The 70,072-nt window shown below is 35.2% G+C and overlaps 10 protein-coding genes across 18 annotated transcripts; 3 read left to right on the top strand and 7 right to left on the bottom strand.

The window, feature by feature from the left end:
• Positions 1–14,744: 14,744 nt before the first annotated feature.
• On the top strand, positions 14,745–18,431 carry LOC130951036 (putative leucine-rich repeat receptor-like serine/threonine-protein kinase At2g14440). Its single transcript, XM_057879649.1, has 8 exons — positions 14,745–15,510; positions 16,238–16,689; positions 17,012–17,147; positions 17,252–17,323; positions 17,403–17,471; positions 17,584–17,655; positions 17,945–18,016; positions 18,104–18,431. Exons 1-8 carry the CDS (start codon positions 14,894–14,896, stop codon positions 18,156–18,158), a joined length of 1,545 nt encoding a protein of 514 aa, XP_057735632.1. The 5' UTR covers positions 14,745–14,893; the 3' UTR covers positions 18,159–18,431.
• Positions 18,432–19,386: 955 nt separating this feature from the next.
• Positions 19,387–20,463, bottom strand: LOC130951566 (uncharacterized). Its single transcript, XM_057880250.1, has one exon. The coding sequence runs from the start codon at positions 20,349–20,351 to the stop codon at positions 19,524–19,526; it is 828 nt and encodes a 275-aa protein (XP_057736233.1). The 5' UTR covers positions 20,352–20,463; the 3' UTR covers positions 19,387–19,523.
• An 8,672-nt stretch (positions 20,464–29,135) lies between these two features.
• On the bottom strand, positions 29,136–30,570 carry LOC130950169 (probable membrane-associated kinase regulator 1). The gene is made up of 2 exons (XM_057878705.1): positions 29,529–30,570; positions 29,136–29,420 (listed from the first exon to the last, which is right to left on the bottom strand). The coding sequence occupies exons 1-2, from the start codon at positions 30,568–30,570 to the stop codon at positions 29,398–29,400; spliced, it is 1,065 nt and encodes a 354-aa protein (XP_057734688.1). The 3' UTR covers positions 29,136–29,397.
• Positions 30,571–35,719: 5,149 nt separating this feature from the next.
• On the bottom strand, positions 35,720–38,011 carry LOC130950168 (uncharacterized). The gene has a single exon (XM_057878704.1). It carries the CDS (start codon positions 38,009–38,011, stop codon positions 35,720–35,722), a length of 2,292 nt encoding a protein of 763 aa, XP_057734687.1.
• Positions 38,012–39,082: 1,071 nt separating this feature from the next.
• Positions 39,083–40,414, bottom strand: LOC130950167 (uncharacterized). The gene has a single exon (XM_057878703.1). The coding sequence runs from the start codon at positions 40,412–40,414 to the stop codon at positions 39,083–39,085; it is 1,332 nt and encodes a 443-aa protein (XP_057734686.1).
• Positions 40,415–45,441: 5,027 nt separating this feature from the next.
• Positions 45,442–46,308, bottom strand: LOC130950165 (uncharacterized). Its single transcript, XM_057878702.1, has one exon. It carries the CDS (start codon positions 46,306–46,308, stop codon positions 45,442–45,444), a length of 867 nt encoding a protein of 288 aa, XP_057734685.1.
• A 1,896-nt stretch (positions 46,309–48,204) lies between these two features.
• On the top strand, positions 48,205–54,540 carry LOC130948750 (cyclin-T1-4-like). Of its 8 annotated transcripts, none has more exons than XR_009073191.1 (9): positions 48,205–48,431; positions 48,852–49,410; positions 49,579–49,660; positions 49,825–49,959; positions 50,203–50,378; positions 50,804–53,486; positions 53,581–53,652; positions 53,747–53,892; positions 54,075–54,540. XR_009073191.1 is itself a non-coding variant. In XM_057877608.1 (7 exons), exons 2-7 carry the CDS (start codon positions 48,857–48,859, stop codon positions 54,104–54,106), a joined length of 1,125 nt encoding a protein of 374 aa, XP_057733591.1. In that variant the 5' UTR covers positions 48,205–48,431; positions 48,852–48,856; the 3' UTR covers positions 54,107–54,540. The 8 variants fall into 8 exon arrangements, 1 of the variants encoding a protein (XP_057733591.1); XR_009073195.1 differs by lacking the exon at positions 53,581–53,652 and adding an exon at positions 50,560–50,644; XR_009073194.1 differs by lacking the exon at positions 53,581–53,652 and adding an exon at positions 50,560–50,700.
• Positions 54,541–55,862: 1,322 nt separating this feature from the next.
• Positions 55,863–64,202, top strand: LOC130950706 (long chain acyl-CoA synthetase 6, peroxisomal-like). 2 transcript variants are annotated; one of them, XM_057879267.1, is made up of 23 exons: positions 55,863–56,362; positions 57,099–57,159; positions 57,256–57,333; positions 57,496–57,567; positions 57,671–57,752; positions 57,842–57,947; positions 58,040–58,116; positions 58,330–58,374; positions 58,455–58,541; positions 58,779–58,868; positions 58,994–59,079; positions 59,186–59,279; positions 60,108–60,196; positions 60,295–60,383; positions 60,690–60,819; positions 60,910–61,028; positions 61,614–61,737; positions 61,855–61,941; positions 62,580–62,683; positions 62,775–62,860; positions 63,491–63,577; positions 63,671–63,757; positions 63,852–64,202. In XM_057879267.1, the coding sequence occupies exons 1-23, from the start codon at positions 56,224–56,226 to the stop codon at positions 63,945–63,947; spliced, it is 2,115 nt and encodes a 704-aa protein (XP_057735250.1). In that variant the 5' UTR covers positions 55,863–56,223; the 3' UTR covers positions 63,948–64,202. The 2 variants fall into 2 exon arrangements, with proteins under 2 accessions (XP_057735250.1, XP_057735251.1); XM_057879268.1 differs by having other exon boundaries at positions 55,866–56,362; positions 56,984–57,159.
• A 260-nt stretch (positions 64,203–64,462) lies between these two features.
• On the bottom strand, positions 64,463–66,006 carry LOC130950707 (mavicyanin-like). Its single transcript, XM_057879269.1, has 2 exons — positions 65,744–66,006; positions 64,463–65,051 (listed from the first exon to the last, which is right to left on the bottom strand). The coding sequence occupies exons 1-2, from the start codon at positions 65,919–65,921 to the stop codon at positions 64,681–64,683; spliced, it is 549 nt and encodes a 182-aa protein (XP_057735252.1). The 5' UTR covers positions 65,922–66,006; the 3' UTR covers positions 64,463–64,680.
• Positions 66,007–67,018: 1,012 nt separating this feature from the next.
• Positions 67,019–68,793, bottom strand: LOC130951961 (sugar transport protein 13-like). The gene is made up of 3 exons (XM_057880722.1): positions 68,661–68,793; positions 68,123–68,573; positions 67,019–67,984 (listed from the first exon to the last, which is right to left on the bottom strand). The coding sequence occupies exons 1-3, from the start codon at positions 68,791–68,793 to the stop codon at positions 67,042–67,044; spliced, it is 1,527 nt and encodes a 508-aa protein (XP_057736705.1). The 3' UTR covers positions 67,019–67,041.
• Positions 68,794–70,072: the final 1,279 nt, after the last annotated feature.

Below are 70,072 nucleotides of genomic sequence, written 5' to 3'. Positions count from 1 at the left end.
GGGAGCAAAAAATGCCGCAATTTGGATTTCAAAATTGCGTCGGTTCTGATAAAACCCCCGTAAAATATTGCAGCACACCTAACTGCGGGAGTTTATTAAACCGCTGTAACGCAATTTGCGGGGGTTAAAAACCCCCGCAAATTGGAAAAAAAACCCCCGCAAATTAGCGTGTTTTTTGTAGTGCAAGGAAGGCACAGTTTGGGACTTGATTCCAGCAGATACTAAGCAAAACCTGTATGCTCATCAGCTTGAAGGTTTTGAATTCCTTTGGAAAAATTTGGCAGGAACCATGGAGCTTTCTAAATTGAAGAGTTGTGACTCGAACAGCACGGGTGGATGCATCATTTATCATGCTCCAGAAACTGGAAAAACTCGGCTGACCATCATGTTTCTTCAGACGTACTTGGAAGTGTTTCCAAATTGTCATCCCATCATTATTGCTCCTGCTAGCGTACTGCTAACTTGGGAAGATGACTTCAGAAAGTGGGACAATATGGTTCCATTCCATAATTTGAGCAATCAAGACATATTAGAAAAAGAGCACCTAGCTGCATAGAGCAAAGTTGCGGGGTCTACTCCAAGTCAGGAGGATATCTGGATGGTGAAGCTGTATTCTTGGTTCAAAAAACCAAGTATTCTTGGAATCAGTTACAGTTTATTTCAGAGGCTTACTGACGTGAAGCGTGATAGAAGCTTGAAGGAGAAAGCTACCAGAGGTGTCATGGTCATCAACAGATTCTAGTTGTGCAAAAAATTAGCAAGAATGGGAAGGGAGAAAGAGTAAGAGAAAGAGGTACAAAATTATATTAGAGGAGATTGTAGAGAATATAGACACTAGTGAAGTCACATAGGGCATGCTATCACTATAAATACAGAACCTTCAATGCAAACAAAGTTTCTCAGCAATAATTTTTTAGATTAATATTACTCATCTCAGAAACTATTTTCTGCTCTCTCTTTCTTCCAATTGTTTTCAACTCTTTCATAATTTTCACATGGTATCATATCATTGGTTTGATCCATGGCTTTACTTTTGAATTCAGCAAATCAAAAAAACTTTCTTGCTCCTATCTTGGATAAGCTTGAAGAAACAAATTTTGTTACATAATAGCAACAAGCACTCTTCACAATCAAAGGACAAAATCTAATAGATCACATAGTTGAAGGAAAGGTGCCTGCTAAATTTGAATATGAAGAAACAAAGACTATTGGCAAGATTTCTTCAATATACTCAGAATGCATGCAACAAGACTATAATCTGTGTTCTTTGTTCTTAGCATCTATAGATTCTTCCTTCAAGAATCTAATCGAATTGTTCATTGTAAATCAGCTTTGGAGATTTGGCAGAAACTTCAAGATTATTCTACAGAATTAACTAAAACAAAGATCAAGCAATTGAGGAATCAATTAAAGATGACCAAGAAAAAGAACCTTACCATATCCAAGTAGTTGTCAAAAATAAAGAAAATTGCAGATTCGTTAATAGCAATTGGTTTGATTCTAGTATCCTGATTCTGGTGCCTCTCACCACCTCACTAATGATGCATCCAGTTTGATTTCACCCTCATATTACACAGGACCCAATCAATTGTACATAGCCAATGGTTCACGTTTGCCTATCTCTAAATTTGGTTATTCATATGTTAAGAATTCATCTAACAATCATGTTTTCATTTTAAAGAATCTTTTACATATTCCTTAAATAGCTAAAAACTTAATTAGTGTCTTAAGATTCTGTTTAGACAATAATATCTTTTTTGAATTTCATCCATTTCATTGTGTAGTTAAATCACAGGATACCAAGCAGACGATGCTCCTTCAGGGACAACTTAAACATGGGTTGTATGTGTTTGATCAATTTTGTATTCCAAAACCACGTTATGATCATTCAAACTTTGCCTTTTTAGCCACTTGTAGGACGAATTTGGAGTTGTGGCATAAACGCCTAGGCTACCATCTCCAATTATTGTTGAATCTGTTCTTAAAAAGTGTAATATTCTATTTTCTAATACAGTTGATTCAGAATCTTTTGTTTTTGAAGCATGCTGTAAAGGAAAAATGTAGAATTTACATTTTTCTTATTCTGAAACCACTTATACTGCACCGTTACAATTGGTTTTCTTAGATATTTGGGGCCCTGCTCCTTCTATATATCGTTTTGGTTTTTGTTATTACTTGAGTATTGTGGATGCCTTCACTAGATACATATGTATTTACTTATTAACTACCAAGTTTCAATTGTTTACAATCTTACAACAATACAAATCTATGATGAAAACTCAGACAGGTCAAGTTCTTAAATCTATTCAAACGGATAATGCTAAAGTTCTTATCAAATGAATTCAAAACCTTTCTCAATATTAATGGCACCATTCATAGATTGTCATGTCCTGATATTCACCAGCAACAAGGTGTTATAGAGAGAAAGTATAGACATATTTATGAAATGGGACTTACCCTTTTTGCTGTTGCATATTTGTCAATGGAACATTGAGAGGATGTCTTCTTAACTGCTACTTTTCTTATCAATCGACTGCCCACCAGGATCCTTAATATGAAATCACCTTTTGAGTTCTTCATTTCAAGCCCCCTTGATTATTCTATTTTAAAGGTTTTTGGGTGCACTTGTTATCCAAACTTAAGACCCTTTAATAAACATAAATTAGACTATAAGTCTGAACAATTTTTTTTTTTTTGTTATGCTCCTTTCTCAAAAGGATTTAAATGTTTAAAACAAGATGGTACAGTTGTTATTGCACGTAATGTTATTTTTTATTAAAATATTTTTCTTTTTCCTCATTTTTTCATAAGAATATTGTCTCTGACTCATCACTAACCTCTTTTTATGAGCATAAAATGTTACGTCAGATTTCTATTTCAAATTCTGCTACATCACGGTTACCTTGTACCCGAAGTTCAGCTCCACCTACTTTAACTATGCTTTCTGACTCTAATACAAATTTCCCTCCTCCAACTAACAATGCTTCATCATCTATTAATTAATCACCTTCTGAGGCAGTTACTACAGATTCTGCACCAGTATTAATTTCTGATTTTGAAATTCAGCCTCCAAAGTTACCTATCATAGAATCTTTATCTTCTTACTATACTCAAGCAATGGTAACTCGTTCTAAAGCTGGTATCTCTAAGCCTAAGGCTTTTATTGCACATTCCAATCATATTGACTTGGTTAATAATGTTCCTAGGACAGCTTCTCAAGCTATGCACTCCTCTCATTGGCTTCAAGTCATGAAAGAGGAATATACTGCTCTCATGAAAAACAAAATTTGGCATTTAGTCCAGCCACCAACCAATTCCACAATTATTGGGTCTAAATGGGTGTTTGCCATTAAGCGTAGACCTGATAACTCTATAAAAAAATATAAGGCTCGCCTTGTGGCTAAGGGATGCCATCAAATTGAGGGTATTGATTATTCTCAAATCTTTAGCCCGATCATTAGGCCAACAACTATTAGAGTCATCTTATCTTTGGCTTTATCTAAAGACTGGTCTCTTAGACAATTTGATTTTAACAATGCATTTCTCAATGGAGATTTAACTGAGAATGTGTACATGGCACCACCTCCTGGCCTTTTTAATTCTGATTTAGTATGTAAACTTGACATGGCCATTTATGATCTCAAGCAGGCTCCCAGGGCCTGGTTTTCTAAACTGTGTAGTACTCTATCCATGTTTGGTTTTCGAAATACTTCATCTGATCCTTCCTTATTTGTTTATTTTACAACCTCTTCTACTCTTTTTCTTCTTGCATATGTTGATGATATAGTCATCACAGGTAGTGCTAAATCTAAAATAAAGTCTATTATCTCTCAATTGAATCAAATATTCTCTTTAAAAGATTTAGGGACACTGCATTATTTTTTAGGCATGCAATTTAATTTTTTGCTTTCGGGAGACTTACGTATTTTACAAACTAACTATATTTGTGATCTTCTTAAAAAGGCATCCATGGATAAGTCACATTCAATACGCACACCTATGCTTTTTTCTCAAAAACTAACACTGCAGGGTTCAAATTCCTTTGATGATCCTAGTCTCTATCGATCAATAGTAGGAGGTCTTCAATATGCAACTCTCACTCATCCTGAAATTACATATTCAGTCAACAAAATTAGCCAATTCATGCATACACCCATAATTCATGATTGGAAGGCAGTCAAATGCATTTTGCGTTATCTCTTAGGTAAGATTAATTATGGTATTCAAATTTCTAAATCCTCTGATCTTCGTCTTCTTTCTTTTTCATATGCCAATTGGACCACGGACCTTGATGATGATCGATGTTCAACAAGTGGTTACTGCATTTACTTTGAGTGCAATCCAATCTTTTGGAGAGTCAAAAGCAACAAGCTGTAAAATGTTCATCTACTGAGGCAAAGTACCGTTGCTTGGCATACATAGTAGCTCAGTTAGTCTGGGTTCAAAAGTTTCTTCAAGAAATTCGTGTTACTTCTCCGGTTAGTCCCACTTTATTTTGTGACAATTTAGGTGCTGTTCTTCTTGCCGAAAATCCAGTTATGCATAGCAGAAGCAAGTACTTCGAGGTTGATCTCCATTTTGTTCGTGTTCATGTTCAAAGAGGATTGCTAAACATTGTTCATATACCTTTGTATGCTCAAGTCGCTGATATTTTGACAAAACCATTACCAACTCCCTCATTTACTGCGTTCATGGACAAATTAAGGGTGCAATCAAATCCCACCCTTAGTTTGAGGGGGTGTAGATAATATAGACACTAGTAAAGTCACATAAGGCATGCTATCACTATAAATACAGAACCTTCAATGTAAATAAAGTTGCTCAGCAATAATTTTTATATTAATATTACTCATCTCATAAACTATTCTCTGCTCTCTCTTTCTTCCAATTATTTTCAACTCTTTCACTCTTTCATAATTTTCACAGAGATAAAAAAATGTGTAAAGTGAATGTTGATTTATATAGTAAATATTATTAATATTTTGATAATTAAAAATAATATTTAAATTTCTAATTTTATTTTTCATGAATCGTGACAACATGTATTTTCAACAATATTATTATAACTAACTAACTGATATTAAAAAATATAAATTGTTGAATGGAAAAAAGTAGTGATATATAGGAAACAAATATACTATGGCCCAGTTTGGGTAAATAACCTAAATAAGTTCTTTTAGAAAAAGAGTTTAAAGCATAAGGACTTTTATTAATAGCAGCTTATAAATAAGTTATTTTATGTTTGAATTTTTAGTTATAAAAGTACTTATTTTAAAGTTGTAGCGTTTGGATAAATAATTCAAAAAATACAATTTTTTTACACAAGAGAATTAATATTAAAATAACGATGATAACAAATACTTACCAATATTGAATGTTGATTTTACATAACCTAATCATTAATATTGTGTATGATGTGATAGGTGAAAATAAAAAATAAATATAAAATGTGTGTTAATGTATATTTTGTTGTTGTTTTTTATTTTTTTTACTCATATTAGAACTCCATTCTCCTTTATTGAGGTCAAGAACTTGCTATAATTAACTATGAAAATAATAGCAAGATATATAAAAATAAAATCACATGTGAAAAAAATAAAATTAAAACTAAAATTTCATACCACAGTTAAATATAAATTTAATAATAAAAATAGAGTGATAAAATAATAAAAAAAATACCTAGAAGAAATATATGCAGTAGGTTGTTCAGATGGAACATTGTCTGAAAATGGTGGTGGAGGATCAATACTTTCAGACTCCAACAGATGAATCATTACGTGAAAATGGTGATGGAGGGCTCGTACTTCTAGCAGATGGAACATTGTGTGAGAATGATGGTGGAAGACAAGTGCTTCTAGCAGACCTTGCGTGAAAATGGTGGAAGGTCAGTGGAATCATTTTTTACAGAGTCAAGAAGGAAAGTAGATCCTTTTTGTTTTGAAGTTAATTTTTTCTTAAGGAAGTGGTAGAATGACTTATCGAAAAGCAGAGAAGTCATATATTTCTACTTCTTCAAAGAGCTGCAAATTAACTTTTTGAGAAGTTAAAAGCTTTTTTAAAATAGTGCCAAATACGCGTATTATGACTTTTCATAATCCAAAATTAAAAAAAATAGCTTCTGTTATATAACTCATGAATACAATTACATAAAGAAATAGAAAAATTAATAAATACAATTACCTAATACATTCCTTTAGCAAATTAAAAAAATAAAAATAAAAACTATAGTTATCAACCAATTTCAGTTGTGCAAAGAATTAGTAGGAATAGAGAGGGAGAAAGAAAAAAAAAGAGGTATGCGAATGCGATTATGTGAGAGAAGATAAAAAAAATGTGTGAAATGAATATTAATTTATATAGTAATATAAAAATGAGCAGTGACGGATCTAGAAAATTTTAGAAGTGGGGGTAAAATAATATAGTAAAATAATAAAAATATTAATATTAATATATTTAAATATTTAAATTTTGAAATATATTAGCTAATCAAATTTTTAATAAATAAATATAATTAATACATCTAAAAGTATAGTAATTTAATTTAATTTTTTTCATTTCACTATTTCGGTAAAATTGCATGAGCTACATTTATTATTAATATTTGTGCTTAGTCAAATATTTAATATCTGTCAAATTATATTTATATTGATTATTTTTTATATGATACAAAAAAAATTATAACACAATAGCTAAAAAATTTATAAGAAATATAACTCGAATGAACTAAATTAAAATTTTGATTACTTTTTATTTTTGTGTCTGAATTTTTTCTAAAATTATGCGAGATAGACAAGAAATTTGTGAAAAAAATAAAAATTCAAATTAAACAACCACAATTATCTTTATATGTAAGTAGAGCTAAAATAATATATTTTTCTCTATTAAATAAATATTAAATAATTTTTTGATATTTAATTGAAAAGTTAACATTTTATAATATTATAGTAAACGTTTTTTTTAAAGAAAACAATATTATATGTATGTATAAACAAAATTAAATTAAACAAAATAATAAAAAATAAATAAATGATATATATTATAAAAAATATTAAATACTAATAATCTCATTTATATTTAAAAAGTTAAACTTAACTTTAGGTAATTAAATAATTAAATTTTTATTAATTATTATTAATATTTGTTTTGAATTTGTATAATATAATAATTTTTATTATTGTATTAATATCTAATAATATAAATATTTTTTACATATAAGTTTTTTTAAAGTGTGGGGCAAATAAATTATTATAATAGAAACAATTCTTACATATATATAATTGTTATTAGCTTTGTAAAAGTTTAATGGGGTCAATTACCCCTACAGTGCCACACATAGATCCGTCCCTGAAAATGAGTGATGAATATGAAAAAAGAAAAGAAAGAATTGGATTTTAATTAAATTTATACCTATTAAAAAGAATTAACATTAATATAAAAAATAATACTTAATAGTGTAATCTACATAACAATAAAAAATAAAAGAATATAAAAAGTTAGGTTAAAAAAAATTATATAATATTATATAAAGGTAAATTATTACGATGAAATAAAAATATAATGAGAATCATATAATATAATAAAAAATAAAAAATTATGTTTAAATTATATAAATTAATCACTTAAACTGACATGGTATAATAATAGAAACCTAAAAAATTAATAATAAATTTAGAGACTACCTCTAATTTTATTTTAATATATTATTAATAGGTGTTATCTTCTACTATTTTTGAGTAACCACACAAATACTAGTATTCACCGGGTAGTTTAGATTATATGGTACTTTTGTCCTCATCAGGTAGTTTAGCGCAAAATAAACACTAGTGCATGCAAATAAACACATAAAATGTTAGTTTTCAAACTTTGAACAAAATACTTATACAACAAATTATTCATATTAGAGAAAATTAAAATTTTAAAAAATATATAGTAAGTTTGATATATTAAAAGTTATTGTTTACAAATTACAATAAAAACAATTAGTTGTGATTGTAGGTCCACAAAAAACTTTTTTTTTAAAGTATTATAACCGGGTTAAAGTGTTAAAAAAAAAAAAAAAACCTAACCATAAATTAAACAGAACAAGAAATCTTTTTGTTTATTATCAACTAGAAGTCTAGTGATATTATTAGAAGATACATCTCAAAAATAAAATTTTGAATTAAGATTTAAACTTTTTCGTGCTAACGGCACATCTATTATCTTTTTTATATATTTACAAAATAAATGTCCAGTCTTTCTTTTTTCAAAAAGAGATTTTTTTAACCAAAACATTTGGATGTTTACTAAGGATTTATTTGAGTGAATTTTTAAAAAAAGATTTTTTTTAAATTATATTTTTTAAAAAGATCTTATGAAAAAATAGAAGTAATTTTATGTTTGGATATCTCATGTAAAAATATTTTTTTATTTATCAATTATATTTGGGTATAACAATATAAAAATACTTTTTTGTTTATTTATTACATAAAAAATATTTTTTTAAGAAAAAAAAATATCTTTTAAAAAAAGATGTAAATTGCAGCTTCTCAAAAAAGAAATTTTTTAATTTTTCTAGTGTTTTTACTTTTACCATTAGAAATTTGTCAAACACACTAAAAAATAAAAAAAAGATCTTTTTTCATTGAATTTTTTTTTTATCAAGATAATAGCGCCCAAACAAGCGCTAAAATCTGTTTTGCTGTTGATTAAAGAAATGATGATTTGGGAGTCACATTTTACTACAAACTTTTTGAAACTCATAGTCCAAACAAAGTTGAGCTCACTAACCATACCCCAAAGTTCTGCTCTATACATTGAGACATATCCAATTGAATGAGAAAAACCTCCAATCCACTTGCCACTGCAGTTTTTCAAGAGACTGTTGCATCCCGTCATTCTTGTCGCACAATTTCTTCAAACATCGGTGATATGTTTCAGCCATTCAAGTGGGATGAGCTCTATCTAATGTGCACCTCTTGTCTTCTTCTAGCGTTGGAACTTGGAAGGTAATAAGATTCTCCTCCTTGAGAATGCATTATTCACTTCATCAACTTTTTTCCAGATTTCATTATGAGCTTGGGATGGTCTCTAATAATTGTCGTTATAAATTTTTATATTGCACCACCTCCATAATTTTCAGCAAGTGATGATAAAAAGATCTTGTCAATTTTTGTCCCGTCTTATCCCAAACTGATGGATCAGGTTGTCTTCTACTCGTTGTTGAAAATTAATATCGAATAAGACTTGAGGTGCATTTTGCCGTAGCAAATTCGTTTAAATTAAAGAGATTTTTGGACAAATTTTTAAGGCATGAATGATATCTTCAACATGTTGCTCACAGAGTTGGCAAGTATCTTCACTGCCAAAAGTTCGAGCTTTTCTTTGGTTGGTGAAAACTTTTTTATGGAGAGCTTGTCACATGAAGAATTTAGCTTCTGCAGTCTTTTTCATATCTAAATTTATGTCCAAAGATTTTTTATAATTTTTAGCCACGCTGTCAAGGTCTTGTAAAATTTTTTTACTGAAAGGTTTTCATCTGCTGTGTGCTTCTATCTTAATTTGTTTTCTTTCAAGTCTTTTGCAGGAGCTGGTTGGGTCAGGATCTTTCGAACACTTGTCTTAGATAAATAACTATTGAGTTTATCTTTATTTCAATCTCCTATATTGTCTGTCTATTTTTATATTGTGTTCTCTGTATCAATATTGTTAATAGTAACTTCCACAACAAAATTTTTTAATACACAAATATAGAATCTATGTGATCCGATCTATTGATGAACCCAACAAAAATATGTTAGGAATAGAATTAGGCCTCGGTGAGGGACAGACCTAGAGGGGGGCGAGTAGTGGCCTCGACCCTCTCCCCCCAAAATTTTAAGAAACTATATTTATATATGAGATATGTGCTTAAAAAACTAAAAAAATATTATATAATTTAGTAGTTTTATATGTATTATCTTTTATTATGTGATGGATTTATGTTTTAATTGTTTAATTCACTAATATTTTTTACTTAACTAATTTAATATCATACTCTCAAATCTTTGTACCTTTTAAATTAGTTTTTATATAATAATCTCTATATTTATTTTAAATGAATTATTTGTTTTTTGTATATTAATATATTTAACATTTATATTATTATATTAATAATGATTTATATAGTTATATTTTGTAATTACATTATGTATTTTAGATATTTTTTTTTTGTAAAAAATACTCATTTTTTTCTATATTTACTTTGTTAAAAAAAATTTTATAAAAATATCTTATATCTTATATTCTATAAGAGTACTGTATTTTTCAAATAATTAATAATTTATAATTTATTTTTAAATTTTTTAAAATCTTTGAAATAATTAATTTTAATTAATAAGATATGTGATAATTTTTAACTAAACACACTATAAATTATTAGTATTTTATAATTTTAAAATCTATTGTTATATTTTTTATGTAACTATCATATTAAAAACAAAATTGTGAAAAAAAAATTATAATTATATTATATATATTCATAAAATTTTTTGAAAAACTAAATCTAATAACTATATATTAATTATTTTTATAGAATAAAATTTTTTTATCAAAAATTTGGTCCTTCATACAAAATTTTTTGGATTCGTTTCTGGCCTTAGCTGTCCATATCATAGAGAAGTTGCATTACATAGATGCAACCAAATGAATTACCCAAAAAAATCCAATAAACTCCCATTTATTCATAAGAGTAACGGTAATCATTGTGTCACTCTTTGCTTCCAGCAATTTTTTTAATATATTTTATAATTAAAATTAACGGCTAAGATTATTAACATTGGTATTTTAAAAACATTTAAAATTCTTTTAATTTTTTCGAAAGAATAGAATAATTAATTGGATGATAAATAGATAAATAAATAAATATATAAAATTTACCCATAAAATTTGTTGTTTTATTTTGCAATAGTTACAAAATAAGTATAAAAAGACTATACCATTTAAATTATAACTTGTTGGCATCGAACCAATTAAATTATTAGGTCATTAAATTACTGATTCAACAGATGAATTACTGATTAAATCAATTGAATTATTATTATTTTTAAATTTTAATAATCCATCAATTAGTTTATATTTATTATATTCTTTAAATATTTATAAAAATAATAAAATAATAATTATAAAAAAAATACATTATAATCAATAAAATATATTTTTTTAAATTGTAGTATAATTTAATCGTATTTGTGTAATACATTTAATAAAAAATATATGTATAAAAAATATTTTTTTTAGTTTAATCAGATTTTATCAAATTTGATGGGGACGATTTTAGTCGATTCCAATTGGATTTGATCAGTGAGTAATTTACATAAATAAACCAACACTTATTCAATACTACGCATATCATCCAAAATGAAAAAAAAAAAACAAGTATAAATCACCCTAATCACATCTCTATACAAATTAAAATGGGTAAAGTAGATTTAGCTTTTTACATAAATCGAAATAGGATTGTTCGATTAATATGTGTTTCTAGTAAATTTAATGAAACTGTTTCGATTTATATATGCATGCAACATATCCTAATAAATCTAACCATACTACTTCGATTTATACAATACAAGATACTCTAATAAATCTATGCCTACCTTTTCAAAATGGTATAATTAAATTTACGAAGATATGTTGCATGCATATATAAATCGAAAATAATTTTATTAGATTTAGGAACACATATAAATTGAACAATTCTGTTTTAATTTATGTAAAAAGTTAAATCTATTATATTCATTTCGATTTATATAGAGATATAATTGGAGTGATTCACGTTATATTTTTTATTTTGGATGATATATAATATTAAATGAGTGTTAATTTATTTATGTGAATTACTCCGTTTTTATCTAATTTATTGTTTGACCAATTTAAATTATGACTCAACCCAAATTAATGATTAATCGAATCTCTAGTTGGACCTACCGGTTGAGCCGAAATTGGTAAGTGGTAACTATGGATTTTGTCTCTCAACACAGACATACCCATAGCCTTATAAGGTTCTACTCTATTTGCATGTTGTTTTAAGTGGAATAATATTATAAGAAGAATATTTTGCCGGTGTTTTAGTTGTTTTAATCGTTGATTTGAATTATAAAAGATATATATAATATATATTAATTAAAATCAACAGTTAAAACAACTGAAATACCGATATTTCCGATATACTTAAAATTTTTTCAATAGTATAATACTAGTTTTATTTTTTTTCCCGTCTGGAATATGTATCTAAAATCTAACTCACTTTTTTTTTTTTTTTTACTCACTTATCCTTCAAGACACCAGTTGGGCTGATAATGAATTTTAGACTAATGGGCTTTTACCATCTAAGCCTTCAAAGTTATGCTCTAAGATTATTGGCCCCATGATCGCTGGTCTTCCACCCAGTAATAAGACAAACTAAAATTTTCCAGGCCCTCTTAGAGGCTAGTGTGTGACTGGCTGGTCCAAAAATGAACATATAATCTACATTTTGGGTTGGGGTTTGGTTTTCCTTTTTTGGGTCTGGGCCAATTTTGGCCTGGATACCTGACCAAAAAAAAAAAAAAGAATACGACTATGTATGTACAAAATCAAAATAAAATACAATTATATTATGTGTATACTAAAATCAGTCATCAAAATTAATTATCAATATAAAATACATATTAAGATATAAATATACATTAAAAATAAATTAAATTACATATTTTTTTAGTGTCTAAACAACAACAAAAATATAAAGCAAAACACATATTTTAAATCAGACATAATAATTTGTTAGAGAGTTTCACAAAACTTAAACCAAATAATATAATTGGAATTGCTTCTTCTAACTCTATATTTAGCTATCCAATCTACAAATTTATTTGAGTCATGCAAAAGATGAAGAATGTCCAAATAATCCATTTCACACACTATGTCTCTCAATCCGTGATCTTAAACTAAAATAAGATTCCTCCAAACTGCAAAAAACTCACATCGAATGATGAATCAGGGAGAAAAACTACCAGAACAATCTATAATCCAACTCTTATTGGAATTTCTAACAAGACAATCGAATCCAACCAAGCTCAAATCAGTAAACAAACTAACATCACAATTAACTTTAAAGCTATTATCTATTGGAAATTTCTAAGACAAACAGTTCTTGAAGGTACTAAAAGAAGTACACCTGTTTATGTATAACCCTAGATTTATAATCGTGCTTCTGATGAGAATAACCACCTTGTGATCTGTCCAATAAACTTTCAATATTAAAAATGTCATTGCACCTATACCTCCACAATTACCATACTCCGACCCCCTAAAAAAGTCTCCTTACAAGACATGACCTTCCGAAACCAGGCTTCCATAGAGAAGTCTTCAACCGAATCAATAATTCGAAAATCTAGCATCTGCCAAATAACTCTGGAATATAGACAATCTCTAAGACAATGTTCTATGGTCTCCGAAGTCGCATTGCATCTCTAGCACATAACTGAACTAGCTAGATGCAGCCTGAAGTGGAAGACCTCCGCTGGGAGAGCGTTATGAAACCCAAACCATAGAGTCGATTTTAATCTTTTTTCCAAAAGATTCAGGTGGCAAAGCTAGTTCTAGTTGCTATTTTTATTCCAATTCAATTTATTCTTTAACAACCAACGATAACCCCTCTTTTACACGATACTCTTTTATTTCTATAGGCCACCAACTCTACTTCAGTTCCATGTCAACTAAAGTCGGATAGTGCATGCAGTAAATGAAATGCTTGACCTCAAAAAAAATTATCGATACAAGTCTCTCCACCTCCCAAAATATAGCATGCAACAAATTTGTCTCTAGTACTACAAAATTAGACTCAACTATGTTAATATATATAAGAAATAAGATTATAAATACACACTTATTTATACATAAATATATTAGTAATTAATTTTAATGTATAAGTAGCATTTAAAAAAAAACTTTACAAGTGACTAATGACTAGCTTAAATTTTTAATAGAAAGTAACAAAACAAATTAAACTATGTATCATGAACAAAAAAAAATTTTAACTATATATATTAGTTGGGTTATTCTAATATACCTATATTAGGATAGCTACAGTGATATAGTATTATTTCAAAAAGTGTTTTTAAAATAAAAATAATAGATTTTTATTATTTAATAATATTTTTTAAAATATAATTAAAATATTTAAAAATACTACTTTAAAATCTAAGAATCAAATTACCAAAAGCTGCAGGAAAAAAATTACTTGGCTTAATTTAGTAATTAGTTCATAAATTTACTTAAATAAGTATAGTCGAATTTCGTAAATTCGAATTTCTTCTTATATATAGTAATTTATTAGTCAATAATAATTTTTTAGATAAAAATTTAATTTGTAATGGATTAGTTCTTTTTGTACTGAACTAAAGGTACCACTAACAATAAAAATATTTAAAAATGAAATTACTTTGAACGCTTTTAATTGTATTTCATCATTGAGCCATGCATTTGTTAAATTAAGCCCTTTTTTGGTATAAGAAAGTAAAAACAGGAGAATCTACAATCTTATACATGGATTATAGAAAAGCAACGGATAGGTCTAATCCAACTCAAAGATAAAAGTCAAATCCCACTAATTGATATTTGATAATGCTCTCTACCCCAACCGGCTGTATTTTTTATTATTATTTATTATTTTTATATTTCCAACGAAAGCACCACACACAATACAAGTGCCGTCTCTCAAACTCTGACCAGTAAGCTTCATTTCCCGCGTCCCCGTTCCAGCTATATTCTTTTCTTCTTCCTCTTCTTCCTTTCACAAAGACTCCTTCAAACACTAACGCAACAACTATTAACTAACAAAACCCACCTCAGCACTCAACCACTCATTCTTTCTTTCATTCACTTATTCTCCACCGCCATGCGCCTCCTCTACCTCCTCCTCCTCTTACCTCTCCTCTTCACCCTTTCCTTCTCTCAAACATTCCCCAAAGGTTACTCCCTTAACTGCGGCGCGCTCTCGGGGACCAAAATCGATGGCCGTGAATGGATTTCCGATTCGGCTTATATCTCAACGGGGACACCAAAGAACGTAACGCCCTCTGTTTTGCATCCCACTCTTGCAACCGTCAGGTCCTTCAATTATCAGGTGAAGAAGCACTGCTACAGTGTTCCCGTGTATCGCGGTGCAAAGTACTTGCTACGGTCTACGTACTTCTACGGCGGTGTGAACGGTCCCGATCACCCTTCCCCTCCGGTCTTTGACCAGATCGTTGACGGAACGCTTTGGACCGTGGTCAACACCACCGTTGACTATACCAATGGAAACTCTACGCTCTACGAAGGGGTGTTCTTGGCTCAGGGCAAGAACATGAGCTTCTGTATTGGGTCCAATAATTACACGGATTCTGATCCCTTCATATCTGCTTTGGAGTTTCTGATTGTTGGAGGTTCTCTTTATAACACCACGGATTTCACCAAATTTGGACTTAGCTTGGTTGCAAGGAGCAGTTTTGGATATTCAGGATCACCAATTCGGTGAGCGTTTCTTTTATCTTTTAACATTGTGATAAAAAATTTATATGCCTTGGATTGAAATCATTCGTTATGATGATTTAGTTGTATTGTGAAGTTGTTGGAAATATTGGATGCTTTGTTGTGGAATTCTCCATATTTGAACTAAGGATTAGATTGAGAAATTCGTGAAAGAATTGTATAATCGCAGAGGAACTGAGAGGGTAACCAAAGAGAAAAAAAATAATTGGAGGAGAAAATAGTAGTACTAACATCCTATTTATAACTAAGTCCTGCTATAGCATTGGATTATTTGGCTCCATATATGTTACATACAGTAATGTTTAGAAGAGAAACTAGTGAGTGAATGAGCTGGGAAAGGTTACAACTTAAGAAGTTTGTTTATGAAGCATATGAATTGAATAGAAACTATAATAGAAACTATATATGTATGATCATTAATTTATTGGATTTAGAGCTTGTTTGGATGTTATTAAGTTGTCAGCAAAAAATATTTTCCTTGTTTTAAGTATTTGATAAATTTTTAATAGTAAAAATACTAGAAAAATAAGAAAATATATTTTTTTTTATCATTTTCTAAAAGATCATTTTTACTTTAAAAAAAAATATATTTTTCATATAATAAATAAACATGTCCTTACAAAGTTTGCTTTCTCTCTACCTGTAGTTCTATTTTTCTTTCCATTCCTCATTATTGCTGATGATGTTTTTCTCTATAATTGAGTATCAGATATCCTGATGATCAGTTCGACCGGATATGGGAGCCTTATGGGCAGGGTAACTCTACCAAAGCAAACACTGACAATGTTTCTGTTTCTGGATTTTGGAACCTTCCACCTCTTAAAATATTTGAGACACACATAGGATCTGATCAGTTGGAATCATTGGAACTGAGATGGCCTCCGGCATCACTTCCGAGCTCCAAATACTATGTCGCCCTATACTTTGCTGATGACGCTGCAGGATCAAGAATCTTTAACATAAGTGTGAATGATATAACATATTTCCGTGACTTGAATGCCATTTCATCAGGTGTTGTTGTCTTTGCCAACCAGTGGCCTCTTTCTGGTCCTACAACTGTAACTTTGACCCCTACTGCTAATTCATCCTTGGGCCCCTTAATCAACGCTGGCGAAGTTTTTGAGGTGCTGTCTCTTGGGGAAAGAACTTTAACTCGAGACGGTATATCTTCTGATTTCATGTTTTCTTTAATTAACCTTGGTTCTCCTAGAATATCTAATAGCAAAGAATTAAGAAAGTAGGTAATAAGAGGAAAAGGTGAAATATTTCTCCAATGACAATGCTGTTTAACAATATTGCAGATCTTTACTTTCACTCATCCAAACAGTGTTTATGAATTAAATGTTGCAATTCCAAATTGGTCTTGTGGTAGTAATGGAATGTAATCATTACAAGGTGTAGCATGGTACACATAATTGTAGTGCATTAAAATGTTAGTTCTGAACATGCAAGGGTTTATGAATGGGAACTTTCTTTTGGACAGTTATTGCTTTGGAAAGGATAAAAAAGAGCCTCCGAAATCCTCCACTTGATTGGAATGGTGATCCTTGTATGCCTCAGCAGTACGCGTGGACTGGCATCACATGTTCCACGGGTCCCCGCATTCGAGTAGTGACTTTGTAAGCACAGAGTTGAGCTGTCATGGCACAATACTTTGTCCTTCCAGTTCCAATGTTACTGTACTCCGTAAATGATGTTACTTATGATTTCCTGTTGTTTTCAGAAATTTGACAAGTATGGAGCTTTCAGGATCTTTGTCTCCTTTTGTTGCCATTATGACAGCTCTGACTAATATGTAGGTGCTTAACTCTAAATCTCAGTTCATTGAATCTGGTATTTACAAGTTTTAATTGGAAAACCATTGCTTTTTGTAGCTGGCTTGGAAATAACAGTTTGTCAGGGCACATTCCTGACCTAGGTTCACTAACACTGTTAGAAACATTGTAAGTAACTCATTTTGTATGCAATTCCGTGATCTAAATGTTTGAAATCAGAGAATTTTGATGTATTCATGCCATGAAGCTCACTATCTGGATATTATTATTGTATTTAAAGGCACTTGGAAGACAATCAATTCGACGGAGAGATTCCTTCATCCCTAGGGAACATCAGCACTTTGCATGAAATGTAAGCTCTGTCCTCTTTATACAAGAGAATACAATTAAACTGGTTTTTTGTGTTGTTTCTTGAATCCTGAGTAGATATTTAAGTCAGCCCTGTACAACTACGTTGTTTACATGAGTGTGGCCCAAAAATAGTACAATTTATCACCATTCAGAGAGTCTTTGCTGTCATCCTCTCTACAGAGGAAAATCTGCCAGTTTCTGCTCAGTTCCATTATTTAGTGTCCCTATAGTTTTTTTTATCTTTTCTATTCTTTGTTGTTTCTTGATTAGACCCTCTTTGGCTGTTGCAGATTTCTGCAAAACAATAATTTGACAGGTCAAGTTCCATCAAACCTTATTGGAAAACCAGGGCTGAACCTCAGGTAACTAAAAAAACCTATTTATCTTTTCTTGTCACGGGATTCAAAATTGTTGTCTCACCGACTTCTCACTTCTGCATGTTATAATAGAACGTCTGGAAATAATTTCTTATCACCTGCATCAGCACCAGCACCAGCAACTTGAGGAATTTGCTCAGTGCCTTCTGTGGTCAAGATCAATACTCTTGTGAAGAACTTTTGATTCATTTTGTCCTTAGGTTTCTAATTTTGTGGAAATGATTTGATTTCGACTCCTCAAACTGAAGATCAAACTTCATTTCAGCCTTATCTTGTATTCTTCGAGCTAGATTCTCAATCCCGTTGAAAATTCGAATCTTATCTGAAAATTGTATCTTAAACATCCTTGTATAGGAATTATTCATTATTTTATTCAATATTTTTTTAAGGTTGTCCATGAGATGCCAGTTTCCCATACTTTTGTATGTCATTCTGGTTTGTATTCTGCTAATTGTAGGGTACAACTTAGGGAACGGATACTTAAGACACCCTAAACAACAGTGTATTTGCTATTGTGAACGTAAAAAATAAAGCCTGAGATATAGTTGTCTGGCATATTTTTCTTTTCTTGTAATCAAACAAAACTGAAATAGTTCATATTTTAACTCTTCTTCCACATTCAAACAAGATACATCAATTCATCTTATGTAACCAGAGAAATGTCGATATAACGTCATTAGTCCTTTCAGTTTTTACTAGTCGACATATTAATTTTTGCAAAACCAAGTTTATCCATAGTTCTCTTGTACACCTTTCTATTTACAATCTTCATTTGTTCACTTTTGATTATATTCTGTTTTTGACTTATTGAACTACTTTCAAAGTTAGAGGGTCTTGGTCTACTTTGTCAATGTAAAAGATTAAAAGATTCCTATGCTTTGTCACTCTATGAAATTGTTTCTGATTCTGTTATGAAATGCTTGACATAAATTAAGAAGGGCTTCTTTGCCATTAATAGAAGGGGTGTGTTGACTTAGTGCACAACATTTTCTAATTGTAAATTGTGAGGCAAGTATAAAGCTAAATTGCTTTGAAGAAAAGTGGAGAGTGAGGTACTATGAAGTTGAATACCATATGAAAACTGAATTGTTGTACCACTCACTCATTAATATTGTGTCGATTGATCAGATCTTTGAGGCTGATAGATCAAGCAGCCATGTGGGACTCACTTATTGAGGAACTCTGCATCCATCATGTGAGATGACCCCCACTTCTTTCCTAATTAGCTACCCACACATGCAGAACATCAAATATTTCTGGCCTCTAGTGACATCACAAGGGAATGCACATTCCATATGATTATACAAAAGTCAGAATTTACATTCTAAATCTCTCAGATCCACCCAAATTAACAACTAGCCTAATAAGCATGAAAGCATAATTTGATCATAAAAACAAATAAGGAAATTTATTTGAGAAGAACTCTGAGGACTAATAAGGAGGATCAAACTAAACAAACTTATGAATACTCCAAAATCTTTCTTTTATTTTTTTACCTCTCTAATCTTCCTTTCTTGAGTGGAAAAAGAGGTGGCAAGGCACTGCTTTTGACCTGGGTGCAAATTGGAACATTAATCATTGGTCTAATTCTAATAGTAGCTGACCTTGTTCTCTCTAACCCTTTCTTGATCCTCTTCACATGCTGCTCCTTATGATTATTATTATTATTGTTCCTTGATGATCCTTGTTCTTTTCCTTCTTTTGCTGCTACATCACCAAGTGAACTTGCAGAAGATGATGAAGATGAGGAAGAAGATGAAGGTGACAAGGAAGAAGAAGCACGTTGCTTCTTCAACCTCAGCAACTCTTTCCAAAGAACAGTGCACTTTGGTGGCCTTGGAGATGGATCATCATCCACAAACCAGTTCACTCTACTACTCTCTTCCTTGTTATTGCTACTGTTGTTGTTGTTGTTCACTACTACAACTTCCTCTTCTAACTCTTCATCTTCATCATCATCTTCTTCTTCTTCTCCCTCTTTGGCTTTGAGGTTGATCTTGCTTAGCTTCTCAAGATGCTGCATCTGCCAAAAGGGAAGAAGCTTCCCTTCAAAGAAAAGCTCATCAGCAGTTAACACTGTGTTGTTGTTGTTACTCACATTGTTTGAGAGGAACTCAAAATCTGCAGCATTATTATTATTACTATTCTTTGCTCCTCCTCTCTCTGCAGCACCTTCCTTCTTCTCTTCATTATCTCTTTCATACTCAGGGTTTGGACTTATGGAGATGAAGTTGTTCTCATCTAAGAACTCAGCAGAGAAAGATATTCTGGGGCTTGAAGGTGCATCAATGGATCTGGGAACAGACTCAAGAGATACCATTATTTGTCTGTGTTTTGGGGTAGGAAGAGAGAAAAGAATAAAACAAAAGAAAGAGTAGATGCTGCAGTTTTTTTAGGAGTTTGGTGTGGTAGTGGCTAGCCTTGAGGGTTGTGATGAATTGTGATTGTGCTTTATCATATGCATGAGAATTGTGATTTTATAAAGGAGAAGAGACTGTTATTAATGTCACATCTAACTTTTTAAGAGTAATAGAAGTATTTTTGTGACTATTTTTTGGTCATTATCTTATCACTAAAAATGAAGAATTATATATATGGGTACTAAATTTTTTTTAACTACTGTCAGAACGGTGAGATTATAAAAATGAAATGGTCTAGCAAACCAGAAACAGGTGACCTATGAAACTGTTTAGAATATAGGGACAGCACATGGAAGCCTTGGGAAGTAAAAGACAAAAGCATTTTATCATTATCAATTCTTTGCATGCAATGCAAGTCTAAACACTTGTATCTACACTCTTGCTCTGCATGCTTTAATTTAGTGTTTTATTTCTATGAATTTAACATTTTATATATTTCTTTCAATGATAAGGAGGAGGGAAAAAGAGTGAAAATTTTCAAATTTATGGAGAGCATTAATTAGCAAGAATCTTAATCAATTCTATACTAGTTTTTTACTCACTCCCAAAAAGATTTTAGTATTGTCAGTGTCACTCGGAAATTGCAATAGATCAAACTATATATGATGAGATGGGTGGAAGGAGTTAATAAATTGGTTGAAAATATATTACAAATATTAGATTCTCTTATTGATAACTGTTCAAAAAAGAAAAGTGAAGAAAATAGTATATCATAATTTTCATCAAAATATTATCTCACTGAATGAGATGACAAAATCATGTGCTGCTATCAATTACAAACATTTTGCAGATCAAGTGAATGTATTCAGATTTCAGGCATTTTCTCTTTCACATTGCTTGTAATGGCCTCCACATACATTGCAGAAGAGCACAGAAGAAAAGACAGAAGGGGATCATATTATTTAAACTAAAACCATTAATTAAGAATGCCTTTACAAATGAGCTTAAGGATCCTAATTATATACATTAAAAAAATTACACTCCTTACTCCTTATTAGTCAAAGAAACATAGGCTTTAATTTGACCCAACCCTGCATGAAGGAACTATAACATGGGAGAAGCCTCAAGCATGTGGCCACATGAAAGTAGCTTCTTGGGCATGTGACAACAAGGTTAAAAGATTGAACATATGTTGATGAAAATGACCAAGTTACCCTCAGAATAAGTTGGTCACAGCTGGTCCAGTTGGTTATATTTCCAACATGGGGTTGAGTTTATTGTCCTAAGAAAAGGGAAACAAGTTGTGTGTGATCATGTCCAGCTCTTGAAAAAGCTTCTGTTAAGATTTGGGCAGGCTCTAATTAATTCTTGACAGCTAATGAACATTGGAGGGTAAATCTTTCAATTATTACACATTGCTTGCCTTTTAGTACTTAAATAATTAAATTAGTGTTTACTTATACATTTTTTAAACTCAAGAATGGAGATAATAGATATATATAAAAATAAAACCAGTGTATGAATAATGGCTACTCTTTTTAGTATTTAAATAGCACAAGCCTTTGTATAACTCCATTAACATTATCCTTGTGTATTCTGTGGTCCTGCTTTGGACTATAATTGAACTACACAATAATGTAAAATGACAGCATAATGTTTGTGAAAAAGAACAAAAACTTAAACATGTGATTTGTCCTTAATTTATAAGGATAACTATATTTGCTGATCTTGATCAAAAGCAAGAAGTTCTACCACATTAGTATAAAACTCTAGCACAATCAACACAGCTTAATTTAGTTTAAGGCATCTCATGATTGATCAATACACCAATTAGTCAATGCTTTTACATTAGCAACTATGTACACATCAAATCAATTACTTAATCAATTATTCATATAAAATAAAACCACTATTATGGCAAGAATTTTAGCCTTTGAGGTCCCCAAGTTATTGTTCTCACTTATCAACATGTGCTTTACAGTAAAAGTTGTTTTTTCACAGTTGTAAAAAATAATTCATTCTCTGACTGTTGAGGTTGTTCAGAGTGTAGCACCATATGATGGTGTAAATATGAATTCAATGCAATGCAATACATTGCATTTTGACCAACGGTTTCACTCAAAGTAGGGCCCCATAGAGAATGGATCATGATGATACATGAAACAGACAAGAGTAAAGAGTTATGTAACAAGAACTCAATAGTACCTTCCAATTCATCTTATATGGGATAGTGAGGCATGTGTGTTTGCTTTGGGTGAGAGAGGGACCACACTTTTCTTTGTCCTTTTGGTGCTTTGGAATTAACATGAACTACAACAATCTGAAACTAGTTGCACTATGCACGTTTTAAGTTTTTATGAGGGAAAGAAACAGCTACAGTTTTATGCACAGACTCTGCTAAATGCCCTCTCATCATTTTTTTTACAATCAACAAAATAATAGTGACATCTTTCTAGATACCCAATTCAATCAAAGGTAAAAATCAAGAATATAATTTAGGTGTTAGGAAACAAACGTGTTAAAATTCCATCATAATATTACTAATTAATTTGGTTGAAACATGTTTTACATCACATTAGTAAAACTTGATCAAGATCTCATTTGCTCGAAATTTTATTTTGTGTGTATAATAATTTATTGACTAGAAATAAATTTCCAATAAAATTCAGATTCATAATGAATTAATTCTTCACACCACTTTTTTTTTTGGCTTTTAATGTTTAATTAGTATGCTTTTTTTCCCCTATTCCTCTATCCAAAAATAACACCTAAGCTAAAGCATTTATTCAAGGAAGGGACCTTAGATCAATAAGAGCATACTCAATATTTAATAGAATTCATGTTATGAATAACAGCTGTTATTAATAAAAGAGAATAGATATATAGAACAGACCTCTGATTTGACTACTTGTTGGCTAAGGGCTATTATATTAGATTATTTGGCTGGTCTAATAATCTTGCTATTAATCATAATTTAATGCCTAAGAAAATATTTGCCTTACTTTATTAGGACAGGCTTTCCTCAAGTATCCTTAAAAATAAACTTTTTGTTTTATGAAAGTAGTGATTATCTGTAGTTCTGTACTACTTCCATTGCTCAAACAAGGAAAATGATAAATAAAAAAAGTATTCATTAAAAACAGAGAATGAATTATAAAAATAATATATAAAACCACTTTTTTTTTACAAAGATAATTATTTATACGAAAATATTTTTTTATAAAAATAATAGTTAAACTCTAACATCTATTATATTTAATTATTTTATTAAATATATCAAATTATTTAATTATTTTTAGTTGTTATTTTTATATAAATATATTTTTTATGCGAATAGATTGTACTATTGTAGATATATATTACTATTGGTGTTTAAGAAGATGACGTGGACTTGGTCAAGGTTAATGATTGGTACTTTGGCAGGGAATGCCCAAATGGACACTACAAGATAACATTGATTGGGTCCACTATGGTACATAATTTGGAAAAAATTAAGCTCCATTATCTTCAAATTGTTTGATTATGTAATTAGGCAGGCTTGTTAGGAGCACGTCACCTAGTTAAAAATGGACCGGGCTACAATTAGAGTAGTGGGGGAAAGGGAAAAGGGATAAGGGATGAAGCAATATATAAGGTCACTATGGTTTATATATTTAGTTTTTTTTATTTATTTAAATAATTTAATTTTTAAAAAAAATATCAGGAATTACTTAAACATAAGGATAGTCTTGTTTAAAATTACTTTCAATCTTTTTCTAAGATGACTAGATAAGAGAAACTTTACTTGATAAAGTTGTAATTTTATTGTTATTTTTATCATAATGTTTGTTAGTATATTTGCATCTCTCGTAATCAAATAAAAATTAATATGCCAATTTTAATACATGATATCCTTTATTTTGGACACCAACGGATCAATAAACACAAAATCATCTTGATGATTAGTAACAAGATTAAACACCTCCACACAATCCGTCTCACAAAAAACATCTTGTCAACCCACATCTCAAACTAAAAGATAACATCTCTAAATAACAAATAATTTCTCTTAAAAAATACTATTACTCACAATTATTTCCAAACATTCAATTTGTCAATACTCATTATAATCTTTGATAATCCAAATAAAACTAACACTATCACTAAAATCAGGATAACTAGTTTTATTTTAGTCTCTATTAATTATTAATAGAATGATATTTTTAAACATTTTAGACATAATAATACATATTTGAGTTATCTTCTTTATTCCTTTTTCTGAGAATTCCTTATTGATAAGTTATTGTAACTTACAAAATATAGCTAAAAATTTTGAGACAAGTTCTACATAATTATCTAACGAAATAGATATTCATTAAAACTTTAGTCTTTCATTAACTTTCTAATTTCCATCTAGAATCTTAAGTAGAAATAAATCAAATCAAATTATACAACATAATTAAGTCGCAACTTACACGAGGGAAAATCTAAGTTTGAAAATGGTGACATTAGCTTAATTGAAAGCATATTTAGGCAGGTAGATGACCTTTGCTATACGTCAAAACCAGTATTAATAAGAGTTTCACTTGAAAATTAAAGCCTGAAAGCTTAAACCAGCATTCTTTCCAGGTCTCAGGTTTGAATCAATTAACTTTTTTTTATGTAATAAATTAAAATGCTTCTTGTTCTTCTCCCAGCTCCTTTCTCTACTTTCTAGTTTTATCATTGAATGAGAATATGAGATGACGGTTATACACTTATACAGGGTATGTATGAGTAACAATTAAGAATTTTAATTTATTTTTTAAAGGAAAAGTATAGAATTAATTATAATTATTAATAATTTGTGAACAATCAAAAAGTGAACAATTCAATTAATTATAATTATTAATAATTAATTTTAAATTTTTAAATTCAAAATTTAAAAAATTTTAAACTGATTAAGTAAACCTAATTAAAGCTTATAAAAACATTCATCTTCTCTTTTACATTAACCTATCCACTTCTAAAAATCTCCACAAGAATTTGTGTTCACTCAATTTCAATCCAAATGCTATCTCATTCACTTGCTCCTGAGAGAGTGTTCCACTACTTCTGAAACATATATACAACACAGATTTAAATGGCTGATGGTTCAATCATGCAACACATTCATGAATCTACTCATCTTGATTTTGGTTGGGTTGAGCAACTATGGGTCCAACCGGAAAAATAGAACGAGAAGAATGAGAACCGTTGTATAAAGTTCTCATAGTCTCTAGTTCCAAATCATTGAAGATATTCACTATGATACCATCAACTAAAGAGGCTTTCTGGCACATACTGAGAAATAGTGTGTAGATTTCACCTGATCGACGAAACAGAATCGAATCTGGAAGGTTCTTCACCTTGAAAGAAGCATAATCACAACCAAGAACAGCCATTGTTCGTCAAGAAACTCGGGTTCGGATTGGAATTCGGAAGAGAAGCTTTCATCAAACTTTGGAAAGAAAAGAAAAGGAGAGAAATTCTTAAAAAACTATGAAATTCTTTAAAAAAATAAGGATATTCACGTTCGCAATACAAAAATATTCAAAAAAAATATATAAAAGAACATCCATTTAATATGAAAAAGAAATATTCTGATACTTAACAAAAAAAACATCTATGTATATTAACTTATTTATTTATGATTTAAAATATTGGTTATTAAATGTTTCACCACATTCAAATTATGAGGAGATACGTTCAGTATCATTGCAACGTGAATCACGAAAACTGATTCAATTAGCTTCCGTCTCTTCACCCTCTTTCCCTCTCCAAATGCCTAAAACATGATAAATAAAAAAAATAGATTCAGAACCATCCAATTTACAAAGAAAAGAAATATTCTAATGCCTAACATAAGCACCATTAGATTCACCCAGAGACATTTGGTTGGTTTTTGACTAATACCCTCTTAATTCCTAGCATTGTTATTTTTTAAATTATCCTCTTAATATTTAAGTAAAAAATTTAAATGTATATTATTTTTAAAAAACTTAAAAAATATAAAAAATTAAATCTTTATCTAGAGGTTAAAAGGATAATTAAACGAATAAATCAGAACTCCCAATCATTTTCTCTTTAAAATTATGGCTACTCAATTCTGTTATATAAATTACAAAACGGATTTTTTATTTTAATAAATAAATTAATTATAATAATTACTGAAATAAATAATTTAAAAAATATTTACTAAAATAAATAATTTTTTATTTCAACGAGATAATTTTGCACGTATCTCGATTACAGCGTAAACGAGATAAGACAGATAAATGCGACACGTATAAACAAAATACATACAAAATTATCTATTGAAATAAGAGAAAAGTATTTTTTTTGATAAATATTTTTTTGAATTATTTATTTCTATAATAATTATAATTAATTTATTTATTAAAATAAAAAATCCCAAAACAAAACTGTGGATAATATATTATGAAATGTAACATGAAAGTAATATTATCATGGGTTTTTTTCAGATGTCAACTTTTGATTAATGTCACAAAAGAAATTAGGCAACGGAAGATTGATTTCTCATGATGTGTAAATGACACGTTTGTTTTCTTTAATGAATATAATTTCGTGGCTCTCTTCTTCTTCCCATCTGTATGGCTATACGTGATTTCTGGAAGGAAAATGGTGGAAAATTATATTGATTTGTACATATACACATATTATTATTGAATTATTGAATATGTGTTGTATGATCACTGATGAAAAGGATGATAATGGGTAGGGTAGGATAGGGTAGGGTTTGAATCCAACCCTAATCCTATTCGTATGTTGAGATTTTTATATAAATTTAATTCTATTTTGTCTGTGAGTTGAGAATATTCCAACCTTAACTCTATTTATTTTTAACTCGTAGATATTATCAAAAAATACAACATTATTATATAACTTAATAATAATTTAAAATATAACATATTTTTATATAAAAAAAAGTATTAAATTATTAATTAATGATATTTTTTTTGTACATATTAATAATATTTTTTTAATGACTAAATATCTTATACATTTAGTAAAAAAATTTTGGTTCAACATCTACTTAAAATATATTTTCATATAAATATATAATATATACATATATAGGGTGCGATTTGGTCGAGTAGAGTCGAGACTCAACCCACACCTGACTCAACCCTCACAAAAATTCTACCCACTCTTTATCCTATCCGTTATAGATTGGATTGACAATTCTACTCAACCGAATTGAATCGGGTTAAGTACCCACAGATAAAATACATGTGCCACCCTTAATCACTAATAGTAATAGGAATCGTCATTGTCACTTTTTTTTTCAGAGTCAAAAGTTAGAACATAATCAAATGAAACTCAAATTGGTTGCCGTGTGCTACCGAACCCCCTTGATCATGATATCTTGTTTCATCTATCCTTTCAATTCAATTCTTGCTGGAAATTAAATTAATTAATGAGAAAATGAACATATCATAGATTGAAAATGAATCCTCTTAATTTTAAATTTTAATTAATTGACTGTGATAACCACTGACATGAACATTTGACATGAATTTAAAAAACAAAAAACACTTGACATGCTCAAATAAAAATTTTCAACTGTTATATAATACCATCTAAAAATCAAAGAACATTTTGGGTTATTGCTTTTATTTTTATAGTTAAATGAGATCCTCTAAGAATAATATCTTCAATGACTGTGTGATTTTGAACAATGACTACTTATATTAAGATCTTTTTAATTTATAATAAAGTGATACACTGATAACTAAGGTGCAAACATATGTTACATTAAGTAATTTAGTAAAATATGCCATATATTTAATAATTTTCTATTATTATCTCTACATAAAGACATTTTTATATAAATAATCACTCTTTTACTATTGATCAATGCTTAGGCTTAGGTCAAGTTGCATTTTCTTTTATGAGCTATATAAATATTATAATAGAATTGAGCTGGAAAATTCTATGTTATTATTTTGTGACAATTATGGAGCATTCCATCGCTGAAAATATTCATTTTCCCAATTGAATCTAGTTGCAAAGAATATAATTGAATGATGTAGATTGTCATTGAGTCTATCAATAAATAAAAAATGAGTTACATTACTATGCCCTCTTGTGCCATATATCTACTTATATTTTTTTTTTATTTAGCTAATTATTTAAATCACAAAAAAATACATTGTACTAGTGAAAAATGACCTATACATTCATTCCTTGAAAATAACTTATATATATAAGTCAACTTGTTTCTTCTGCAATTTAAGAGAATAATATTAGTACATTAACTATTTGGTCATGGTGTATTTAGTTTTAATTATACACGAAGAAAATAAAACAACGATAATGTTGGCAAATTCAAGCTGCAGAATCAAGTAAGCTACCCAAGGTAGCATAGCATAACAGCGTCCTATATAATATGAATATGTACATAGCAACCTATGCATTTTTCGTCCTTTAAATTTAATTAGCCATAAATGAGAGTTTAGATATAGTACCACCCCTATATTAGATTAGATATGAGTTTAACACTGCCTTATAGGCACATCTATAATCTATAATATTAATTATTCAGTCAGTCCTACAGCTATACAACCCTATAACACAGGGCGGCTCCATTAATTTGCATTAGACATATTACACTAAATGCCCCTTAAATACCATTTAACAAAAGTCAATTTCCATAATCAATCAAATAATTAACTTAAGAGATTCTCATCAGCTACAAAGGAATCTTGTTGCATAGCAGCTAAATAATTAATAATCCATGATGATGAAGTTAATTAATTAATGTAATTATTATACACACCACACACAAAAGTAGTAAAATTACACTTTGAAAGGGCATGATCATAAACGGTCATAAAGGGTTCCAATTTTCCATGCTATCTTACCATGCAACTCTTTTTACATCACTTTCATGTCAGATTCCGTAACGTGAGAAATCACAGACACACAAAAGTAGACATAGAAAAGGCAACCCTTTTTTTTTTCAGAACATAATTTTGGGTTTAATCAGATCCTGAAACAAACTGCACCTGCATGTGACCAAAATCAAAAATAAAAAATATAACATTTTTAAGAAAATAATAATAACCTAGTTTCATTTTAATTAATTAATTAATTAATTATATTTGGCTACTGACCATAGTCTTTGTTCTGAGCCAACGAGTTCTTGCAATGAGCGATGGCTCCTTGGATTGCGTTCTGCAACTCTTCCGTTGTCGAAGTGTCAGCGTAAGAGAACCCTCCGGCGGTGGAGAGAACGCCGGAGTGTGTCGGAGAGGACCTCATGGACGAAGGGCAGCTTGAAACGTAGATGCTCTTTCGTCGAGGGTAGTTCAAGTTTCCCGAGAAGGAAGAATGCCACGAAGAAGAAACCAGTGCGCTTTTGTTGATCTCCGTCGTTTCCTTCTTCAAGCAGGAAAATGATGATGAAGAAGGAGGAGGAGGAGGAGGAGGAGGAGGAGGAGCATTCTGTGTTTCCATGGCGGATCTCTTTGCTACTTTTTTCGAAGACGACGATGACACTTGCGTTGTTTGCTGGTGATCCTTATGTTTGTGAGAGAACAACAATGGCCTCTTCACTTTGTTCAGATACTTTCTTATAACCTCCTTGGCGGTGCTTCCCATTTTCTTCACCGACCTTGAGGGTTCAGAAACGGAAACAGAGACGCTCTCATGAGTTTCGACGCGGTTTTTGCGGAAAACAGAGGAGAATCTAGAGAACGAGAAGTACTTGTTGTTGTTGTTGTTATTGGTGGCGGTTTTCTTGTCGCAGTGGAAGGCATTGTTGATGGTGGTGTTATGGCGGTTGACGAAGTTGTTTTCGTCGTCGGTGACAGAGCTGGGGCGGGAGGAATCGCAGTCGTAGGTGAAGGACGAAGAGGTGGAGGTGGTGCTGGCGGTGGAGTGACGTGGCGCGGCGGCGGAGGAGGAGGAAGAGAGGAGGAGAGTGCGGACCATGGAGATGCGAGGGGAGAGGTGAAGAGGGAGGAGCTGGCCTTTGTAGAAGAGCTCATCGGCGGGGCAGAGAAGAGTGGAGGATTTTCGAGGTGAGATTGAGATTGTGAACTCGAAATCTGAAGATGAAGAAGAAGAAGAAGAAGAAAAGGAATGGGTTGGGGATGGTGGAAGAGTGCATGAGTGTGAAGAAGGGTTTGGTCTATTATTACTTCTTCTCTCCATCTTGTTTCTTCATTCATCTACTGCTGTTGTTCTTTCAAGGTAAAAAAAAAAGTTTTGGTTATTGACCAAGATTCTGCCATTTATACACCTTTCAATGACTGGTCAATGCTTCTTCTCTCACAACAATGCCACGTGACTATCACGTGATTTATAGTAAGCTCATTTTGTTCTCTCTTTCCACGCCACGTTGCAGCCTGTTATGAGAAATTGGAACTTGGTTCCAAGGAGAGCACTTGGAGAGGTTACTCTTCTTGAGGCATTAATTAGGGGTTAAACGAAGAATGCCTTCTTTTTTTAAAAAAAAAATTTAAACAATTCTTAATTTTATTACAAATGCACTTATATTACACTCATACATATAATATTTACAAGTTTTATATATTTTTAGTTTAGTAGTTTAATTAATTTAAAAAGAAAATTTAAATAATAAATATTCATATTAAAAATAATTTATAAATAAATTATTTTGTATTTAATATTTTAATTTTAAAAGTGTTTATTTAAAAAATATATAATAAAAATATTTTTATTACGAGAAAAATTATTTATAAATACTTAAATAACTTCTTAAAAAATTATAATTTATTTTTAAAAATTATACTACACATTAATATCATTATTTTTTATAAGTTAAAAATTCAAAAAAAATAATTTTAAAAATTTTTCAAATAGACTCTTAATGTAAGACATACATAATAACCACTAAATTAAAACTTCACTTATACTGAAAAATACATTTTAAAAGTTGTTTTCTCGAATATTAGTTATTTTTTTCTTGTCCACGGTATTTCGAACTCGACAGGTCAATGATTAATCCGTCGTGAATCTAAGTTCCATTTATGGTGTATTTGTTTGAGGTGAAAATGGGAGGAAAGAAAAGAAAGGGAAAGAAATTGGAAGGAAAATAGTTATTTTCATTTGTTTGGTTGAGGAGAGAAATGGAAGAGGAAAGAAAATGAATGGAAAAATATTGGTGGGACCCACCAATTTTCTTTCCCTCCAACAATGGAGAGAAAATAGAGAAAAAACTATTTATCTCTCTCTACTTCCAATATTATCCCTTTACTTTTTTCAATATATTTTATAATATTAGGATAAAATTGTCTTTTTATACCATTTCTTTCCTTCTTATTTTTCTTTCATCCAAACACATCTAAAAAAAATAAAAATTCACTCAATTTCTTTCCTTTCCTTTCTTTCCTTTCTATTTCTTTCATCTCTATTTCTTTTTTTCCAACCAAACATAGCCTTAAAGATCTGTGCTAGCCAATAAATTGCTGCATACACAAAATAAAATTTAAACTCCCAACACTTACATAAGGGAACAAACCAACTAATTACTCAACCAATCCAAATTGGTTCTCGAAGATTAGTGGTTAAAGATCAATCTCTTTTATTTAATTTTTTGGTGGAGGCCCATGGCCAAACCGCCTTGGTTCTACAACACAAGATGGATACTTAGATCACTTACAATACAGCTTGAGACGGATGATTCTCCTATGGTACTTTGCAGTATTTTTCACGTGCTCCTTCTGCCCTTCTAGATTTTCTTCGTATCTCTCTGTTGAATGTTGCTCTAACTGGAGAATAAAAATACAAAGTAAAAAATACCATTTTTACTATAAAAATTTAAGAGTCCACACATTTATTCATGAATTAAGGATATTAGTTTTGCATCTACTAAAAATGAATAGTTACTATTTTTATTTTTACAAATTTAAAATATTGATAAATTTAGATAAATAAAATTATTGTGTTTAATTATTTTTGTCATGTAAAATCATCTTTCATGTTAAATTTGTTATTGTTCGGTTGTCGGTTGTCGGACAAATCGGGTGATCCTTTGAGGGGGTGATAACGCGTCAATCGTGGTAGTGTTGGGCTTGGATCTGCCGGGTAGCCGAGCTCTCGTTATGGGAGGAAAGAGAGGGGGGTGCCACCTGCAAAGACACTCTGACGCTCAAGTCAATTAGTGTGCAGGTGGGGAATATGATAGGTGTAAAAGTGACGTACCTTGGGGGAAGGGCAGGTCCTTCCCCATTTATACCGTGTCAGAGGTGGGCCCTACAAGGACAGGCCCACCTTCCTCGAAGCTTCCTCACAGCTGCAGTGGAGAGCTCTCAGGGACGCGTGTCCGGGTCGCGTAGTGAGCTGCATGTGCCCGACCGCTCGGGTCGGGTACTCATTGGGTCGGGTTGACCCGTAGTGGCCTGGGCCAGGCCGTTACAGTGCCCCCACGCGCCGCTAATCGACCGTACGGGTCGTTGGAGGCGAGTTCTTTCTCCCCTTGTTGTCGCGAGGTTGATCGTTCGTGTGGGAGATGCGCTACTCGTATGCGTACCCGTTCGCAATTCGGGGCGTTCTTTTGTCACCTCGTTTCTCGCGAGGGGCATTAAATGCTCATTAAGGGTTGAAAAAACCCACGCGTGCAAAGACTGTTCTGCCCCCAGGCCTTTCGCGCTTCCACTAAAGCGGTTTTAAACAGTTTTACGTTTTGCTCTTCTTCTACTTGCTTTTCTGATCACACTGCCTATTCCTTCTTCCTGCGCTCTCATCACTTAGAAGTTATTTTCATTGCTCCAGTGCGCTTCGTCCTTATCTGAATTTTCTCGATCATCCAGGTAACCACCTTTTTTCCTTCCGCTTCAATGGTTGTTTGCATGTTTGTTATGAGCATTTTTCCTGTGCTTGCTCTTCCTAGTTGTTCATGGATGCCTTTTCTTTGCATTTTCTTTTTATCGACTATGGTGTGTCATGGGTGTTTGTGTCATTGTTCTGGTCTCGGTTTTGTTTAGTCCCCCTTGTGGTCATGGCACGTGGGGTTTCTTTGGGTTTTTCCTGGCTTCCGACCTCACGGACTAACCGCGCGGTGCCCCCACTATAGGTATGCCTCGTATTGTTAGCCGAGCTTCTAGCTCCGCCGCGGGTTATGACCCGTATGCGTGGGTGGTTTTCGACCTCAGGAACTCTCCCAATCAGATGGGTGAGGAGGAGCTCACGGAATTTCGCCAGGCCAAGTATCTTTGTGGGGGTACCGACGAGGAGGCGAACTACGATGTTTATGTCTCTGCCCCTCACGAGCGGCTTTATGAGATTAATTTTAATGCCCCCGGGTTGCCGATTGGATCTGGTTTTACAAGGCCATGTTCACTCAGGTTGGGGTTCGCATTCCCTTTTCCCCCTTTCAGATGAGCCTCCTGAATCGAATTTCGGTGGCTCCGTCTCAATTACATCCGAACAGCTGGGCTTCCATCCGCTGCTTCGAGATGGTGTGCGAGTACTTAGAGCTGCCGATCTCTGTCGACGTTTTCCTCTTTTTCTTTAGTCTAACAAACCCTTCGAAGGAGGGGAAACACAAGAAAGGGTTCATGTCCTTTCGGTCCGCCCAAGGCCGGAGGATCTTTGGTTAGTTCGAGGACTCCTACCACGGGTTCAAGGACAAGTACTTTAAGGTCCGCCCGGTCAAGGGTCGTCACCCTTTTTGGTTGTCTTTGGAAAAGGAGCGCCTCATCCCGACGTATTGGAGCTTCGGGGCGGGGTCTAATCCTTTTATCAAGGTTACTTATAAAGGGATGTCGGCTGTGGACCGGCGGGTAGCCGACATATTGTGGGCGGTTCTTGGGAGAAACAATGTGAATCCACACCTCCTTATGAGTAATCGGGAGGCCGCCCGAGATTATATCCGTGAGTTTCTCTTGTCGTGTGGTTGCTTGCTTAAATGTTTCATTGTTGCTTCCACTAACTTATTCGTTTCTCAATTTGTTGTCTGTAGTGGGACTTTCTGCCGAAGTGACTGGCATGGATAACCTGTATCAAACCTTCCTTCAGGACGACGAGGGTGAGGAGACTGGAGGACAGTAGGCGACGGTTCCTCCAGAAATGCCTCCTCCTGAAGTCGATGCGTCTGCGAAAGCCGCCACCCCGACTTTCGCACCCCCGATTCCTCCAGAGGTTCCTATTCCTGGGCACTCGTCTTCCTCACGTCGGGAGGAGGAGGAAGAGTTGTCCGCCATCCCTACTCCCAAGAGACAGAGGTCGCAGTCTAGTCCCGAGGGGGTTTTGACTGTCATGGAAAAGAATTTTGACGCTGGGACGTTCATAGATGCCCAGCTGCTTCCGGGCACGGAGGATCATTTCCATGGCACCGACCTCTCGGGGCAGGCTCGGTGGATGTACCGTACCCTCCTTCGCGGCGCCGCCATAGCCCGAAAGGCTGAGTTTGAACTTTCTGGTATGGCCTCGCTTCGTCGGAAGCTTGAATCTACTGTTGATGCCAACAACAAGTACAAAACCCAAGTTAAAACGCTTCAGGATCAGTTAGTTGAAGCGGGGAATAAGCTTGACGCCGCCGAGAAAAAGACTGCTTCGGCAGAGGAGAAATTGAAGACTGTCGACGCCTCTGTATCCCGTTTGACGGAGCAGGAGATGACTTTGAGGAGCCAATTGAGTGTCGCGCAAGGTCGGGTCGCTCTGGAGAAAGAGCGGGACGAAGCGGTGGCGGCCGCCAAGGCTGCTCGGGAGGAGGCCAAGTTGTTCAAGCGGAAGCACAAGGAGGTCAAGGAGCAGGGCAAGAACGCAATTTTCATGACTGAAGATGCCCTCAAAGCTCAAGTGAAGATTGTTTCTCCGGACTTCGACGTGTCAGCAATTGGTGTTTTCAAGACCATCAAGGATGGGAAGGTTGTTGATATGCCGAAGAAATAATGTTTGTACTATTGAACTCTTCTTTTTGTTGAACCTTTGTCCTGCGACTTTTGGTGCCCGTTAATGGGTTTATGGGATCGTTTGCCCGCATGTTTAATTTCTTGTTTTACTTGCTGTTGTTTCGTTTCCGTTTACTCGTGTTTGCCGTTTGTGGCGTTCTTTATTGTTAAGGTCGTTTATCGCGTTTTTGATCTGAGGGGCTCCCGGGGTGATCAGTCCCGGGGTCGTGTATCCTTGTTCTCATAGTGGTCGCTCAAAAAGTTAGAAATAATGAGATAACATAGGCAAATATGGCATGTGGAAATCAGACAGGTTTAATCATTGTAATCAAGGATATTGAAGTACTATTACAAAAATGGCTTAGGAATAAAACCTTCTTAAGTTATCTGCATTCCATGTCCTCGGGACCTCTTTGCCGCTGAGTCTTTCTAACTTGTATGCTCCTCTACCGATTACCTCTTTGATTCGGTATGGCCCTTCCCAGTTTGCCTTCTCCCGGGGTAGATGGGCCGATGTCGTTACGCCTCAAGACGAGGTCATTTTCTTCGAACTTTCTTTTGAGCGCTTTGGCATTGTAGCGTAAGGCCATTCTTTGTTTTAGCGTCGCTTCCGCTAGGTGGGCCATTTCCCTGGTTTCTTCTATCAGGTCCTTCTCGACAGTCTCCTCTACTCCCTTCAGGAGTAGTCGTGGGCTCGGCTCCCCGATCTCTACGGGTATCACTGCATCTGACCCGTACGTTAGTCGAAAGGGTGTTTCTTTAGTGGAGGACTGCTCCGTTGTTCGGTAGGACCATAGGACCGAGGCGAGCTCGTCGGCCCAAGCGCCTTTCTTGCTATCCAACCGCTTCTTGAGCTCTAGCAGGATGATTTTATTTGCGGACTCGACCTGCCCGTTTGTCTGTGGGTGTTCCACCAAGGAGAATCTCTGCTTTATGCCCAGGCCGGCGAGGAATTCTATGAATTTCTTGTCGGTGAACTGTGTCCCATTGTCCGAGATGACGACTTCCGGGATACCAAATCGTGTTATGAATTGTCTCCACATGAATTTCCTGCAATTGGACGAGGATATACTGGCCAGTGGTTCGGCCTCTATCCATTTCGTGTAGTAGTCGATAGCGACTATAAGGTATTTGACTTGCCCCGGGCCGACGGGAAAGGGTCCTAAGAGGTCGACTCCCCATTGGGAGAACGGTCGAGAGGACGTTAGCAAGCTGAGCTCAGAGGCTGGCGCACGATGGAAGTTGGCGTTTTCTTGGCACTTGACGCACTTCCTAACAAATTCCCTGGAGTCGGCCATCATCGATGGCCAATAATATCCGGCTCGGATTAACTTCCTCGCTAGGGCCTTGCCTCCTATATGGTGGCCGCAACATCCTTCATGGACTTCCCTGAGGACGTAATCCGTCTGGTCGGGGTGCAAGCACTTCAGCAGGGGATGATTGAACCCTTTTCTGAACAGCTGACCCTGGATGATGGCATATCTGGCAGCTTCCCTTCTTAGCTTCTTGGCGTCTTTTTCGTTGTCGGGGAGCTTGCCGTTTTCTAAGAAGTCGGTGATGGGGTCCAGCCAGGAGGGGTTTAGCTTCGAGAGGTGTAGTGTGACTGCCGTCTCTTTCATCTTTCCTTGGATTAGAGATCGGTTGCCCTCTCCCGGTTTGGTGCTAGCTAATTTTGACAAGAGATCTGCCCGTGTGTTCCTTTCTCTTGGAATGTGCTGGATCGTGACTTCTTCAAACTTTTGGCTCAAGTCCTTGACTTTTTCCAAGTATTTCTGCAACAGGGAGTCCCTAGCTTGATAGCTCCCGTTCACTTGGGAGGTGACGATTTGCGAATCGCTGCATATCTCCAACCTCGTTGCCCCGACTTCTGCTGCTAAGGCTAAGCCTCCTATAAGGGCTTCGTACTCTGCTTGGTTATTTGAAACGGGGAATTCGAACTTAATTGACTGTTCGTACACGACTCTGGCTAGGCTTTCCAGGATGATCCCGGCGCCCCCGAACGCTTGGTTGGAGGCTCCGTCAACATGGAGCTTCCACCGTGTGTTCGTGTCTTCGGCCGGATCCCCCGCTACTTCTACCAGGAAATCCGCCATCGCCTGCGCCTTGATGGCTTGCCGGGGTTCGTATCGTATGTCGTATTGGGAAAGTTCAATGGACCAGGTCATCATTCTTCCCGCCAAGTCGGGTTTTTGGAGCACCTGCCGGATCCCCTGGTCCGTTCTTACGACAATCTGGTGGCTTTGGAAGTATTGCTTTAACTTCCGCGAAGAGGTCAGGAGTGCCAGAGCTAGCTTTTTCACTTTGTTATATCTCAACTCTGCCCCTTGTAGGGCCCTGCTGACAAAATAGACTGGTTGCTGCATCCTTCCTTCTTCTCGTACCAAAACTTCGGCCAAGGCTTCTCCTGTTATGGCGAGGTAAAGGTATAATGGTTCCCCGTCCTTTGGCTTTCCGAGGACCGGGGGTGCCGCCAGGATTTCCTTAAAGTGCTGAAAGGCTTCCTCGCATGCGGGTGTCCATTCGAACGCTATTCCTTTCTTCATGAGGTTAAAGAACGGTAAGGCCTTTGTTGCCAACGCTCCGAGAAACCGTGATAATGAGGCCAGCCGTCCTGCCAACCTTTGGACGTCCTTGATACTGCCTGGGCTCTTCATTTGGAGTATCGTTTGGCACTTCTCCGGGTTGGCTTCTACCCCTCTTTGGGTTATCATGAATCCGAGAAATTTCCCAGCTTCCATGGCGAAAGCACACTTGAGGGGGTTCAGCCTCATGCCATGTCGTCAGAGGGACGCAAATACACTCGCCAGATCGTTCAGGAGATCGTCAGGTCGTGTTGTTTTCGCGAGGATGTCGTCCACGTAGACTTCAACTGTCTTCCCTATGAGGTCGTGGAATATCCTATTCATTAGCCTTTGGTACATTGCCCCCGCATTTTTTAGGCCGAATGGCATCACCTTATAGCAGAAAGTTCCTCCCGGCGTTATGAACGCCGTCTTGTCTTCGTCAGGACGGTGCATCGGTATCTGGTTGTAACCGGGGTAGGCGTCCATGAAGCTTAGATACCGGTATCTCGCCGTAGCATCGACGAGTGCGTCTATGTTAGGGAGGGGGAAGCAATCCTTTGGACAAGCTTTGTTGAGGTCAGAGTAGTCTACGCACATTCTCCACTTGCCGTTGTGCTTTTTTACCAGGACTACATTCGAGAGCCATGTCGAGTAGTCTACTTCTCGTATAAAGCCTGCTTCTAGAAGGCTAGCCGTCTGCTTGGCCACCTCCTATGCCCTCTCCGCCGACATTTTTCTCCTCCGTTGGGCTACTGGATGCGCTTCCGCCTTGACGGCTAAATGATGCGACATGATTTTTGGGTCTATGCCCGGCATGTCGGCCGGTGTCCAGGCAAACAAGTCCCTATTGGCTCTTATCATTTCGACCAAGGGCTCCTTTAGCTCGTGCGGGAGGTTCTTGTTGACGAACGTGAATCTTTCCTCTTCGTCGCCAATCATGAACTTCTCCAGATCTCCTTCTGGTTCCGGTCTGGGTTTGTCGTCTACTCTGGCATCTAGGTCGGCTAGGAACACGCCGGACGCCTCCTTGGACTTCTTTCTTAAGGAGAGGCTGGCATTGTCGCAAGCGACCGCCGTCTCGAGGTCTCCTCTTACGGACCCTATAGATCCGTCATCGGTAACAAACTTCATGACTAGCAGCTTTGTATTGATTATGGCCTCGAAATCGTTGATCGTCTTTCTTCCCAGGATGATATTATAGGCGGTGGAGTCTCGGAGAATCACGAACTCGGCTATCGCCGATCTTCAGCCCTGGGATTGTCCCACTGAGATTGGCAGGGATATTACTCCGTCTGGTTTGATGAAATGGTCCCCCAGCCCAATGACCCCGTGTTGGTGAGTCGTCAGATCGGCATCCCTTAGTCCCAGTGCGTCGAATACATTGCGGAACATGATGTTCGAGTCCGCCCCCGTATCAACAAGGATGCGTTTGACGAGACCGGTTCCCACTCTGGCCGTGATGACCATGGGTGGATTTTCTGGGGCGTCGTCGAACCATTGGTCTTCTGGGCCGAAGGAGACGAGTGGAGGCTTCTTAGAGTTTCGCATCGATGAGGAGGAGATCGACAGTATCTTTGCGTCTTTCTTGTGTGCGGATCTGGATCTTGGTGCGGCGTTTTTGGCCGTCACTACGTTTATCACAGTGAGGCCGTGATCTCCGCCTTCTGGCTCTTGTCGCCGCTTTGCCGAACGGGTTTTGCCTTCTTCGTCTTGGTCGCGATAACGTCTCCTTGGCTCCCTGATAAGGTGGAAGAATGCTGCTAGTTTACCTTCCCTTATCGCTTGTTCTAGTGCATCCTTTAGGTCAAAACAGTCCTGCGTTAGGTGACCGTAACCTTTGTGGTAATCGCAATAGAGGTTTTTGTTCCCTCCAGTGCGGTCCTTGAGTGGTCGGGGCTTCGGCAGGATTCCTTTCTCGGCTATTTGTTGGTATACTTCTACGATGGGAAGCGTGAGTGGGGTGTAGTTGGTGAATTTCCCGACTCGGGGGAATGTCCTTGGTGTCTTGCTTGGCGCCTCTTCCCTGGTTTGTTCCTTTGGCCTATCCCCGTTCCCGTGTTGCCGGGGTTGATTGTAGCTGGACTGCCGTTTGTTGGCAGCCACAACTCGGCTGACTTCCTCGTCATTTATGTACTCTTTGGCTACCGTCTGGATCTCGTGCATCGTCCAAATCGATTTCGTGGTAAGATGTTTTCGGAAGTTCTCGTTGAGGAGGCCGTTCGTTAAGCAAAGACTAGCCACCGAATCGGTTAAGCCGTCGATTTCCAGGCATTCGTCGTTGAACCGATCTAGGTACCTCCTGGTCGGCTCTCCTTGTCTCTGGGTCACCCCCAGAAGGTTGATCGGGTGCTTTGCCTTTGCTATTCGTGTTGTAAATTGGGCCAGGAACGCGCGGCTGATGTCCGAGAAGCTGTAGATGGACCCCTGTGGGAGGCCGTTAAACCACCTGATCGCGGGTCCCGCTAAGGTTACCGGGAAGGCACGGCATCTTACCTCGTCCCCTACGCCCTCCAGATTCATCCTGGCCTCGAAGGCCGTGAGGTGTTCTAGAGGGTCTTGAGTTCCGTCGTACCTCATGTCCGTTGGTTTGTCGAAGTGTTTCGGCAACCGGACTTCGAGGATAGATCAGTGGAATGGGGTGGCGCCCATTATCACAGGTTGTCGTGTCCTCGCGGATCTCCCGTCCCCGTCTTCGCGATCTCGCGCAGCTCGGCGGGTTGACCTTCCCCGGGAGTAGATGATCGTGTCGTTTTGTCTTCTCGGGATGGGTGATTCCTCGCGCGTGCTCTCCGCTTCCGTTCGGGATGCAGAGGTACGCCGCGGGCGGCTTCGGTGGGAGTCTTCCTCTTCGCTTTCGGGGGATGGGTGTAGCTGGGATCGGTGGTTCGTCCGTCCCGCTCCCGGTCGGCCAACTGTCGTTCTAGGTTCTGGACCCTATGGCGTAGCTCCTGCATTATTATGGCGCTGTCGCCGTCCGTTCCCCCGAAGGGTCGTGTCCTCGTGCGCTGTTCTGTGTGTTGTCGGGGGGACCTCCGCCGCCCCCTTAGCGAGGCGACGGAGGCTGTCCCCTCCGCTCCGGCTCCTCGAGCTTGGTCTCCAGGACCCAGCGCGACTTCCATTCAAGCGTTATCCCCACAGACGGCGCCAATGTTCGGTTGTCGGTTGCCGGACAAGTCGGGTGATCCTTTGAGGGGGTGATAACGCGTCAATCGTGGTAGTGTTGGGCTTGGATCTGCCGGGTAGCCGAGCTCTCGTTATGGGAGGAAAGAGAGGGGGGTGCCACCTGCAAAGACACTCCGACGCTCAAGTCAATTAGTGTGCAGGTGGGGAATATGATAGGTGTAAAAGTGACGTACCTTGGGGGAAGGGCAGGTCCTTCCCCATTTATACCGTGTCAGAGGTGGGCCCTACAAGGACAGGCCCACCTTCCTCGAAGCTTCCTCACAGCTGCAGTGGAGAGCTGTCAAGGACGCGTGTCCGGGTCGCGTAGTGAGCTGCATGTGCCCGACCGCTCGGGTCAGGTACTCATTGGGTCGGGTTGACCCGTAGTGGCCTAGGCCAGGCCGTTACAGTTATGATTTTATACTTTTATAAATAAAAATTGTAATTTATTATGTAATTCTATACTTAAATCAGTTTAATTACTAAATTTTGTATTAAGAATAAATATGTTCAAATTATCTAAAAAAATTAAAAATACCCGCAATATCTTTAGTGGATAGAAAAGAAATACATATAAAGAAAATTTTAAAAAAGAAAAAAAATTGAGTAAAATTTTTTTTTTTAAAAATATGTTTGGACGAAAGAAAAAATAAAAAGAAAAAATCATATATCATGTTATGAAAAGATAATTTTATTTTTATATATTTTAAAATGTATTAATAGAGAATAATATTAAAATATTAATATAAATACACTTTTCTTTTATTTTATTTTCATCTAATGTTGGAAGAAAAAAATTTCAATAGATCTCGCTTCCTTTTTTACACTATTTTTTTTTTTACTTTTTCATTTAACTACACAAATTTTTTTTTCAATTTTTTTATTTTTTTTTATTTTCACTTTAAACAAACACATCTTTATAAATGGTTGTTAAAAGAGTAAATTATATAATACTAATTTTTTTCGTGATTAAATTGTATAATACTAATATTCTTTTGAAAAAAATTTGAATCATCTAAATTATTAACTGGTTCAAATAATAAAAATATTATATTAACACAAAAAATTAGTTTTTTTTTATCCAAAATCAATAATATTTTATTAATAGAAATAGAAAAAATAAATGTCCATATTACAAGGACTTAACAAAGTAAATGAGGATCTTTTAAAGACATCAGAAACGAACAAAACTTGAAATCAAAAGGAAAAAGTGAACATTAGTAATAAAAACTAAGAGGGAGATTGACACGAAAGATCTTGTCATTCTTGATATAGCTTTCTCGTCGAAGCTACCATTTCCATTGGGCTGTGACATTTGCACTCGAAAATTCAGCTATTCTGTTATTTTCAAGCCATCCAAATTCTAAAGAGTTATCAAAGCCAATTGCAATAGAGATTTGCCTCCTATTTTGCCGTGTGCTTGAACCGCCATCATCCATAAACTGAATTCGATAATATCTGAACGAGATAAACACCAATTGAGTTAGCTAACATGTATCTATGTTAGTGTTATTAATTACAGAAGTTTACGTATAAAAATTATAAAATTTAAAATTTAATATATTTATTTTTTTATCAAAGGAATGATTTTATTGATTTGTTGAAATAGACGGTCCAAAATAGGACAACACTAGAAGAAGATGGTTCCACCAATTACATTGATTAACATGAGATAAAATTAACTTTAAGAAAGAAATAAACAAATAGAAAATAACATTGGGGAAGAGGGAATTAGCAACGAGGGTTCTGCTGGAAAAGAAATCCTCCATGAGCTTTCTGGCCTCTTTAACAACTTCAACACATGAGATCGTTTTATGTTCGAGACTTGCAAGTTACGCGCCAATCAAATCTTCCATAAGGTGATTGCAGCAAGGCTCTGTCGTTGTTTTCATTGGGTTCCACCACCGCATCGAATTACTATCTCCCTCCACCATTTTCATAACACTGTGGTATGCCCAAGTAAGCCAAAATTATCAATTTTTCTCCATACTTGCTCAGCCTGAGGGCAATGAATTAAACAATAAATAATTGATTCTGGTTCATTTATGCATCTAGGACACTGGGGATTCACATTCGAAAACCTGGACTGCAGCTTGAGTTTAACTGGGAGTCCACCATGAATAGTTTTCCACAAAAATACCTTCACCTTTGCTGGAAAATGTAAGGACCAGATCGATTGCCACACATCTTTTTGCTTGAAGACTTCCGAGAGGAACTCTATTGGCGAGTGAAAAAATTGAAATACAATTCGGTATCCTGAGTTCACTTTGTAAGTACCACTTCTGTCTTTTGCCCAAATCAGTTTATCTTGTTGCTCTATTCTTTGGGTTTGGATAATCTACTGAGCTATAGTGGGGAAAAACTATCTTTGATGAGCTGTATATTCCAATTTTCGTCTGGAAGCAGCAATTGGTTCACCCATTGTAGGTTGTGGTTGGGATTAATTAATTGGGATCTCTGAATCTTTTCTTTGTTATCACCCCAAGGCTCTTCAAAGATAGGAATCATACTGCCACTCCCCACTTGCCATTTAATACCCTTTTCAATAACCTTCCTGCCTTCTAGCATACTTCTCCAAGCCTAAGAAGGGTTGTTACTTGGTAGGGCTTTTAAGAAATTGGAGAAAGGAAAATATCTACTTTTAAATACCTTGTAAACTAGAGAATTTGTCTTAGAGAGTAACCGCCAGCCTTGTTTGCCTAGCATGGCTAGATTGAAAGCTTTGAGATCTTTGAATCCTAGTCCCCCATGACTTTTGTCTCGACATACAGTGTTCCAACTTAGCAATTGCTGCTTTCTTTCATCACCTCTTTGGCCCCACCAAAACAGCATCATCTTTCTTTGAATATTCTCTAGGAGAGATTCTGGCATCTTAAAGTAGCTTAATGTGTAAATAGGAATCGTAGTCCCCACTGCTTTAATCAGCACTTCCCTCCCACTCATTGATAATAGCGATCGTTTTCGCAGCTCAGTTTCTTCGCAGTCTTCTCTTCTATGTATTTAAAGGTTTTCCGTTTTGATCGTGACATAATTACAGGTAGACCCAGATATCTATCTTGGGCTCCAACATGTGGAACCTGAAGGAGTTGTGCAAGCTCTGTCCGGATCTGCTAAAGAGTATTTTGACTGAAAAAGACTGATGACTTATTCAGGTTAACAATCTGGCCGCTAACTCTGGTGTAGTCTTGTAGGATTTGCATTAATCTTTGGCATGTTTGAACATTTGCTTTACTAAAGAGGATGGAGTCGTCTGCGAAAAAGAGATGACTGATTGTAGGGCACCTCCGGTTTAATTTAAATCCAGAAAATTGTTGTCTCTGTTCTCCTCTGTGGAGCAGATAAGATAAACCCTCTGCACAGACTAGGAATAGATATGGGAAAGAGGATCTTCTTGTCGAAGTCCCCTTGTTAGCTTAAACAAGCCGTGAGAGTGTCCTTCCACAGTAACAGAGTAAGAAACTGTCGTAACACATTCCTTCATCCAGTCTATCCATTTTTTGCAAAAACCAAGCCTCTTCATAACCTCCCACACAAAACTCCATTTAACCCGGTCATAGGCTTTGCTCATGTCAAGTTTAAGAGCTAAGTCGTACTCGCCGTACTTCTTATTCTTCAAGTAATGCATGTATTCGTGGGCTATTAATATGTTATCACTAATTAACCGCCTTTTGATAAATGCACTTTGGTTCCCACTAATTACTTTATCCATCACTCCTTGCATCCTATGCACCAGAATTTTGGCTATTATCTTGTAGAAGACCGTGCTCAAACTAATTGGTCTGATCTACCCTATAGTATCTGCCCCTGGAACCTTTGGAATCAAACAAATTTGGGTGTGATTGAGGGAACGCAACATCTTTCCCCCTAAGAAAAAACTTCTGACAGCCATAGTTACATCTTCTTTAATAATACTCCAGTAAAATTGATAAAACTTTGCCGTGAACCCATCCTCTCCTAGTGCTGAGAATGGGTTAATAGAGAAGACTGCACACTTGATTTCTTTTATCACAGATCGGCCTTGTGAGAATTCTGTTCTCCTTTCTATCCACTTTAACCTCTATACCTTCCAGAGTCTCCTCCGGGTCAATCGGATTCGAAGTTGTGAATAAATTTTCAAAGAATTATTGGGCTATTCTGCCAATTTCTTTCGTCTCTGATTGGTACTGACCGCTTTCATCTTTGAGCTTTTCAATCTTGTTGTGTTTATTTCTTGAACAAAATTTAGAATGAAAAAATTTCGTATTTTGATCTCCCCATTGTAACCAATTGACTCTAGATTTCTCCTTCCAATACCTATCTTCTTTTTCATAAGCATCTTCTCGAGTTGCCTCAAAGATGAGAATCTGCTGCTTGTTGGCTCCGGCCCCCTTCAGTTTCTCGACTTCTAACTTTTGCTTGGTCTCTTATATTATCTTAGCCGAGTTGCATGGCTTCAGTTTCAGTCACTCAATAATGTTATGCCGACATTGTTTGAGTTTATTGAATAGCCTAAACATAGGAGAATCTGAGTATTCTGTCTTCCATGCATCTGTTACCATAGTAGCCATCTCTTCATCCCCACACCACCTTTTTTGAAAGTGGAAACATCGTTTTGGCCTCCGACCCTGCAATTCTGATTCTAAAAGAATAGGTCTATGATCTGACCCTTGATCCTCCAAATGTAGAATTTTTGCTGTTGGGTAATCCTGCCTCCAATGATTAGAAACCAGACAACGATCTAACCTCTTTCTGATAAAAGAGTCTCCAAACTGCCTGTTGTTCCACGTGTATTTAATTCCTTCATACCCCAAGTCACTTAAATTGCCACCATCAAGAAAGTTCTGAAACTTTTCAACAGAACTAGTTGCTTTAGGCCTCCCTCCCTCCTTCTCATGATGAGCTAGAATAGCATTAAAGTCTCCCAGAACTAAGAATAATTCCTCTCTCGAGTTGAGAATTTGGAGTAGCTTATAAAATTGCCTACTCCATTGATTTTCTTCATTATGCAGATGCACTGCAATCACATTCCAAAATTTGTTTCTGCTAGTATCCAAAACTTTGAAATAGATAAAGAAGCTTGCTGATTCCATGATATTAATCTGCACCTCAGTCTGCCATGCTAGCACCAAACCTCCAACAACTCCTATAGGATTCACACAAAAACTGTTCGGAAACCCCAACCTCTCACACTGCCTTGTAACAAACGAAGAGTTGTTCTTTGTTTCATATAAGAACATCATTTCGGGGGAATGAGATCTGTTGATCCCTTGTATATTGTGAATTGTAAGGGTCTTCCCCAAATTCCTACAATTCCACATCAACATCTTCATTGACCCTTGGGTGCCAATTGTGGGTTGGCACCCTCTCCCGTTTCAGCTGCCTCGATATCCTCATGCTCTGCCTCCGTTTCAATCTCGCTACTTCTCCTCTTAATTCCAACAACAGAACTCTTTCCCGGCTCCACTTTCCTAGTTAAGTGTTTCAGCTTTTGTTTTTTGTTGCCAAGTATGTTGATATTAAACGCCCCATCATCTTGGTTAGCTCTCATTTCTACAATTGGAATTGTTGTCGTGTCTTTCGTTATTATAGCCTTCTCAATAGCATTAGTTGAATCTGAAATAGCTTCTTTCACATTCTCCATTAATACCACACCCAATGTTTCTCCTTGATTCAATTGACTAAAGTTCTCCTTTTCTTCTATTGAGAGACCAGCGAGACTTCTCAGCAGACTAACTGGGGTTGGTTTTTTGCGCCGATCATTACTCTGCCAGCCCGCCTTTTGTTGATTAAAATTGGGGTTCTCCTTCATTTATTCTATCTTTCTCCCCACCTGGTCCGCCCTCAGCCATTACCCCCACTTCTCCTCCTTATCCCCCTCATGGTTATCCATACTTAGGTTACTGGAACAGTTCCTGAGTTCATGACCTAGATGACCGCAAAGAAAATAGAAACTTCCAATTCTTTCATATTTCAGTCGAATCTCCATAATCTTCTTATTTGGCCCTGCGCTTTTTATCACCTGTTTTAACTTATTTGTAATGTCTAGATCGACTCTGACTTTAATAATTCTGGTCTCCCTTCCTCTCATTAGAAACAACCCCACCTCTAGCACCTCTCCCATCGAGTTACCAATCTTCCTTCCCAATTCTTTTGCTTTACAATATTCTGGTAGTCTCCATAGTTGGATCCAAATTGGGACTGTTGAGAAATCTTCTGTTGCTACTTCCATATCTGGATACCACCATTTGACATTGAATATATAATTCTTGAACAACTAAGGAGCCTCTTTTTCTATTCGGAGTAAGTTTTGTTCCTTCTCAAAAAAGAACTGGAAAATATTTTCACCATGATCTATCACTCTTATTCCCTCCGGCTGTCTCCATATAGCTGTCATGGCAGGATCTATTGTACCAATAGTGAACAAACGATCCGTAAGCAATCTTCCCACTAGGCTTCTCCTACATTCTTCCAAACCCCCTTCAACATCGATTGAGTCAAATAGGATTACTCCCTCCCTCCGTAGCTTATCATTCTCCTCTTTATTAGCCATCTCAATCACTTCCCTTCCCAACTATAATTACGATCCAAGAGATTTCTACTGAGATGAGAATTTTAAAATTCTCACAAGAACCTCAGTTGGCAGCCTAACACCCTAATAGAGTAGCTAAACCCTAGTAGAGCACTGAGATGAGGAATTTTAAATTCCCACTTGAATAAATATCTATAAGAAAACTCGTTAATAGAACATCATAAGAAGAAAAAAAATAAAAAAAATAAAATAAATAAAATAATAAAAATTAAAATTTTTTTATTAAACCTTATACCTATGTTTATTGTTTCACACTTTTCAATATATATTCATTTTCTAATATGTATTATATATAAATATATGTCATAATATTCAAACACACTTTTAATTTGTTGGTCAATTGATATAAGCTTCTATTATTGTTACACATTGTTATTAACCTCTTATTAAAGTATTTATATTATGATGCAAAAATGTTAAAAGTTATATGGAGTTTTCAAAAACAAATTTTTTATTGATATTATAAAATATAGCAATGGTACAATTAAATATTTATGAAAAACTTTTATCACATGAATTTGATGAAAGTTTATTTTTTTCCTATTTGAAATATATAAGTGCTAGTTTTAAATGGTACATATTTAATATTTTCTTCTTTAAAGTTTAAACGGGTTAATAATTTTGGATCCGGTTGGATACTAACTCCATTACTCCAACCTGACCCAACTTTTAAAACGTAGATAATGTTTGCCGTTTTAGACAATCCTCCTCTTCCTTTTTGACCTTCAAATACAAAGCTACTACCTTTCAATTCCATTCCCAATCTTTTCTTCCTCAAAACCCTAATTCCGATCTCCAATATCCAATCTGAAATCAAGTAATTTCTCTGCTGATTTCACCAGATCGGCTTCGCTGATTACTCAGGTATATTTACCTCCTTTCATTTATCTTCTCTTTCGATTATCTTTTTCTGAGGTTCTGATTCTTGAATTGTATTTGTTTTTGTTGCACGAGATCTGCTTGATTAAATCTCATGTAAATTATGTGTTTCTTTTTGCGTTGTTGTTCGTGAATTCAAGCTGGCTTTTTCTTTTCCTGAGCTTAATAAATCCCAAAGATAAAAATTTCTTGGCTACATATTCCATGATCATGCGAATTACCTTTAGATGTATGGTTTATTAATAATTATAAGATCATAGAACGTTGATTTGATTTGTTCCAGCTAGAATTTGTTATCTTTGACAAATACTGGTCGTCATGAAATTGAAATTTTATTGTAGCAAATACTTGAAAGGAAACATGCAATTTTCTGTCTAAATTTGGCGGTTTATATGATTTTTCCAGGAATTATGTCTTTTGTGCGGAATTTTGAACCAGAAGGAAGACATCTACACGGAGGTTATAGGTCCACCTATGACGGTAACAACTTTGGCAACAATAATAGGAAAAGGAGCAGGAATGATTATCATCACCGGAACTATAATATTCAGAATAACAACTGGGCAAATTTTGGGGACCATGGTGACAACTATAATTTTTACAGGGCTGATCATGCTAATTATGCTAAGTACGATGCTGTCCCAGCATCCTTGAAAAGGAGAAAATATGCAGCTCCTGCTTGGGAAGATAGCCAGATGTACTATCTTCCATATACTGTCCAAAACAATTTCTCATCAGCCAATTTCCAAGCTCCTCCTACAAGATCCAATGCGGATACATCAACATCTGCTAGCTTGCAGCTTGATTGGTCTATATTTGAAGATGATAAGCCATCCTTCATGTCAAGGGACGAGATTGACAGATATTCTCCATCAAGAAAAGATGGCATTGATGTGCGTCACGAAACACACTTGCGGTACTCCTATTGTGCTTACCTCCAGAACCTTGGAATGCGGCTTGAACTGTAAGACTCATCACTCATATTATCTGACATGGTTATAGCTGCCCTTGTCCCAGTGGTGGGGTTGAAAACTTCATTAGATATATGCTTGCGATGTTGTTGTTATGGATTTAGTTCATTGCATGATACTATTTTGTGCCAATGTGAAAGCATGACATGATTTTTTAACAGGCCTCAAACTACCATTGGGACGGCTATGGTTCTATGCCACCGATTTTTTGTTCGGAGATCGCATGCCTGCCATGATAGATTTGTGAGTTCTATTTCCCTCTAAATTTTAAGGCATGTTTTATGTTCCTTACTAAATGTTTCAGAGATAGCGACATCCGTGGTCTGATTCTATGCAAGTAGGTCTGATTCTATATCATGTAAATGGTTCAAGCTCCATGTTTTTTAATTTTTTGTGTTGTGCTACAGTTGATTGCTACTGCTGCCCTTTTCCTAGCTGCAAAGTCGGAGGAATCGCCACGCCCTTTGAACAATGTTTTGCGGGCATCTAGTGAAATCTTACATAAACAAGATTTTACTATGTTGTCCTATCTTTTTCCTATTGTGAGTATACTTCTGACTGCCCAAAATTGTCTCCTATATATTATGTTTCTTGTGGAAGATATCCAGAGAATATTAAATAGTCTAGACTCCATCACCTCTTACGTGGCTATGCCCGATATGTTCGTAAAATCAAGCATGAAAATGATTGCCTATTAAGATGATATTTAATCTCTTTATATTGCCATTGAATACTAGTTTAACAGATAGTAATTTGCAATTGTACTGAATTGATTTGTGTCGCAGGATTGGTTTGAACAGTATCGTGAGCGATTGTTTGAGGCTGAACAGTTGATTCTGACTACCCTAAATTTTGAACTCAATGTGCAACATCCATATGCACCCCTTACATCTGTTCTTAACAAATTAGGTCTATCAAAGACCATTTTGGTGAACCTGGCTTTAAACCTGGTCAGTGAAGGGTGAGTTTTCTTCTCTTAATCCTGTACCTTCTACAATTGCTGCAGTGATGTTTGTTTATACCATTTATTTTAAGAAGAGAACTGATTGACTCATGTCAAATTGGTTCAATGCTTTTAGACATTCAATTTGTTTGAGTGCCCTTTCATTGGTTTCTGACTTGCCTCCTGTTATCTAATACAGTGATTGGAATGAAAATTACTAGTTTAGTAAACAGCTCATGTGGGGCACTGGGTGTGTTAAACCTCAAGCAATAACATGTCTTGAGGTCTGGAGATCTATTGGCTGAGGAAGATACATTGGTCTTTACCCTTCTAAATTTTGGTGCAAGATAGTGTTGATTCTCAAAATGTTGTTCTTTAGTCCAACATCTGTGTATGTATTCTGTCATGGGATATTGATTCTTTTGGCATGCATATAATTGCAGGATATTCACAAGATTAGCGTGCTGGCCTATATGATATTCTTAGCTGGCGGATTGATATGCTGTTCATGGAAAGTTTTGTTTTACATCTGAAGTTGAACTGCTGATGTCTAATGGATTGCTTTAGTCTGAATATGTCCCATGGAATCTTATTGGGGCTACCCGAGATAGCTACAGGAGCCCCAATCCAGATTTTCCATCCAATGCCTTGTAGTTGCCGATGACCTTGAGCTGAATGTGCTCTTGTTGCTCATTTAGTAAAAGGGTTGGAAGATCATGAAATGATCTGAAATAAACCAACAAAAAAATTCACACAGACCAAAATTCATAAATGGACCGAGTCATTTGTTGTCCTGGAAAAAAAGAAGTCTCAGCTAAAAAGGGTTGAAAGATCTTAGAAATGGTTTTGCTCTTTTAATTAATGGTTGGAGATCATAGAAATGATCTGAAAAAACCAACAAAAAATTTCAAATAGTCCAAAATTGAAGCATGGACTAAGTTGTTTGTTGAAAGGGAAAAAGAAAGATCATAGCCAGTCAAATGGATTGGGAGATCATACATTGCTTTTTTTAGTAAAATGGGTTGGATGGTCATACAAATTAGAAATTATTTGAAAAAACCAACAAAAATTTTCAACAATTCAGATATGGTCTGGGTCATTTCTTATCCTGAAAAAAAAAAAAGCATGTCATTCCTTAGTTGACAAGATGTTGATGTCTTTCCTGCTCAGTTCCTATGCTGATACTGAATTTTTGTTTATTATCCCTTTTTTCTGGTACATTTATTTTTTGTTTCTTAAAAAAATGAAGCTTTTCACGTGTTCTAGTAACTGGTTAGTGATAGCTGTTAATGCTATCTTATAATTAAAATTTCTTTGGTTTGTGAAAGTTGTCCTAAATTCCCCCATTCTCCAACCACATTGAATTTGTTGGTCAATCAAATGGAATAGTTTGGACAGCTTTCTCTTCCACGAGTGTTTTAAATTTTGAAATTATTTCTTTTATCCCAGTTTAGACTTTAGTGTAAGAGTGAGTGTGTGTGTGCGTGCGTGCATATTTTATTCTTTAATAACTTCTAAATGATGAATATTATTTTTAAAAATTTGTACTGATTTTTCATCTGTTCAAGTGATTTGTTTTCTAGTTTCTTTGTCCAAGGTTAGGTCCGGTTAAGTTTGTAATGGGAATGGGTATTTTTCATTACAGGAAGAAGAAAGTAATATATGGCTATTTAAAATTGTCAGACTCTTAATTCCATTTTTGAAAAAGTTTCTTTAGTGTAGCATTCCCAGGGATCCAATTGTGATATACGAGCATTGTTCATGATTTGGAATTGGTCTGTTCATCCTTTGTGTAAACCTAGGTTATTTCGAAATGTAGATGTTGAACCTCCCAAATTGAAATCCATTATGGATGTGTGTCGTATATTTAGGGGTAGATGACTCAAAGGCAAAGCCTAGATGCTTGGCTAGCGTGTGTTTGCAGTTCTAGATGTCTAACTCCTTTTACTTTAGTGGTTTTCCTGTGTTTGTAAGACAAACATGTGCCGTTTATGTTTCTGTTCATCTGGTAATAGTTGATCTCTTAATTTTAAAAGTTCCTAAATTTGCTTATTGAATAGAGTACTGGTTCTGTAGTCGAAAAGAAATCAGCCATATCAAGGTCATCATTTTTAGGTTCTAGGACATCAAATGCATGCTGCCATTTTTCTGGATTTGATTGTTATGAAAAAATGTATTTATTTGCTGAAGAGATGTATTTTTTAAAGGTTTAGTTCCATTTTTACATGCTTATTATTTAGCAATATACGTAAACCAAATAAATAAATAAAATATCAAAGAAATTGATCTATTATGAACCAGTTTGTGAGAGCTTAACAAACTAAACATCCAAATTCTTTTTCAGAGGAACTTAATTCAAACTCTGTAATAATAAGCAAGGTAAAAGCCACCCCACACATTTTTTAATGAGTGGGGCAGCCTGAGTGGTTCACTGGTGGCTCTGCTTCTTTTAAGCATATGCTTATATATTTGACAAAAAGAAAATAATTTATTAATCTTTGTTATTGCTCATCAATGTTGAGTCTGTTAGCACTATGAATTCTGGATCTCCATTGACCATTGCTTTAGTTTTTCGCAATTTATATGGTATTGTGTTGAGAACTGTGTAGCACCTTAAAAAAAATTAAAAACAAAAAAAAAACTTCCCTTTGTAGCACTTTTAATGCTCCAGAAAATTCTGCACAATTTCTCTGAAAATTATAATGTACTCCATGATGATAATTAAGGGAGGTTTGCTCCTGTTTTGTTTTATCCCTGTTCCTTGGGAAATGGAACAATTGATATCTTAGGCGGCTGGTGTTTAGTGTGGAATAAGTTGCATTCATAATAAGCATTCCAATGTGCATGAATGCATGATAGCAAGAGTCGTCAGGTCAAAATGTTGAGCAGAAGATGTGGCATTGGCATTAGCTTTGAAAGATTCAGTTGTTTGCAATTTGCAGCGCTACATGCATGCTTTCTCATTTTAATTGCATGTACTTTGGGAGTTTAAAGCCCCTACAGCAGATTTGATCCTGGAAGTATGTTCTCTAAATGAGTATAAGATATTGCTATAGTTTGGTATATCAGCAATCCTGCACAGATTCTTGGAATATTATTCTTCCTGAGTTGCTGCTTGTATAGTTGGTAAGAAAAGTTAATAAATTTGTGCTTTTCACTTGGTAGGAATGTTGAATATGTTTGTATGATCTAAGTTTATATTCCCTGCTTATTGTAATAGCTGACTTGATCTGTCATGGTAGAATCATATGCTAAGTTGTCCAGAAATCTTCTATTATTGTTGCCTCGGATGGTTAGTTTGCCTATTTCTAGCTATTTGTGTTGACCAATGCTGGCGGTAGTTATTCGTCTTGAATGACCTTCTGATGCCGAAACATGTATTGCAGGCTTCGGAGTTCTCTTTGGCTTCAATTTAAACCTGAACATATTGCTGCTGGAGCTGCATATCTTGCTGCCAAGTTTCTCAACATGGATCTTGCTGCTGATCGGAACATCTGGCAAGAGTTCCAGACAACACCATCCATTCTTCAAGGTAACCTCATCCCACATCCTTTTTCAATATCAAGATTAGGATAAATCTTATGCAGTTAAAAATTGAGCGATCTTTATTATTTTGGAAGGTATCTTCTTGAATCGCTGTCGGCCTACTTTTTCAGCTGCGAAAAATAGTTTTGTATTTAATATTTTCTGATGATTAATCTCACCTTGTTGCAGATGTCTCGCAGCAATTATTGGAGCTCTTCTGAAAGTATAAAAGAACAAGATAGCATTTACCTTGTAGAGTAGATTCTAAGTACATAGTCAAAATGTCGCAGAGTTGAAATAGTATGAGCCACAGATAATCAGTGTTGGGAAGTTTGATAAATAATTTGGCAGATTACAGATTGAAAGGTGTGACCTATGGTTTTCCTAGTGTTTCAGCATCTCATGTATATTTTTATCAAACCTGGATCACACTTTGCATACATTTCTTTGGTGCAATGCAGTGTGATATACTTTGAATTGTCATCTATACCAACCAGGGCGTCTAGTCTAGTTGAGGAGGAACATTTCCATCATTGGGGTTCCAAGGTGTCAAATTCTGTTTTAATTAATCTTGTAGAAATGGTTTCACGATATAAGACTTTACATAATCGAATTTATAGAAGTTCACTAAATGTTTACTGAAATATTTTGAATCTTGTGCATCGGGAATCCTTTCTTATTGCTACATTCTGGCTGGAAACTCATTTTTGGATTAAGCACCAGACAGGAATTCATACAATTTAATACATGTTAGGAGAGTTTATGCGACCAAATGAAAAGCAGAGATTTGGTAATCTATCATGGAAATCTTTACATGGATGGGGAGTATTGGATGTAGGTATCATATGGAGACTGTGATACTAAAATATATGATATGATAATAAATAAAATTTAAGTATATAATGAGACATGTAAAATTAATAATAATACAATAATAATAATGGATACAATAGAACAGGTCAATACATACCAAGCTTGATTGAATAATTCCAGTTCATTGTATAATCAGTATTATATGTAATAATGACTAAATATTATAGCACATAGTCTTAATTATCATATAACTCCGCCAACTTAGCAAAATGGTTACAACTTTCCAATTGAATTATTAAAAATATTATTTAATTTATTTTTAAAGTATATTTTGTATTTTAATATACGACTATGTTAAGTGTACATCAAAATCAGTTACTAAAGTCATCTACTAGAATAAAATATATACTGAAATACAAATATATATTGAAAATAAATTAAATCTACACATATATTTATACACAAATATATTGTTGACTGATTTTAATAGTTGATTTTGGTGTATGAATAGTATTTTTGTTTAATATATATTTTATATCAAATGACTGATTTGATAATTAATTTAGTATATTCGTAGTTTATCTATTGAATTATATAGTTAACATGTAAATACTTGGTGAGAAAGTTTCAGGAGTTAATACTAACTACTTTTATTAAAATTTAGTCAATATTTAACCATAAAAAAGGAGTACATAATCTTATACCATTAAATATAATTATTAAATATACTGGTCTTTTATCACTATTGATACTGGATGGAAAAAATATAAACTATGCAAAAAAAATCATTTACGACATAACATTGATTTAATTAAGCAGTCTCCAAAAACAACATATGGCGGGCACTGATTGAACCCACGTTTTCCACACATAACAACGAAGTAGCCCATCATATTCTAATTCAAGAAAAGAAGAAGTTGGACAGGTTCGCAAAAAGAATGTTTTGGTTAATGGTAAACGAGTTTCATGTTTGTCAAATCTTGCAGCCGTAAACCTGTGTTCCAAAGATTAAAAAACTGATACTTTAAAAACGATGTCAATTTTTTTTTTTCATTTTATTTTCAAGATATATTGGTATAAAATATTTTAGTTACAAATACATGCATGTAAAGTTCATACAAATAAATATAGACATTTACAACGAATTTAAATGATAAAGCAGTAAAGCACCAATGAAATTGTCGTATAATGTCTTTGGACAAACTCAACTATGCACGATGGTCAAAGTTCTAAGTGCTAAGAAAAAATAATAATATAGTTATTATAGTTATGGAGGGGTCACATACTTAGTAATTAAATGCAGGTGAAAACGATGACGCATGATTATGATTATGATAATGATCATTATTATGGGAAGACGCCACGTAGTTGGAAAAAGCTTAATGTGCGCGCAGCTTCATTCTTCAAAGTTGAACTAATACTAATCTGATATTCTCTTGATCTCTTCTGATCGTCGTTCACTACTTGTTCATTCACACCAAAACGCGAATCGCACATTGTCGTTCACTCGCTGTTCGTCGTGGTGATGACGAAGATGGATCCAGCACCTGCTGCGCAACGTCGAATCAAAGCCATCAACAACCACCTCACCCCCGCCGCCTCCTCTCACCGTTCTCCCTCCGCTCTCCTCCAACCTTCCCCTACCGCCGCCGAGTTCGCCTTAGGTTCTCTCTCTCTCAATGAGGATAATGATGTGATATTACTTTGTTTCTGTTGTTGTGGATGAATCTGATTTGTCCTTCTTTATTATCATTGCCAGCAAATAATAAACACTAATTGATTAATAAATGGAGTTAATCACTGTAATTTATGTCTTACTGTTGTTTACGTTTAGAAAGTGGATCAAATAAGTGTGTTGTTTAAAGTTCTTTCACTTTTTTTTTATTGCGAGTCAGTAGAAAAAGGCTTTGTGAGATTTGAATCGAAATCCAGAAATTCAAAAGAGTAAAGTTTATTCCCAGAGAAAAGGTGTGAAAGTTTCAGCTATCACTTTTTCCGAGTGCACTGATAAATTATCGTTGTTATTCAGTGGGGACCTTTTATAAATTTATATTTTTCTTTTTCCCCCAAGATGGACCACTATTCCGCATCTTTGAAATTAATTATCACCTAGGTAGGTGTCATGCATTCGGAATTCTGAATCTTAACACTTCTTTATTGTATTGTATTCCCAAAGATGGATCTAAAATTAAATTCAGAGATGAATCTAATAAAGTAATGTCAGTGATATTGACATCACTAGTTGCAACTTCACCAAAACATTTGTAACTGCTGATCATTTTCAGGCTCCAACTTTTCACGTGCATGGCTTGTTGGTGTTACCTCGTTACTTTTTTGCAATTACTTTCTTGCTCAGGCATGCTATTGATATCACTAGTTATGATGTTTACTTCTGAGCAGAACAAGGTTATAGTGTTGTACTCCCAGAGAAATTGCAGACAGGAAAGTGGAACGTGTATAGGTATACCTCTTCCTCTGTTTTTTGGTCTTCTTGTCTTTTTTCATCAATTTAGGGCCATTTCTCTGATATTATTATTACTGTGATTTTCTTCCGTAGATCTGCACGCCATCCTCTGCAACTGGTGACCAGATTTCCTGATAATCCTGAAATTGGCACCCTGCATGATAATTTTGTGTGAGTGTTACTCCTTTTTATCCGAAGTTTTTTTAATTCAGCTCCATAAGATAGATCATAGAATATAGATGAGTAATATTAATCTCCAATTCTCCAATACTTCAGTAAGAATTTTTTTATGCCTTATAAATTGATATGAATGTTGGTAAACTCTAATAATAGGCATGCAACTGAAGTTTTTCGAGACTACAAGTATCTGGGAACTCGTGTCCGTGTGGATGGAACAGTTGGGGAGTAAGCAGCTCAATTTTCAACCTGTTTTCTGACCTGTCTTGATTTCTTCACAAGATTTCTTTTACATGCTTCTCCTCATTCCTGTTCTTGTTACACTCTTAAGGTACAAATGGATGACATTTGGTGAAGCGGGTGCTGCCCGCAGTGCAATAGGTTCTGGTTTGATACATTATGGAATCGAGAAGGTGAATGCTAGATTGTATAAATGTGGTCCATCATTGTCCATTTTTACGCATGATATCATTTAACCATTGGTTGGCGTGGTAATTTGCAGGGCTCCTGCATTGGTTTGTATTTTATTAACAGACCTGAGTGGCTCATTGTTGATCATGCTTGCTCTGCATACTCATACATATCAGTTCCTTTATATGATACTCTAGGTATGTTGTTTTTTATTTATCAGGGAACATTCTTTCATATTTACGTTGGCCTAACTTGTAGATTTAATAGCGAGCAATTGTTTTCTCTGTAGGTCCTGATGCTGTCAAGTACATCGTTCATCATGCTGTTGTACAAGTTGTATTCTGTGTTCCTCAAACATTAAATTTAGTAAGTATATCGGAGCTTCAACTTATACTTAATCTAGCATATCGCTTCTGTTATTGTCATATTGTAAGTTCAATAGTAGTGCATATCAATATCTTGTCAATAGTTTTTATTGTCAAATTTAATTTATTCAGATACTGAAATGTTAAAATTATCATGCCAATGTAAAAATTATCATACAAAACCCCTTCTTATATATGTCAACTGACTTTGCAGTTGCTGAGCTACTTATCGGAGATTCCAACTATACGTCTGATTGTGGTACGTCTGCATTTGACTTATGCTCATGCTGAATATTCAACATCAAAGTATATCCTCGCTGATTTTCAGTTTGTATGCAGGTAGTTGGAGGTATGGATGATCAAATTCCATCAATTCCTTCATCATCCGCAGTTAAGGTTATTACATATTCACAGCTATTTACTCAGGTAAACTAGTAGTTTTCTCTCAAATAGTGTAAACTTTATGAGCAATACATATTGCATTCATATTATACCACATGTAGGCTTCACTGGAATTGTTAGAAAGTAAAACTTCTGCTGTGCTCCTTCTATCTATTGGGGTGCATCAATATTATAGTTTCTTTTGCGAATGCTGTTTCGATTGATTTTATCTGCCTGCTATTTACTATATCGTTACCAAATCGTTTGTGGATTTGGATATAGGGGAGCAGTAATATTCAGCCCTTTTGCCCACCTAAGCCCAATGATGTTGCAACCATTTGCTATACAAGTGGTACCACTGGAACCCCAAAGGTACATAACTTCTCCTGAAAAGAAACTCTCGTTTGCTTCCATATTGGTATATTGTTTTCAGATAACTCTTTGAATCTATACAAAGCATTGCTGCTGCATGTTTCTGCTAAACAAATTTTGGTCAGGGTGCTGTCTTGAGCCACGGAAACTTCATTGCAAGTGTGGCTGGGAGCACGTGCACTTCAAATGAAGTTTTTGGTCCTTCTGACACGTAAGCTCATTTTGGTACTCTATAACTTATTAGGCACTGTTTGATGTTGTTGTTTCTTTTGGTATTTTATTCTAATGTCTTTTCCTGAAATTCTTTCAATTTTCAGTTTTTTATCTTATCTCCCTTTGGCTCACATTTATGAACGAGCTAACCAGGTCTTCACTGTATATTATGGTATTGCTGTGGGATTCTACCAGGGGGTATGTAGCCTTGAACAAATTAGGCTTCTTTCTTCCTTTGAGATGGCTTACTTCTCTATTTGTTTTGATTGAGTTATGTAATTGCTGCTTTAGATTTGTATTGCATGAGTCTGATGCTTATAGCTATTTGCTTTCACATAATAATTCAGCAAGAAAAATGACTTTTTTGTATTGGAACAATATATTTTTGTGAGGCGAACATATTTTTCATGATTGCCATTTCATGGAATTCCACATTACTCTGTCAAAAGTTATGTGCAAATAACAATATTTTATAATAGTTTCCTTGGTTATCAATAAGTTTTTATCCGTGCATGACACGAGCTTAGGCATGATAATAAGGTTGTTTCCTTGTGACTTGGAAGTCGAGGGTTCAAATTTTGAAACAGACTCTCTCCTTGCACTGTCAGTAAGTTCACTTACTTCTCCCCTTACAACACCCCACCAGTTAGGAGCTCAATGCAGCAACCCTCACTTACACTTAACACTTAACAAAGCTTTTTCCCACTAGGTAGCGTTAGCTACATGGATTAAAGACATCACAGCGTTGTATTTGTTAATATCCTTTAATGTCCCATGCAAATTATCAAACCAACAACCAACCTTGTATGATGTGTAAAGGTAGGTTTTATATTGGTTATATCTGTTTCACTGTATAAAAGGGCAGTCCAGTGCATAAGTATCCCGCGTTAACGTAGGATCCGAAGAAGAGTCGTATCCAAAGGGTGTAATGTAGGCACTCTAACTTGATAATGATATCAGTGGCTCACTATATGCTGCAATATTTTCATATGAAACTGACACTTTGGTTTTACCATCTGCATGCAGGATAATATGAAACTACTGGATGACATAGCTGCTCTAAAACCTACCATATTTGTTAGTGTTCCTCGGCTATACAACAGAATATATGCTGGGTAAAGTAATATACATTTAACTACACCTTTCAAAATATTAGCTTCCCGTGTTCAACTTCATTGTGCCATTCAATCTTTTTTCCCTTCTCTTTTTGCAGTATTTTGACTGCTGTTAAAACATCTGGTGGTCTGAAGGAAAGGCTGTTTAATGCTGCCTACAATGCGAAAAGGCAGGCACTAATTCATGGTAAATTGTATTCTCAATGAACTATCTTCTGCATAACACGCATTTATATTGCTGCATTGTCCTATTCGTCACAATACTTAACCGATCCCTATTGTGCCATTAACATTGATCCTGCTGATACTTGTATCAAAGTTGTACTTTTCGGTCTTCCTCTGTTGATGGTTGTTATTAATTTCCTGTTTATATAGTTGTCGCAAACATATTCTCAAGAAGAGTGGGCTCTTCAGTTGTGTCTCTTTCAACTTTAGTATCCTTGTAAATGAAACTTATTTTCAGTAATATAATGTGTATAAATATATTTTTCAGGAAAGAGCCCATCTCCCATTTGGGACAGGTTAGTTTTCAACAAGATAAAGGAAAAGCTTGGAGGACGAGTTCGTTTGATGACATCAGGTGCCTCACCCTTATCACCTGATGTCATGGAATTTTTAAAGATGTAAGTTTTTGCACAGGTGCTAAGAAGGATTGTCCTCTTATTATTTGATTTGAATTCTTTTCTTGGTTGCATGACGTGTGAACTGCACAGTTGCTTTGGTGCTCGAGTGTCCGAAGGATATGGAATGACTGAGACTACTTGTATTATAAGCTGTATGGATCTGGATGATAACCTTTGTGGTCATGTTGGCTCAGCTAATCCCGCTTGTGGTAAGTAGTTGGTGTGAATTTTACATCAGATAGCTTTCTCTGCCCTGGATTCATGATTCAAGAAAGACTATAAAAGAAACCATTAAAGAGAAAGGTTGATCAGATAGACGGTAGTCAAGTAGCTTAATATAGAGGGAGATCAGGATAGAGTATATATGACAACTATTTTAAGATGATAATAGTTTAAATTAAATATGACTTGTGACAGGATGCCATGGTATTGTCTGATATATGTAGCTGACTTCATCTAACAATTAATGGGACAAAGCTTAATATTTATTGTTTAGTTTAGTAGTTATTTTTTAGTTTAGAGATATAGAAAGTGGGGGAGATAAGTTGATTTATCAGTTTGTGGATTCAGGATTCTTACCTTTATCACTCAAAGGACCTGGATTAATCACCTTAAAGGAAATGTGAAAGTTGACAATAATTATACAAAAAAAATAAAATAAAATAAAATAAAAATATGGGATTGGAACAATTTTTCTACCTGCCCCTGCCTAATCTGAAATGAATGTAAAAAAGTGAATTTTATTTGGGCTGCGGGTTTGGAGTTCTAGTGCTAATAGTTTTGTTCTATTTCAGAGATAAAACTTGTGGATGTTCCAGAGATGAACTATTCATCTGATGATCAGCCCAATCCCCGTGGTGAAATATGTGTCAGGGGTCCCATTATTTTTCAAGGTTATTACAAAGATGAAGTTCAGACGTAACCACCTTGCTTGTTCTGTGGTTTCTTTTAATATTTTTAATGAGATTTTTATATCTTTTATGAGATTTACCTTGTTCGTTTAAAATTTTCCTGAATTTTGATTAAATTGAGCAGGAGAGAAGTGATTGATGAAGAAGGATGGTTGCATACAGGAGATATTGGAATGTGGTTACCTGGTGGTCGTCTCAAAATTATTGATAGGTGAGATAGTACCATCCTAATTATATTTCATATGTTTTAGTACAAAGCATGGCTTCTTAAAGTACTGTCCATCAATGAGTGATACTAATCCCGTTGTGCTGCACGTCTGCTGTGTTCATTGAGTAGACTATCAATGCATTTTAAGATGAACCTTAGTATTATCTTCTTCAGGTGCTCTGTTCAATGAATGCCATTTTTGCAAGACTTCTAACTTAGCATTACTTCCATTTAACTTTTATATATTGGACTTCAGACAAATGAGCTAAAGCATATTACTGCTATCTTCCTGTCTACTTCTTAGCTACATGTAATATACAAGCAGGAGATTCTATTTTCTGTTCCTTCTTGTTTAAGTGTAGGTAATAGCTTTTTTTTTTTGTCATCATTCAATGAAATCCAGGGTGGGCAATCTTACCTGAATACTGTGTCATGTTTTCTTAAGAGGCGTCAGCTATTCACCCCCCCCCCCCCCCCCCACACACACAAAAAAAAAAAAACCAACAACAATAGTAGTGAGAAGTTATACAAGAACTCCCTAGTGTCTTATCCAGAAAGATCTATTTTACTCCTGAATTTCTTCGTATCCCTTTCACTGAATTTGTCGAGCATATAAATCAAGATTTTCGTTTTCATTATAGGAAGAAGAATATCTTTAAGTTGGCGCAAGGCGAGTACATTGCTCCTGAGAAAATCGAAAATGTATATGTCAAATGCAAGTTTGTTGGGCAATGCTTTGTATATGGTAAGGAAATATGATATTATTGTGTTTAATTTTCTCTGTCTATCTACTTTGATCCCTGTCTAGCATGCTGATACTTCGTTTCGTTTCATAGGTGATAGCTTCAATGCTTCCTTGGTCGCTATTGTTGCGGTGGATCCAGACGCCATGAAAGCATGGGCTGCTTCAGAAGGCATTCAGGTAGTTTAATTGTTAACTATCAGATCAAATCCTTTGGCTCATATGTATAACCTAAAGTCCTTAACTGCCTAGAGAAGAAGTTGATTCTCTATTTTGTAGACATTGTTAAAAAGAGATTTGAACATAAGGTTTAAATGTAAATATGATTTATGACAGGGGACTTTAGCATCATTTGATTGATCTAGGGATATAGTCATATAGACATGGAGCCAAATTTGGTTTAACTTTTAAGTAACAAATAGCCTCTTTTCGTGGTGTTTGTACCTATTTTTATGCACATGCGCTTCTTTCTTTCTTTTTTATTATTTGTAAAATGGTTGTTGTATGTTTATCTCGATAAATTAAATAGAACTCCTTTTAGTTTTGATAAAAGATTTATAAGTTTTATAGGTTAAACACGGTATGTTTAAAATATGTTTTGACTTAAAGCAACCGACGCATTTGTAATTTTGAAATTAGAAAAAGAATAAAAGGGGAGTACCATCCTGTATTTATATCAAATTTCAAGGGAGGTTCATCAAAATTTATTCCTTTTATTTTATTTTTCCTTTAAGGGGATGGTGCTGATTTTTGAAAGCTGTGTGTTCCAATAAGTAACTTATGATCCCTATTTTCTGTGCATGGATGCAGCATAATGATCTAGCACAACTTTGCAATGATCCCCGAACAAAGGCTGCTGTCTTGGCTGATATGGATGCTGTTGGACGAGATGCTCAGGTAAGTATAAGTTATTCACTTAATGTTTTCAACTTCAAGACACCTCAGTTTCAGTAGTAATTAGTTTTCTGTATCTTATTTGATGCTATGCAGCTTAGAGGTTTTGAATTTGTAAAAGCTCTTACTTTGGTGCCTGAACCATTTACGATAGAAAATGGTCTTCTGACACCAACATTCAAGGTAAGCATTGACTCCTCAGACTTTCAAGTGTGTGAGATTCACCTGTTAAGTGGCAGTGAAATCATGTTCTGTGTACGTGCATTTTACTTTTCAGGTTAAGAGGCCTCAAGCTAGGGAATACTTTGGCAAAGCAATATCTGATATGTACGATGAGCTTTCAAGAAACGATCCTACTCAAAAGCCATTGTGAAGTTGAGGATCTCCTTCCCTATCCGCAAACTGGAAACATTGGCCTAACTGGAAAGTTCCTGCATGTTTTTGCTGTGTTGTATTGTCTCGTGATTTGTTCATATTCTTCTCTATCTTTTAGATTTTTGAATAGTATATTATTATTTATTACAATTATAATAAGATGCATTCTTTCTTTGGTTTTTGGGTAACATAAGATGTCTCCTTCATTCGGTGGTTCATCACCACTTATCATCAAGATAGACTTCTGGCTTAATTATTGTTATTTTGATCCTAAAAGTACTAGTAGATTATGACCAGAGTGATGATATTGGTTAGTTAAAGGTACAAATAAGAGAATAGGATTTTTGTGGGTTTTTATTTTTTATTTTTTCTGGTGGTAAAGGAGTTAGAGAATTGTATTGATTTGGATAACTAGAGATCCTTTTTTATTTCTAACCCTTCACTAATCACTAGCACGTTTGCAATGACTATAAAGCAAGTGAGATAAAAAAGAAAAGATAAAAAGTTGTGTACTTGTGTTATAAGGGAGAAACTTCAGATGTTCACAATACCTTTGTTTATTTCAAGCTACATGTAAAGGGAAAATACATTGTATTTAACATGGCTAATTAGCTACTATATATGTTTTCGCTGTCATTCAAAAAAGTATAAACGTGCCTAGGATCTAGGCAAAGGAATTATAGAGACTCCAAAAAGTCCCACAATCCAAAGCTAAAAAACACTATTCCTTGTTAAGCAAGTGCAAAGAGTACCATGCCCAAACCCATGATGATTCCAAATGGTCCCTTTAGAGCAATGAATGGGGCATCAGCATTGCTAGGGGAAGGTGCTGGTACACTACCACCGGTAGAGACTGCAGGGGAGGCCAAAGCTGAGGGTTCAGGCGCACCCGCGGAGACCTTGAGCACGTTAATATCAACCTTCTGGCCTGCTTGGCAGTGACCAGGGACTCCACAGAAGAAGAAGTGGTGACCATAATTGGTTATCTTAATAGTGTCATTGCCAGTTGTGAATGTTGCTATTGGGGATGATGTGTTGCATGTCTTGTACATTGCATGCGTTACTCTCATCACATTGTGGAATTTCGCATTGTACTCAAATACTGAACAAAAAAAAAAAAATCAATCAATCTTTTGGTTCTTTAATTCTTTTGCTTTTTATGTGGCTATAATGATTTTGAGCAGTGCGTTCAAGAATTCATTGCTGTTCTTTTCCTTTCTTTTCATCCTATCCAATAAAGCTAGTGCAGAACAGCAAAGAACAAAAAATTTGATGGAATTGAAAGTGGTGTGTGTAGGGTCATGCTACATCATCATGAAAACTCAAGTCTAATTTGCTATTAAAATAACAAAAGCCATAAGAATAAGAAAAAGAAAATATTATTGCTTGGTTTGGTTGAGTGAAAAATAAGAGTCCAATGTAGGGGCCCTCCCCTAAACTTATGATATAATTATAGAATATAGACTCTACAGAGTAGCAAGACTAGAAAACAGAAAGGGTCACCATGGATGAAAAGCAAGAACAATACAAGGATTATGACATTCTTATACCAAATTGAATGCTGATAGAGAATGGCATCATGGAATTGTAGGAAAAATAGTGTAAAGATTGTTTTGTTTGTCTTGTTCTAATTCTAAAAAGTGGGAGCAGAACTATGGAAAGGACACCTCCATTTTTTCCAGAACAATTCCAAACGTTAATATAAGTGTTTGACAACAATGAACAAAAATAAACATATGATTTTATAAACATATTATATTACTTGATTTCAATTAAGAGTAATGAAAGACTTACTGATAGTGTCACCAATTTGGAAGTTCTTGGGAGCAGACCACTTTCTGTAGTCTATGTTGCCAAGGGTAGTCCAACCAGCAGAGTCCCCAACCTTGTAGACAGCTCCATATGACACCTTCACCGTTGCCACTGCCATCACCATCAACAAAACCATAGCTCTCTCTACTACCAAAGCCATGGCCTCAGTTTAACTTTATGCTCTTCAAAGTAGTATTTGAGATTCTTTTAACTTGTCCTTGTTTTCTCTGAGGTTGTGGTCTTTATATATATATTATCCTTGACTTTTTGACATATAGTTTGGCCTTTTAGGGAGTTGGAGGAGGTTGGAACTTGAAGAATGGTAAATGGATTTAATATTTGTCATTGTCTTCTTAATTGGTTTGATGGGAACCTCTTTTTCCAATATGAACAAAACGACATGGGTGGGTCCTTCCCACTCTTTCATTATCTTACTCACTGCATTCATCTGTAGGTCCCAGTTAAAAGGAAAGTTCTCCAACTGTTTTCAGATACATTCAATTACTATTTTGTGTAAATTTAGAAACTTTTTATAGAATGCATAAGTGACAGACAACAATTTCCATTATATTTAGTATAAATAATAATACTATTTTTGTTCTCAAACATAACAAAATAATATATAATTATCATGTGTACAATTATAAGAGGTAATCCAAAGTTGATAAATTTAATTAACTCTGAAGGAATATGATATTGGTTGTAAACCTTGAAAGGAAAGAATGTTATGTTGGGGGCATATAGTATTGTTATGGTATGTGCTAGCTGCTACTACACTTCATCTGCAACAGAAAATTGGTGGGTGCCTTGATTACTATTTTCGTATTTTTATTTGTAACAAATTATTGGTGAGTGTCATCATAAACGGTAACCACCATATTTTGTTTCCATTTGGTGATCACATTGCTTTGCAATCAAAGAAGCATTAACCCCTGAGAATTCTTGTAAAATAATGTGATTATATGATCATGATGCAATCACAAACATTGATATATACATTGTTACTGTTGTTAATTAAGCAAATTAACTCTTAAAATTTTTAATAGTATAATTTTAAATGATTTATGCTTTTAGTTTATATGAAATCTCTATTTTAACTAATTTGTCTATAATACTTTTACATGCATCTTATCCAAAAAATAAATGAATAAAAGAATTTGGCTACTAAAGTGTACATACTCCCGTTAAAATTCTTTCTAATCATGATTAATGTACTTGTTTGCAACATGCACTAATTAATCACTATACATTCCCATTCATACATGAAACTGAACCAATTATCAATCCTCAATCCGATCCATAAACCTCTTCCAAAACCAATGGCGTTTCCAGACTCGTTCTTGCATCTCTTCAATGGGGACATTCTTGGTCTCCGGAATGAGGAAAATGGTGAACAAAGACATAAGAAGCACCCAAGCAGAGAAGAACCAGAAAATAGCGAACTTCATTCGGCACAGCATGGACAAGAAAGACTGAGCAATGAGAAACGTGAAAAGCATGTTCACGAAAACGGTTACACTCGCTCCCGCCGATCGAGTCTCCAACGGAAAAGTCTCACTGGGAATTAACCACCCGAGTGGGCCCCACGACCACGCAAAAGACGACACGAACATGCAAACCATAACCACCACCAAAAACGCATACCCCTTTCCCAAGTCATCGGAGTAATCCTGGACCTTCTTCATGAGAACCGCTCCGATCACCATTTGCGACACAAACATCTGAACTCCGGCCTCCAATAGCAGCACGCGCCGCCCTAATTTGTCCACGAAGTATACAGAAACCAAGGTGGAAACCACGTTGACGGCTCCTGTGATCACCGCCGAGTAGAGAGAAGCGTCGCTGTGGAACCCTAACGTGCTGAAAAGCACCGGTGCGTAGAACATGATGGCGTTAATTCCGGTGAATTGCTGGAACACCTGCATGAAGATGGCGATTATGAACGGAGGACGGTTGTGGCGCACGAGAAGGCCGCCGAAGGGAGCGGAACGGCGGCCCTTGGCTTCTCTGGCGGCTTTGCTGGCATTGAGAATCTCTTCAAACTCAGGGTCAACATTGTCAACGCCTCGAATCTTCTTGAGCACAACTTTTGCATATTCCTCAAAACCCCTCTCAACGAGACTGTTAGGTGTGTCTTCTACCATAATTGACCCTATTGTTAACAAAATTGCTGGAATGCCCCCAAATCCCAGTGATACCCTCCACCCATTTCCACCTTGCATCCTACACATGTAATTATTTTTTTATTAAATGCATGAATCGTCATCCAAAATGACTGTAGATTTAGTGCGGATCAGATTGAAATTTTGACCATATACAATTCGATTCGCATCGGATTGGAGAGTTTATATATTTACTTACTTGGAAGTGAACCAGTTAACCAAGTTGGCAAGAAGAATGCCAATGGTGATGTTAAGCTGGAACAAGATGTTAAGAGCCCCACGAATTCTGGTGGGAGCGATCTCTGAAAGAAACAATGGGACGGCTTGGTTGGCGAAACCAACGCCACAGCCGAGTAAGACCCTGCCAATGATGAGGATGAAGAGACTCCTTGCTAGAGAACTAAACCCCGTTCCAACAACGAAGAAAAATCCAGCAGCCAACATTGTCTGCTTCCGACCTAGCGTTCTGTTCACCGGAGATGCAACTATGGTTGCTACCAATGCTGCAAGGTACAACGACGATGTGAACAATTGTAGATTTTGGTTGTCGTACTTGCAATAATTACTTTCTTTTCTTCTTGTATCTTTTGTCTTTATATATACCTCTGGAAAAAAATCTTGCAGAAATCTAGGCATTGATGTCACCCCACCTGACCATCCAAAAATTTTAAGGTTAAACCCAAATCCTAACTATTTATTTGTAACTATATATATATATATGTTCCATAATAGAATACCTGAAATTCCAATGTCATAACCAAACATAAGGCCACCGGTGGCGGCCATTATGCAAGAAATTATGACAGCAAATGTAATCTTGGCCTCAAAATGGGTTCCCCCTGAAGCTGATGTAATAATTCCTCCTGCCATAATATGTCTACTAAAGTTCTTATATTTGCTTCAAAGCTTTATAATTAATTATTGAGGTTTTATAAAGGCGAAGTTATTCACATATACAGAATCCAACTTCGCCTTTGGATCATCTCTCTAAACAATAAACATTGTGTTAGGGTGATGATGAGGAATATATAGGAAACTAAGAATGGAAATTGAAACGAAATAAGTTTGACCACCAATATGGATATCCCATCTTTAGAATCCTACAAGAATCAATCTGTTCAATTCCACTTGTTATGTCTAATTGTGGAGTATATCCACTACTCATTCTAATTATATCTAAGTAAATCCTCTCCCACTTATCTTTTTCTTTCTTTTCCCTTTTCTCTCTCCATTTCTAGGTAAAAGATAATTAAACCGGGTTTTCAATCATTTTCAATGATAATAAAAGCTAATAAGTAGCTAGGGTTGGATTATGATTATGATTGTATACTAAATAAAGAGAGAAAATGGTGTGTATAAACTGTAAACTATAAAACAACTCCATCAAAAGATTCTTCTTCCTTTAAAGGATTTGGTCATGCCGGGACGTGAACTATTTATCCACAATCATTTGATATTCAAAAAATATCACTTGGACACTAAAAAATAGTTTATATGTGTTTATGTATAAATATATATTATTTAATTTATTTTTAATTTTTTTATATTTTAACCTATATTCTATATAAATAAGTAATTGATATTTAATATACATGTAGCATAATTATTTTAATCAAGTCAACTTCAAAAATCACAAATATATTATATTATGAGAAATTCTTCGCATACAAAGCGATTAAGGCTTGTAAGCCTTACAAATCCAATTAAAATTAACGCTCAAAACGTGCTTTAAACCGTTCTTCTTCCTCTTCGTCTTCTTCTTCTTCTTTTCTTTCGTTTCTTACCTTCTTTTTCTCCTTCTTCTTCTTCTTCTTGCTGCACGTTCTTCTTCCTCTTACTCTTTTTCTTTTCCTTTTCTTTCGTTTCTTGCATTCTCTTTCTCCTTCTTCTTCTTCTTGCTGGACGTTCTTCTTCCTCATCTTCCTCTTCTTCTTCATTTACGTGCTTTTCTCTCTGTTTTCTTTTTTCGTTATTCTCGATTTCCATTATTTTTTGACATCAAGCTCTGAAATCGTTTTTGAAGAAGAAGAAGCAGCAGAAGATGAAGAGGAGAAAGAGAAAGAGTTCTGAATTATGCATAAGGTGCACTTCAACAAATTTTGGGTGTATTTCTTAAATCTTTTGGGTGTAGTTTTGTAATCCTTTGGGT

Source organism: Arachis stenosperma, chromosome 9 (assembly GCF_014773155.1).
Source record: "Arachis stenosperma cultivar V10309 chromosome 9, arast.V10309.gnm1.PFL2, whole genome shotgun sequence".
In the NCBI taxonomy this organism is placed as follows: Eukaryota; Viridiplantae; Streptophyta; class Magnoliopsida; order Fabales; family Fabaceae; genus Arachis; species Arachis stenosperma.
Note: the sequence above shows the minus strand (reverse complement) of the source record. Positions and strands in the feature narration are given on the sequence as shown.

Coding starts and splice junctions, on each gene's coding strand:
- LOC130951036 (XM_057879649.1), top strand. CDS start 14,894: ATGCGCCTCCTCTACCTCCTCCTCCTCTTACCTCTCCTCTTCACCCTT. Junction 17,472..17,583: donor CTAACACTGTTAGAAACATT/GTAAGTAACTCA, acceptor TTGTATTTAAAG/GCACTTGGAAGACAATCAAT. Junction 17,656..17,944: donor ATCAGCACTTTGCATGAAAT/GTAAGCTCTGTC, acceptor TGGCTGTTGCAG/ATTTCTGCAAAACAATAATT.
- LOC130951566 (XM_057880250.1), bottom strand. CDS start 20,351: ATGGTATCTCTTGAGTCTGTTCCCAGATCCATTGATGCACCTTCAAGC.
- LOC130950169 (XM_057878705.1), bottom strand. CDS start 30,570: ATGGAGAGAAGAAGTAATAATAGACCAAACCCTTCTTCACACTCATGC. Junction 29,421..29,528: donor GGCTCAGAACAAAGACTATG/GTCAGTAGCCAA, acceptor GGTCACATGCAG/GTGCAGTTTGTTTCAGGATC.
- LOC130950168 (XM_057878704.1), bottom strand. CDS start 38,011: ATGGAAGCTGGGAAATTTCTCGGATTCATGATAACCCAAAGAGGGGTA.
- LOC130950167 (XM_057878703.1), bottom strand. CDS start 40,414: ATGAGGTACGACGGAACTCAAGACCCTCTAGAACACCTCACGGCCTTC.
- LOC130950165 (XM_057878702.1), bottom strand. CDS start 46,308: ATGAAGATGTTGATGTGGAATTGTAGGAATTTGGGGAAGACCCTTACA.
- LOC130948750 (XM_057877608.1), top strand. CDS start 48,857: ATGTCTTTTGTGCGGAATTTTGAACCAGAAGGAAGACATCTACACGGA. Junction 50,379..53,746: donor TTAAACCTGGTCAGTGAAGG/GTGAGTTTTCTT, acceptor CATGTATTGCAG/GCTTCGGAGTTCTCTTTGGC. Junction 53,893..54,074: donor AACACCATCCATTCTTCAAG/GTAACCTCATCC, acceptor ACCTTGTTGCAG/ATGTCTCGCAGCAATTATTG.
- LOC130950706 (XM_057879267.1), top strand. CDS start 56,224: ATGACGAAGATGGATCCAGCACCTGCTGCGCAACGTCGAATCAAAGCC. Junction 58,542..58,778: donor ATTCACAGCTATTTACTCAG/GTAAACTAGTAG, acceptor ATTTGGATATAG/GGGAGCAGTAATATTCAGCC. Junction 61,738..61,854: donor TACAAAGATGAAGTTCAGAC/GTAACCACCTTG, acceptor TAAATTGAGCAG/GAGAGAAGTGATTGATGAAG.
- LOC130950707 (XM_057879269.1), bottom strand. CDS start 65,921: ATGGCTTTGGTAGTAGAGAGAGCTATGGTTTTGTTGATGGTGATGGCA. Junction 65,052..65,743: donor CCAAATTGGTGACACTATCA/GTAAGTCTTTCA, acceptor TTTTTTGTTCAG/TATTTGAGTACAATGCGAAA.
- LOC130951961 (XM_057880722.1), bottom strand. CDS start 68,793: ATGGCAGGAGGAATTATTACATCAGCTTCAGGGGGAACCCATTTTGAG. Junction 68,574..68,660: donor TTATGACATTGGAATTTCAG/GTATTCTATTAT, acceptor TTGGATGGTCAG/GTGGGGTGACATCAATGCCT. Junction 67,985..68,122: donor GTTAACTGGTTCACTTCCAA/GTAAGTAAATAT, acceptor TTACATGTGTAG/GATGCAAGGTGGAAATGGGT.